General features: G+C 42.5%; 1 protein-coding gene across 1 annotated transcript; it reads right to left on the bottom strand.

Annotated features, from left to right (window-relative positions):
* Positions 1 to 31,707: 31,707 nt before the first annotated feature.
* Positions 31,708 to 41,664, bottom strand: LOC148341747 (uncharacterized). The gene is made up of 5 exons (XM_088287941.1): positions 41,597 to 41,664; positions 40,876 to 40,959; positions 40,497 to 40,653; positions 35,915 to 36,095; positions 31,708 to 33,015 (listed from the first exon to the last, which is right to left on the bottom strand). The coding sequence occupies exons 1-5, from the start codon at positions 41,662 to 41,664 to the stop codon at positions 31,715 to 31,717; spliced, it is 1,791 nt and encodes a 596-aa protein (XP_088144067.1). The 3' UTR covers positions 31,708 to 31,714.
* Between the last annotated feature and the right edge of the window lie 30,425 nt (positions 41,665 to 72,089).

Here is a 72,089-nt window from a genome sequence, read left to right as displayed (position 1 = left end):
TATTCAGTTCAAATTTTAAACTGAGAAAAAAAACACGGAGTTTATCCCCCACTATTGGTTATTCTTTGGCATCCATTTTCTGCACTGATTTCATTTGGCATAAACAAATGTTCAGCAAACCGGCAAGTAAACGGCAATATTTAAAAATAAAACGGCAATAACCTTGAACGATTGTCCCAAACAACTTAATGTTGTGATGCATATTTTTAACGATAAAAAGTCGTTCTTTACAAAGCAAATGAGAGTTAGACGTGTACAAACCTGCTTCGTTCTCTTCTTTTATTCCACAAAGTTCCACTTTGTACTTGGGTGTCGTTCTTTCACACATTTTCAAACGTCAATCTCAACAAATCCGCACTTGGTCTCTGCTTGGCGATAACTCGTGTGCTTCTCTTTGTTCGACGAGACGAATGAAAGAGCGACGGTCTTCAAAGTCGCAAAGAAAGGACTTCCTGTTCGGCACGAAAGCGGAAGAACAGGACACACCCCACTGTGATATGATTGGCTGCTGGCTGTGTCGAGCATTGTCACCAACTCACCGACAGATGTCGCCATTTGCAATGCAAATCATTGTTATCTTCTAAACATTGGAAAAACGTACGATTTGAACCGTATGCACATGAACAAACATTTTAGTTCCCAAATATGAACTTGAGAGATGTATTGAATTTTATTTTTGTTGCTGGTTTTGTTAAAACATCTGACACCATGTTGTTGGTTGGATAGTATTCCAAATGTATTCCCTGTTATTAACAATTGACATGATAAAGTGATACTTTATGTCAACATATTTGCACCTTTGCAGAGTTTTTCAACAGGTTGCGATGTGGTTGCGAATTTTAAATGAAAATATGTCACTGTTTTATTACTTAACTGTTATTGTTTTCGAAAATGATTTAGGTATTTCTTTCAGTACTTTAATATTTCATTATTCGTTTCAGTATTCATTAAACTACAATAATTCACTATTAATTTCAAGATTCATTGAACTGCTTTAGGATTAATTTAGTATTCAATGTTTAATCGTGACAGTATTTACTTTTTAAATTTTTGTTTCACCATTTTGTTCAATCTTAATCTTATGGAAAATCATTTAGCAAGCACCAACACAAGGTTTTTAAAGATAAAGATAAAGATGTCCTTTAATAGTCCCACAATGGGTAAATCTGCAGTGTTACAGCAGCAAAGGTATAGAATAGATCACAGAGGCGGCGGCGCAATGTAGCCGTTAATGTATAACATTAGCAGCAGACTTTCAGAAAAAGCAAACCTATGCGAATATACACAGTACAGTATATACGTAAATACACAAATCCCCATGTGTATATACACACTTACATCCCACAACATATACAAGCGTAAGGAAACACTCCGAATGTCTGTCTATGGTAAAGGAAATTAATAAAAATACTGCAATGAGAAGACGACTGCAATGATAAATGAAGGATTGTATTATGATTGCTGGCATTATTTTAAACACTTACAGGACAGAAGGTCAATTATTTAAATTAGCAGGTTCATATTTAGGGAATATGTTAAACATTGATGAAACAAAAAGCATTTATCAAATGGAACTAGAAGCACTGGTCACAAGAATAACTGGGATTGTAGTCCTGATGTTTACTGATTTATTATATTATTCTCATATGCTAAATCTATAGTACTTAGTTTAAATGTGTGAACTTTATTGAAATTTTGGGTAGTGAGAACAAATTTGCACACATAGCATTTCCATGACTTGCATTCACATTCACAGCACTTCATGGTCAAATACGACGAAGCACATTCTCCAAATTGGCTGTAGAGATGCAAACACACCAAATTTGGCACTAGAGGTGTCACATAGACACTATCGCAAAAAATACATTCCGAAAGACATAACAATTGGAGATCGGAGCACATGCACGTACGCATACACACACACAGACATGGATACATACACCTGCACATAACATTCCCTTTATCAGTCCCACAATGGGGAAATTCGAGATTCGAACCCTGGCCTCCTGGGGAGACTGGGACTGAACGCGGCGCCTTAGACCACTCGGCCAACCTGGCAGCCTCCGCATACACGCACAGACACTTGGACATACACACGCACACACCAACAAGATTCTAGAGGAATGCCAGCGGGCAGAGAGACGGAGAGACTGCCCGCCGGAGAAGGCCAGCCTTGGCGTGCCAGTCTTGGGGACCAGACGGGAATCAACTTATCCAGACGATGACTAACCTGGGGAGGACCTTCCCTTGGACGTGGACCCGTGCCGTGGGAGGGAGCGAGGACGACCGATTCAACCTACATTACCCTTGACATAAAAAAACTCCTATAAAAACTGAAGCTGGGATGAAAGCTGGTGCGCATTTTTCGACTGTGCTCGCCCGAGTGGAGTTTCTCGTGAGATAAAGAAAAAGCTGCCCAGATACCTGTCTTTGTACTATTTCCTGAACTCCAGAAATTGAAGAAACTTAATATCGGGCCTATAATCAGTTGTTGAGTCTTTATTTGACACTTTTCTTCTTGAGCACAAAAAAACGAACACGCATTGGAGTAAGTTTGGCTTTTAAAGGTTGATTTACTAACTACTTCTCATTTCCACGGTGACTCAACTCCAACAATAACATGACAAATATTTGTCATCTCATCAATATTTGCACAACAGAGTACTGAGTTTCGAGATCCTCACTATAATATTTCTCCTAATTATATTTCTTATTAATTTAGCTTAGTTAAGGGATATTTTATTGATAATCTAACATCAACAAACAAAGACAGAAAAAATTGGTGGTGGGGTGGCGCGAATCTTTTTCTTCTTGGTAGGGGCGGGCGTGAAATAACTGAGAAGCACTGCGAGTATATGCAGACATTATATTCATACAATCTTGCAGCCCGAGTGAACCACAGCATTGTTGCAAGTTCGGTCGGAGAAACGGAAACGTCCCACTACTGTTCCAGCAGCGGCTTCTCGGGAAATAGGCGGAAGTGACGTCGATGCTGACTCGCGAATGTGGCGTTAATTTAGTTATTTTGTTAATTTTTTTTATCAACCGAATTAAAATATTATATAAAATAAATATTAAAATAGAACAGCCAGGTGTAAAAAAACCCACTGAGGCAAATAAATATATTTGGACAATACGCGCTTAAAGCATGACGTCATAAGCAAGCGCGCAGCTTCCGAAGGACCTCGACCACATACACCGACCCATCCACACCGGAACAAAAGCAGTCCACCGCTAAATTCTTCTGATTTAGTGTGGAACTGACTGTAATTTTCTCAAAGGATGTCCAGTGCTACTCTAAAGGACTACGACATAATTCATTAAGTCTTTGTGTCCCGATAACCTCATCTTCGCGCGTTGATGCTTTTCGGCGTAGTTAGCTTAGCTTGTTAGCTAGCTAGCTGCTAACAAAAAGAGGCACATGACTCATCGCCAAGCAGAGATCAAGTGCGGATTTTTTGGAATTATCATTTGAATATGTGTGAAAGAACGACACCCAAGTACAAAGAGGAACTTTGTGGAATAAAAGAAGAGAACGAGCAACATCATCAACTGCTGGACGAAGGTTGCGAGCAGCCTCGTGTTGTGCCACTCAAAGCAGGTTTGTACACGTCTTACTCTTATTTGCTTTGTAAAGAACGACTTTCTATCGTTCGGAATATGCATCACAACATTAAGTTGTTTGGGGAAATGCGTTCAAGGTTATTGCCGTTTTATTTTTAAATATTGCCTTTTACTTGTCGGTTTGCTGAACATTTGTTTTTGCCAAATGAAATCAGTGCAGAAAATATATGCCAAAGAATAACCAATAGTGGGGGGTGAACTCCATGTTTTTTTTTTAAATAAAATTTCAACTGATTATTTAACATTTTACGTTTTCTGGTATTTATATCTTGTTCAAGCAATTCCTTCCGGAAGGAATTCTGCCGGACTCTAAAAAATGTGCACACTGCGGCGAAAACATCAATGGCGGTTGATCAATTTTAGTGGATAAAACACAAAATATTAAGTTTTTTAAAAAAATCAAGCACGTAATGGTCTTATTTATTTATTAACTTTGTACTGGCTTCGTCGGGTGAGAGTCAATGAACCTCCGGTGGCCCTGCACTGTTTTGTGCATATGTGTGTAGTTTCACCCCATCCAAACATTTAAAATACATTGAATGCATCCATCCAGGGTTGCACGGATCTCATCAGTGAACAAGCGCATGCTGCAAGGAATGCATCTGCATCTTTGGCTTACTATGGGCTTAAAAAGGGAGTACGCCACAACCCCCTTTTCTACCAACAAGTCCAGGAACATTTCGTTCCTGCTAATAAAGTTCCTGTGGCCCAGGTGGTTTGCATCTCCCCCGCAACTCATAGTTCCTGGTAATTTATGCAAATGACAATGTTGTGTTACTTTGTTACTCATTACTGACACTCTATGGCTGTTAAGCATCGTTGCAGTTCCAAAATAATTCAGTGAACTCTTCAAATATTATGGTGGATCTTAGTCGAATTTGAATACATATTGGATAACTTTAAAATATACAGTCATTATTCAAATATGTCAACATGAAAGTCACAGTGAAAGTGTTGTTGCTTAATGCTTATGTGTAGGGATTTTGACTCTTCAAACATAATGTTGTTTTAAAATTTATTTAAAAACAGAAATTTTATAAAAAAATAAAAAGGGGAATGTTGGAATGTACTTGCAGGCTAAATGTCATTTTGGGCAAAAAAAACCCAAACGTAAATCATGCAATAAATAGCGACTCTGATTCCAGGGCCCCTTTAATTCTTTTAGGCATCCAGATTATAATGGAAGCAAAAAAATACCCACAATGAAACTATCTCGAAATGCAAAAAGAAATACTTGTAAACATTTTTCACTTGAATGATTTCTATTCTATCAATGACGTTATGTTGCAATGGGCCCCAGTGGTCTGCATCAATAAGTTCGGGTCCCACAATAGGTGTTCCATCAGACGCACACAAGAGCCTGTGTGTGCTAACTTCAGCTCGCTTCCAGAAACGTCTGTGACTAATTCAGGAATGAAATCGGGCATCAGCCGCAACGTGCTTCCTTTTTAAATGCTCGTTTATCACTGTTGTTGTGCTGCTAAAGGGAGGTTTACGTTGTAGGACGTAATTTTGTGAAATGCCCCCATGGTCCGGTCCAAATCGGGGTCGCACGCATTGATTGGTGTTCGGCAGGCACAAGTCAAGATAGCGCTGTAGAAAATAAGACAAAGTCGCCGCATGTGGTTTGACTTGACCAAGTCAAATTTGTCTTTTTGTGTCCTGCAGACGTCAGACAAAATGATCTCCGTTCTGTGAAAGAGGAGCCAGACTTGACTCACATCAAAAAGGAGGAGGAGGAGGAGCAGATCAACAAGTCACCACTGAACGTTGTCCCTATAAAGACTGAAGATGAAAACATGGGTGAGCGTAAGGACAACAGAGGGGCGGAGCCTACAAGCAGCAACTCAAGTCATCACGTGACAACAGAAGGTGATGAAGACCACTGGGGGCCATCACAAGCACAAAATGAGGACACATTATCAGACGCTCATCACGATGATATCATTTTCAAACACAATAACAGTTAAGTAATAAAAGAGTGACAATTTTTAATTTAAAATTCGAAGTTGTCTTTAAAAGGGCACAGAAAAACACACAGTGGTGAAAAACCTTTTTCCTGCTCGGTTTGTGGCAAAAGCTTCTCTCGGAAGTCTCATTTAGTAAGGCACACAAGAACGCACAGTGGAGAAAAACCTTTTTCTTGCTCTGTTTGTGGCAAAAGCTTCTATCAAAAGTCAAGTTTAAAAAGGCACACAAAAACACACAGTGGAGAAAAACCTTTTTCCTGCTCGGTTTGTGGCAAAAGCTCCTCTCAAAAGTCACATTTAGTAAGGCACACAAGAACGCACAGTGTTGAAAAATCTTTTTCCTGCTCAGTTTGTGGAAAATGCTTCTCTCAAAAGGCAAATTTAAGAGAACACGCAAGAACACACAGTGGAGAAAACCCTTTTTCTTGCTCAGTTTGTGGCAAAAGCTTTTCTTTTAAGCCAAATTTAAAAACACATACACGATTACACACTGGAGAAAAACCTTTTTCATGCTCAGTTTGTGGAAAAAGCTTCTCTCAAAAGGCACATTTAACAAGCCATGCAAGAACACACAGTGGAGAAAAACCTTTTTCCTGCTCAGTTTGTGGCAAGAGTTTCTCTCGAAGGTCTCATTTAATAAATCACTCAAGAACACACAGTGGTGAAAAATCTTTTTCCTGCTCAGTTTGTGGCACAAGCTTTTCTTTTAAGTCAAATTTAAAAAGACATACACAATTACACACTGAAGAAAACCCTTTTTCATGCTCAGTTTGTGGAAAATGCTTCTCGAGAAAGGAAAGTTTAACAGAACACACAAGAAAACACAGTGGAGAAAACCCTTTTTCCTGCTCAGTTTGTGGCAAGAGTTGCTCGCGAAAGTCTGATTTAATAAGTCACACAAGAACACACACTGGAGAAAAACCTTTTTCTTGCTCAGTTTGTGGCAAAAGCTTTTCTTTTAAGCCAAATTTAAAAACACATACACGATTACACACTGGAGAAAAACCATTTTCATGCTCAGTTTGTGCCAAGGGGTTCTCTGTAAAGTCACATTTACGACGCCACACAAGAACACACAGAGGAGACAAGCCATTCAGTTGCAGCGTTTGTGCTAAAAAATTCTCCACTAAACAGCATGCGGAGAGTCACAATTGTGCTGGTGAGATAAGCAGCGATACTTGAAGCTTAAAAAAAGACAAAAAAACTGAAGGAACTGAGTCTTTGTGGTAAGATGTAAATGTGATTTTGAATAAAATATTAAATATTGAATTTGGCAAAGCTCTTTTATTGACACTAAGCCAATGTGATCATTGCCAGAAGAACCATTGTGTCTGAGTGATGATGATTTTTTTTTGTGTGTGTTTACATCAAACATGTAAAATAAATTAATTGCCTTTGCCTGGAATAACATTTGTTAATGTTCTGCTTTTCAGTTGTCTTTTTAATCGTACCTAATGGAAAAGGTGTGAGAAGAAACGGTGCTTATGAAATCGGTTCCTTCCACAATCATCAATAAAATCACTTGTTCCACTTGTTCAACTGGCCTTCATTACGCTGTGTGAAAAGGTGAAAAACTGAACTAGAAGTTGAACTCTAAAAAGAACAAGAAAGAGAAACGCAAATCGTCTCAGTTTCTCTCAAAGGTTTTGGAATGTCAGGAGTTGGCAACTTGATGGCGACTGGAGTCAGCGCTGGTTTTCTCGCTGTGTTTGGCTGGCTCGTATATGTATGGTCCATTGAACAAAATTCAAACTCTTCAAATGTCCCCTCACATACATTCAATATTTCGCTTTCTGAATAAATTTCTGACTAGCTAAAACCTCTTTCCAGGTTGAGCTCTATCAAGGGTTTGGGGTTTGTTGCGAAGAAGAATCTCACTTCGGAAAAAAACTATAATTTTGTCAAATATACCAAATATTTTTGTTCATGCTTTATTATATTTTTTATAGATTGGATTATTTATATAGTGAAATAGGTAAATATTAAAATGTAAAATTGGAAATCACATACAGACTTAATTCAATTAATAACAAATATAGAAACATTTTATAAATATTGAACTCATTGAGAAGAATCCTGATCTTGAAATAAATCTTGAATTATAAAAAATACAAAAAAATTAATTCAATAACCCGACCCTGGATGAGCGGCAGAAAATGGCTGGATGGATGGAATAATTTAAATTGCACACATATTCAAAAGAACAAATATGTTAAGAAATATTCAAGTGTGAAATAAAAAGGTTTAAATTGTTGAGAATTTTACACACTAAAATAATTGAATAAATGTTGTATTATTACATAAGAAAGCTTAAATATACATTGAAATGAATTTAAAAAAAAGTTGTGTATTTTTAAATGGCCTAATATAGATAAGGGAAGTAATTCTCTTTATGAAACTATGAAGGGACTGGAGCTCACAGAAGTGACCAGTCTTGGTTCTGAAGTTCCGATGTAACCAGATACTGCCCTGAGAGAAAATAGGCCTGAGCATTGTTTATGGTGGGGGCAATTCTCTCGCCAGGTCAGTGACCTTCCAGGGTATGGAAGTAATTTAAGGTGGTCACGAGTAGACTGGTCGTATCAACGGGGAGACGCATCTGCTCTCCCTCTGGGGGACTTTTGGAGGGAAATCCCGAAGACTAGTGGGATGGGAATGCATATGCAACAAGGGAAAATTAGATATTCATGTCCTATTTGGGCATTCCCTATAAGAAGGGAATGTCTGAGAGGGAGCTCGCACGTTTTTGGGGAGACCTCTTTTGACATCAGCATGTGACGAGAATAAAATCTTTCTTCTTTCTTTTGTTCTTTTTCATCACCAATCCAGCCTTGCTCGGCTGCCTCTCCGGAAGGCAGCAAGGACCCACACTTTAAAGACAAAATATACGACATATTGAAAGAAAAATAATACTCAAATATTGAAATAAGTATAGAATTGAATGAATAAACAACAAAGAAATATATACCTCCTGGAAAATATCATTATTTTTAGCATTTATCAACATTTTTCTTTCTTGCACATTCTTAAACAATCGTAATTTACTTTACTTTTTAAGTTACTTCAGTGCATTTCACACCTGTGCCTTCAAAGAAGTCCTACTTCGTCCTACTTGAATGAATCCCCATTAAAATACCATCATTTATGACACCACGGCTGGATAAATAATTTGGAGAAACACACTTACGCACCACTGAGTGAGTGTTGGACGATATAGCTTCTCTTGAAAGGTCCGACTTGAAAATGTCCTTGCAAGTGTATCTGCAATTAAATCCACACTTTTCCCTCCTTCGACCATTGTGGTTTAAAAAAAAGCAAGAATATATTTGAGATTTTCGAACGGTCGCCAGTTACGACTTTTTGGTGTGTTGATTCGGCATCGCGCCGCCCCCTCACAAGTGAGTATCCAATCACAAAATGCGTTCATCACCTTCAGCATAAGGCCAGCGAGAAGGCTCACTGTAACCAACTCGTGATCTGATTGGCTATCGCAACCATCGAACAAATATGAAAGCTCATTGACTTTGACAGAAAAGATGTGAAATGTATGTGAAACCTGCCCGGCAACACGAGCGAGCGGAATTCTGATGAGATTCAAAACTCTCACCTAAAAATACAACTCAGCTATAATATGACATCAATGTGAAGATTCTGATCATTTTTTTTTATTGATTATGTTTGGCCAACAGAGAAGGCATTGAAGGCCCACCACTGAGTTACTTAATAGCCTAAATTAAACTTTACTTTCATCAATAGAGTTAAAGTTATCTTTATTGTAGGATTTATGTAATTAATAGCCTTTGATGGATTTAGTGTACTTAATGTAAACTGGTAACGCTGAAAAAACAAAACAGACAGCAATTCAAGTTTAAACCCATATACGTGAAATGCGCTTTAGAAATAAAGTATATTTTTGCACACATTACACCGACATTGAGTTCCTCCAGATCGACGCTGACCTCAATGATGAAGAGAGCCAATCAAAAATCGCAACCCAAAACACAAGCAAACAGGAAAAAGTGACAAACAAGAAAGCTGGCAAAGTGAAGCGTGTGAAACAGGTGAGAAACCGAACAACATTTTATGTTTGTATTTCCATACATTGTAATTTATGGACGGGAATAATTCTTAATTTCTACTTCTAACATAGCGCAACTGTTGGTCTGGTGAATGTATAATCTTGCGTTGAGCCGCCACTACAATGAGTTACGATTCTGAACTGCAGTGGGCCTCAACATAGTTTATGTCAGGTCAGGGATTTCGACAGGGGTCCCCGACTTATCAAGGGATGGATATACAGGAATGGGTCCCGGGTTTGACGAGATGGCGCCGAGGAGCAACATAAGGGGAGTCCACATCTGTTCTCGTCCTTGAGGGTTTTACCAATACAATCTTTTTCCAACCACCGGAGTGTCTCAGAAGTTTTTTTATATCACCACTCCAGCCTTGCTTGTCGACCTGTCCGGAGGGAAGCTGGGCCAGACCCGCACATCAACAACAATAATATACCACAAAGGTTAAAAGTCGTTGTCTATTAAACAGTGGATGGGGAGAAAACCAGTCTTCACTCATTCAAAACTGTGGAAAACATTGTCACCTACAGGCGAGAAAACGCAATTGCGGTCTTTCAATTTGTCCCTCTCTGTCCACTTCCGGGAATCTCAAATAAATAGAAAAGCCGTTTTTCCATTTTTGCTCATGTTATATTCTATTTTCGTAGTCGAAACAAAATTTTAAATTCGAGCTGTTTTGAGACGTTTCCTTCCTTGTTGCAGAAAACAAACAAGTGTAACACCTCTAGAGTGATTACAGTTAATTATAGACCAGTACTAGGTTCGACTATTAAGATATAGATATAGATAATATTAACAACCAAATAAAGGACCACAGACAATAGAATAAGTTTGAACTGCCGGCGTAATTTAGTAAATAACAGTTGTAGACATAGAAATGACGTACAATTTACACACAGTTGACCCAAAGGAAAAATGTTTTCCCCTTTCTTTCAAGTGAATTTTTCTTTATCAATATCCTTTTCTGTTCAACTATTATTTAGTTTGGAAAATATAATTTCAACCCGGGTTGTTGTTTAATAAAGTCTAATTTTATGTTCAAATCTTACGTAATCTATACTCAATTACATAACCTCACTTTGTTGAATAAAGTTCAGTAAGAAGTAAGTATTTTGTTTGATTAGTTAAGTCTAACTTCAATTTTCAACCATTTCACTGGATGTTGTTAACACAGTCAACACTTCAATAATACCGTTACAGCATTATCATGCATGGTTTACAAAAATAAATGTGACACAATGTACAAAACTCAAAAACAATTCAGCAAAAGACTGAATCGATCCCAATGTCCAAGTGTCTTGTTTGAATATTTGTGTTCCTCTAGTTGTCCTGAATAGTCAATCCTGTGTTCCGGGAATCCACTGCAGTGTAGCAGAGTAGAAAACGGATTAATCCTACCAGGTTGATGAATCAACACAACGTCCAGTAACTGCTCTCCGCTCCTGCGTGAGAAACAGCTCAAGGGCTCGTGGGTGGCTCGCCATCTTGTGTCTCGTTCAAGAGTTCAGCTCCGTCATTTAGCTCAGAAGTTTCTGAACCAAACTTTAATGGCCAAGACCCGTTCAGTAATTAGTGCATCACCAATTGAAGGACAGGTTGGAAAACTCAAAAACGACTCCTTCAACATACAAAAATAACATTGAATAGCTCGGTCTCTCTTTCGTTTAACCGTAGTTCTCCTTCAGCTTCTTTATCAGGTATGAGAAGAATAAAATAAAGTGCGCATTTCTAGTCACGTGACTAACGGCATTATGTCGCTACGTGCCTTTCAAAATAAAAGCGTTCACTTAGCGCGGAATCATTTTGAAGAATTACAAAAACACTAATTAAACAATGAATTTACCAGTGTTTAACCTTTTAATATATTTCTATGTCATGTTGATCATTTTTCCGCATCTACAATGAATATTTTGTTAATGACTGTTTTAATAACAGGCTCTTATTTTATGAGGCTATGTTAACCAGGGTTACACACTCCCCACTTAAATCTATGCAAGTCCCTTTGCATAATGTATAGTTAAACTACTTTAATCTCATGAGTCTCAATTGAATTTGTTACAGCTTCACTTAAACTTTGGAATAAAGATTGAACTATGCTGACAAGAGGGTTCCCTAATTGGGGGTAGGTCAACAGTTTGGGTTTTGTTTTCTCTCGAGAAGACCTTCTGACTACTTGTTCTGTTTCTGGGACAATTTCTTCATTGTCAACAGGTTCTGATTCCTTTTCATTTCCTTGAGTTTGACTTGTTTCCTCATTATTTGTCTCATATGAATCTGGGAATGTGTCCATATCATTGAGATGAGAATTCCGTTCTCCTTCCTTTTTAGATGTCAGGACATTATCCAGTTCAGCGAATTTTTCCACTTCAGGCAATTTGTCAGTTTCCGATAAATCTTTTGGAGTATTATCGGGCGATGTCAAAAGATCGGGATCTTTAGCATTATTCGATTTATGTGGTCCATCAGGAAGATTTGAATGAATTCTGGGAAGAACTATTTTGTATTCCTCAAGTGACCTAGAGATCTCCTGTGGAGGACCTGATGGGTAACACGAGGGGTAGTTATCCTCTTCCTCAGAGTTGTACTCAGGTTCAGCTTCTTCAGGATCAGGCCTTTGATGTTGTCGTGTGTTCGGCCGACGAGGCTTGTCTTTGACCTCAGTAGAATTCACTGGGGCAGTTGGGAAAAATCCACATGGTAACAAAAGGTCTCTGTGAAGAGTTCTCGTAGGACCATCGTGATACTCTGGTCTTACTGTATACACAGGCAAGTTATCCTTTTGACTCACAACCACATGGACAACAGACTCCCATTTATCAGCCAACTTGTGCTTTCCCCTAATTCGGACATTCTTCACAAGCACACGATCTCCAACAGTTAGGACAGATTCAGTTACATGCTTGTCATATCTGCTTTTATTACGTTCAGCAGTTTTAGCAGCATTTTTGATAGCCACTTGGTAACTCTCTTGGAGATGAGATTTGAGTGCTTTAACATACTGGGAATGAGATTGTTGTTGACGTTGGTTCAGAGGAAGATTGAAGGCAAGGTCTATTGGTAGTCGAGGCTGCCTACCAAACATTAACTCGTAAGGCGTAAAACCTGTACTGTCATGTCTGGTACAGTTATATGCGTGTACAAGTGGTTTCACAAAGTCATGCCAATGCCTCTTGTCTTCATCTTTAAGTGTACCTAACATGTTTAGTAATGTCCTATTGAATCTTTCAACAGGGTTTCCTCTGGGATGGTAGGGTGAAGTTCTCACTTTCCGTATTCCAGCAAAGTCACACAGTTCTTTGATAGTTTTTGATTCAAAGTCTGCCCCTTGATCACTGTGAAGCTTCTCCGGGAAACCATAATGGATGATGAAGTTCTCCCATAGGGCTTTCGCTACAGTTCGAGCCTTTTGGTTTGAAGTAGGGGTTGCAACTGCGTACTTCGTGAAATAGTCTGTGATTACAAGGACATCTTTTGTAGCACTGCTGTCTGGTTCAATTGACAAAAAGTCAATACATACTAACTCGAGGGGTCTGGTAACTTGTATGTTCACCAAAGGTGCGGCTTTCTCTGGCAGTGTTTTTCGGCAGATGCACCTGGGACAAGTTTTTATCTTTTCTTCAATGTCTGATGCCATTTTTGGCCAGAAGAATCTGGTTCTGGCTAGGTCAAGAGTACGATCAAACCCAAGATGGCCCATGTCATCATGAAGACTTTTTAACGCCATGGGTCTGAGGCTTTCAGGAAGAATGAGTTGATATTGGATTTCACCTACGTCTCTCTTTCGGTACAAAACACCATTTCGCAGCTCAAGTTTTTTTACTTCACGTAAAAATATGGGAAGTTGTGGGATTTCCTTCCGCACAGTCGGAGCATAATATTTTTAATGTGCATTTGAAAAGACATAGTTGCGTCAAATATAACACCGAGATTTTTTGTTGAATCCTTTTGGATAATATTACATTTATCGATATTCAGAGTGGTGTCTTTGAAAAGGTACCGATGACGCGCTGGTCCAATGATGAGCATCTCGGTTTTATCTGAGTTAAGACGCAAAAAATTCAAAGACATCCATTGTTTAATTTCGGCAAGGCACGCCTCTAATTTATAGCAGTCGCGGGGATTCGTTATATCCAACGGCATGTATAATTGCGTATCATCAGCATAACAGTGAAAACTAATGTTATATTTCCGTATAATATCACCAAGCGGTAGCATATAGATGCTAAACAATAGAGGTCCAAGTACCGATCCCTGCGGAACTCCACATATGATCTTACAAAGATCCGAAGTCGTATTGCCATGAATTACACGGTGCGTCCTCTCCGACAGATACGAATTAAACCAAGAAAGCGCTGAACCTGAAATGCCAACACACGTTTCAAGGCGTTTTAATAATATGTTATGATTAACGGTATCAAAAGCGGCACTAAGATCGAGTAAGAGTAATTTTGATGAGGTGTCGGCGTCCATAGCTATGAGAATATCATTAGTAACTTTAGCAAGGGCCGTCTCAGTAGAGTGGTCGGCTCTAAAACCCGATTGGAAAGGTTCAAATTGATTATTAGCAGTCATATATTCATTAAGTTGTTGCGCTACGACCTTTGCAAGAATTTTTGCAATAAACGGAAGATTTGAAACCGGGCTATAGTTGTTGAGACTCTCTGGGTCAAGGTTTGGTTGCTTGTAAAGAACAACTTTCTATCGTTAACTATATGCATCAACACATCCATTTGTTAGAGGAAAATGCGTTCAAGGTTTTTGCCTTTTTTTATTTAGCTTTTATTAACATCAAAACAGCATACACACAAACCAATCAAACATCTTTTTTGCAAGTATAAAAATCCAACTAAGGGTCAAGATGAAAAATATAAATAAATAAATATTATGCTACATTACCGCTAAACCAAAAATATTTGAACAACCCCTGTCAAGTACAGAAATGCTACCCGGTAGGAGACAACGTTGGCATAATGTAAAGGAAATTTCCCCAGATTTTTCCAAAGATTGTGGGCTTCCTCCGAACTCCAAACAAAATATTTTCTGCCGTACAATAAGAAGAAAGTTCATTCAACCTGTGACTCTGTGATGGTGACTTCTCACACTTCCAATTGACGAGTACTATTTTTTTCCCAGCAGTGCTGGCTAACAAATTATATTTGTGACAATCCACATGAATCATATCAACATCTCCTAAAAACCAGATCCTAGGATCATAAGGTATGTCAGAACAAATGAACCTTCACACAGTGGACACAAAAAAAACAGCGTTCTCAAATACAAACATTCCTAAAGCATATGTAAAAAAATAAAATAAAATCACCCTTATGCAGCTTTGTCCATTTTTTGGCCTTTTTTGGGTGTTTATGTGTTTAAATGCTCGATTATCACTGCCGTGCTGCTCTGAAAGGGAGGTTTAATTTGGTGAAATTCCCCCCTACCCCATGGACCGGTCCAAATCCGGGTGGCACGCATTGCTCTATGTGAGGCAGGCACAAGTCAAGGTAGCAGTGTAGAAACAATTAAGTCACCGCCTGAGGTTTGACTTGACCAAACCAAATGTGTGTTTTGTCTTTTTGTGTCCTGCTATCCTACTATCTCTGTTCTGTGAAAGAGGAGCCAGACTTGACTCACATAAAAAAGGAGGAGGAGGAGATCAACAAGTCACCACTGAATTGTGTCCCTATAAAGACTGAAGATGAAAACAAGGGTGAGAGTGAGGACAACAAAGGGGCGGAGCCTCCAAGCAGCAGCTGAAGTTATCACAGGGTGATGAAGACCACTGGGGGTCATCACAAGCACATAATGAGGTCCCATCATCACGTTCTCCTGACGATGAGCGCGACCGCTTCCGCCTTCCCCGCTTCCTGCAAATCTTGAATGAGGGTTACAATGAAGATATCAATAGACGCAATGCCAAGTATTTCAGCCAGACCTTCGTCCTCCACGATGCTTACACGCAGTGGCCACCGACTTCGCTATGGCTTTGGTGAGTCTCAATTTAGTGGATCCATCCATCGGTTTCAGTTGCAAATTATCCATGGATGCCTGGGTTTGAAAAGGGGCTGGAGAATTGGCATCAGCGGTGTACTTGGCAATCAAATGGTATTTTAAACTGGACGTGCTGCGATAGGAGTTCAGTTCACGATGGCAATACACACAAATGACTTTGCTCTTATCAATGACACCATGAGGTAAGTTAAAAAAAAAATTGCCGTTCAGAATTGAATTTGCATCATTTTTACCAATCGCCATGATGCTTTTAGTTCTATAAACCGGCGACAAATCCCCACAGCAAGCCCATGCAGGCGTGTCCTAAATTTCGCATGCTTGATGTTTTTTTTGCGGTCTCGCAAGCGTCAGTGCTACGTCATAGGACTACTTTGTTTATTGTTTATTTTGCTGATCTATGAGCCCATGAGGGGTCCTTCCTCTTCATCCAGATCCACTGGCTGCTTCTTTCAGCCGCTTTAGAGAGCGATCTGACTGTGTGCCGCAGAGCCTGTCCATGGATGCCCAGGTCTTTCAGCAGCTTGATGGTTGATGAGGCCACAAACCCTCTGCATCCAACTTCGACGGGATAGACCTTGGCTTTCCACCCTCGTTGTTGTGCGTCCGCCGCCAGTTCAGTGTAGCGCAACTTCTTACGCTCATAGGCCTCTTCAACTGCATTTTCCCACTGGACTGTCAGCTCTGCAATGTAGACAGCCTTCAGTGAAGGGGACCACAGCACTAAGTCTGGCCTTAGGGTGGTGGCTGCAATCTCTGCTGGGAAGATTAGTTGCTGACCTATGTCGACCAGCATCTTCCAATCCCGGGCCTTTGGTTAGCTGACCAACTTCTGTCTTGAGAAAAGGATGGTGGGGCTTTTTCTGTCCCTCTCTGACAAATTTTGGTGCTGTAATGGTCGTGGTGGCTCTTAAGGGCAAGGAGTTGATGGTAATTCTCTTGCTTTCAAGCACTGCTGCCAAGCTCTTGAGAACCTGGTTGTGCCTCCAGGTATAGCGGCCTTGTGTGAGGCTGGTCTTACAACCAGTCAGGATGTGTTTGAGAGTTGCTGGTGTTGGGCAGAGGGTACAGGTTGGATCTTCGCCATACCACTGGTGGAGGTTTTTTGGGGATGGGAGCACGTCATTGGTAGCTCTGATGATGAAGCTGATGTTGCTAGCTTCCATCTCCCAGAGATCCCTCCAGCCAAGCTTTCTTTTCTCCAGGCCTTCCCACCTCATCCACTGTCCCTGCTTGGCAAGCGAGACAGCCTTTGCAGACCTTTCAGCCTCTTCCTGGCGGCGCACCTCCTCCACGACCATTTTTCTTCTCTCTGCGGTTGAGGCCTTACACCAAGTTGGTTTGCTTGCTGTAAGGCCAAAGCCTTATTAATATTAATATTAAGATTGAACAAAATAGTGACACAAATATTGAAAAAGTAACTACAGTAACGAGTAAACATTGAATACTAAATTATTACTAAAACAGTTCAATGAATATTGAAATAAATAATGAATCACCGTAGTTTAATGAATACTGAAACGAATAATGAAATATTTAAGTTAGTTAAGTTATAAACTCTGAAACCATTTTTTAAGACAGTGATGTATTTTAATTTAAAATTCGCAACCACGTCGCTGGCGAAAAACCCTGTAAAAAGGCAAATATGTTGACATAAAGTTTCACTTTATCATGTCAACTGTTAATAATAGAGAAATACATTTGGAATACTGTCCAACCAACAACATGGTGTCAGATGTGAAAACAAAACCAGCAACAAAAGTAAAATTCAATACATCTCTCAAGTTCATATTTGGGAACTAAAATGTTTGTTCATGTGCATCTTAGGTTTTTCTCTATGTTTAGAAGAAGATAACAATGATTTGCATCGCAAATGGCGACATCTGTCGGTGAATTGGTGACAGTGCTTCACACAGCCAGCAGCCAATCATATCACAGCGGGGTGTGTCCTGTTCTTCCACTTTCGTGACGAACAGGAAATCCTTTCAGTGGGACTTTGAAAAACGACGCCATCTTTCTTTCATCTGGTCGAACAAAGAGAAGCACACGAGTTATCGCCAAGCAGAGACTAAGTGCGGATTTGTTGAGATTGACGTTTGAAAATGTGTGAAAGAACGACACCCAAGTACAAAGTGGAACTTTGTGGAATAAAAGAAGAGAACGAAGCAGGTTTGTACACGTTTTACTCTCATTTGCTTTGTAAAGAACGACTTTCGATCGTTAAAAATATGCATCACAACATTAAGTTGTTTGGGGAAATCGTTCAAGGTTATTGCCGTTTTATTTTTAATTATTGCCTTTTACTTGCCGGGTTGCTGAACATTTGTTTATGCCAAATGAAATCAGTGCAGAAATTAAATGCCAAAGAATAACCATTAGCGGGGGTAAACTCCGTGTTTTTTTCTCAGTTTAAAATTTGAACTGATTATTTAATATTTTACTTATTCCGGTTTTTAAATGTTTTAATATAAATTAAGTTTGTCATGTCATCAGGTTTCAAAACTATGCTGACAGATGTAGTTTATGTTTATATCCACTGTTGGAGTTGAGCCACCGAGAAAAAGAGAAACATTTAGTAAATGAATCTTAAAAGCCAAATTTACTCCAATGCGTGTTCGTTCTTTGTACTCAAGAAGAAAAGAACCAAATAAAGACTCAACAACAACTGATGAGAGTTCCGAAATTTAGTTTCTTCGATTTCTGGAGTTCAGGAAATAGTACAAATACAGATATCTGGGCGGCTTTTTCTTAATCTGACGAGAAACTATACTCGGACGAGTACAATCGAAAAATGGCGCGCTGATCTCAGTCCAGCCTCACATTTTATAGGAGGTTTTCTTTATCAAGGGACATGTAGGTTGAATCGGTCGTCCTTGCTCCTTCCCACGTTAAACGTCCAAGGCTGACCTTCTCAGGCAGGCGGCAGTCTCTCGGTCTCTCCTGCTCACATTCCCCTGTAATCTCGTCAGTGTACAGATTGTGTGGTGTATGTTTTCCCAGATCAAATTATATGTTTTTGGGTGTTCTTGATAGCGTCCCTGTGACGTCCTCCCCGGCCCAACTTGATATGTTTGTATCTTCTATGGCCTATGTGGAGAATGTGTTTTGTCGTATTTGTCCATGAAGTGCTATCTGGTTTGTCATCAGTTTGACCTGAGCAGACTGAATCTGTTTCTTCTGAATGAGAGTGGATCATGAAAATACAATGTGTGCAATTTTGAGGTCTTACATTTAAACTTAGTCATATAAATTTAGCATATGAATGCATCAGTAAACACCATGACTACAATCCCAGTCAATCTTATCGATGCACTGTACTTCTACTTTCATTTGATAAATGCTTTTTGTTTAATCAATGTTGAACATATTCAGTAAATATGAACCTGCTAAATTAAATAATTGACCTTCTGTCCCGTAAGTGTTTAATATAATGCCAGCAATCGTAATACAAACCTTCAATATTCATGTCCGGTGTGGCCATTCCCAATAAGAAGGGAAGGCCGGAGAGAGGGGACACCTTTCCCTTTTTTCTTTTTGGGGAGACTTCTTTTGACATCAACATGTGACGAGAATAAAATCTCTTTCTAGCCAAAATGACTGTGTCAGAGAATCTTTTTCCATCACCAATTCTGCCATGCTGGGCGACCTGTCCGGAGGGAAGCTGAGCCAGACCCACACATCAACAACAATATATACCTCATTTTTGGCATTTTGCTCCATTGAGGGTCTCAGGGTGCTGGGGCACAGGCGTTCAACAGCCGGCCGGCTGAACCTTCGGTGAGATGCTTTTACTCACAATGGGTGTTGTGCGCCTGTGTCCAAGCGGTCGGGGCTTTTGGGGTCGTTAAAGAGAGCTTGTGCGTGTGGGTCTGCTGGCTGATTGGTCATGGAAAATGTCCCTGTGTTAGTTTCAATTATTGTTTAAACAAGAGGCCTCTATAAATGATTAAAAAAATTATGATGGGAACTCAGTAAATGGGGACGGGTGTGGGAGAAATGTGCAGAAGATAAAGAAAAGAAAGGTCTAGTGCTTAAAGAGATGAGAAATAAGAAGTGTAAAACTATAGCTATAGACAACATAGTCGTGAATAAGCTCAGTTTGAGCACAGACCCTGGCCAGGGTGTAAATTTTAGCAGGAAAATTATGAGCTAAAAATAGAAATAATGAAGAGAAGCGCGCGTCCACATATCGTATTGGGCACTTTGTGGCATGGAACACAGTAAGGATCGAAGCGTACCGTTGTGTGGAGCCCCTGGAGCTGAGCCGACGGTTTCGCTGGTACGTAGCAAGAGTAATGCATTAAGTCTGGTCGTGGACCCGGGGTCTGACTGATGTTGTGCTCTGCTCCACAGCTTCTCCAATTTGTTTTTGCAACATCTTCGAAAGTTTTTATATTATTGTGAAAGAAATTAAGTTTGTCATGTCATCATGTTTCAAAACTATGCTTACAGGTTAATAGAAGGTCACAAAAACATGGACCTCTTAAACAGGAAAACGTGAGTTCAGTGGTAACAGAGTTGTGTCTATGCTGGCAGTTTAGCAGGAAGCCACAAAAACAGATGCACGTCTTGAACCGTGTTTGACAGGAAACCGTTTAGCTCGCATTTTTAACAGAAGTTTGACCCAAACATGTCTTGTAAGCTGAAATCGTTCGAACAACAGGAAGAGTGTGGACGGGTGTGATGAAGTCAAAGTGTTCATGTTTTTCCATTCTTTATGAGTTTGCATATTCAAATTGCTTTGCTGTGCTTCAATAAAGGCCGCACAGGAGCGGGAAAGCTTTTCTCTTTGCCGGACTGCTCCTCGCGAGTGACAAAGACAATCTTGGCTGGGTGATTCATTTATGAAGGCTTGTCTCGTTTTTGACAAAAACTCTGACATATCTTGTTCAAGCAATTCCTTATGGAATGATTCACTCTGACTCGAAAAACTGTCCACACTGCGGCAAAATGATCAATGGCGGGTGATGAATTTGAGTGGATAAAGCACAAAGGATTAAGTTTTTTTTCATAAATCAAGTACGTATTGGTCTTATTTATGAAATTTTTACTGGCTCGGTCAATGAACCTCCGGTGGCTCTGCACTGTTTTGTGCACATGTGCGTAGTTTCACCTCATCCAAACATTTAAAATTCATTTAATGCATCCATCCAGGGTTGCACGGATCTCATCGGTGATAATGCGCATGCTGCAAGGAATGCATCTGCATCTTTGGCTTACTATGGTCTCAAAAAGGCTGAAAGTCACAACCCCCTTTTCTACCTACAAGTCCAGGAACATTTAGTTCCTGGTAATAAAGTTCCTGTGGCCCAGGTGGTTTGCATCTCATAGTTCCCGGTAATTTTTGCAAATGACAATGATGACGGAACAATGGTAGGTGTTACTTTGTTACTCATTACTGACACCCTTTGGCTGTTATGCATCATTGCGGGTACAAAATAATTCAGTGAACTCATAATATTTTGGTGTATCTTAGTCTAATTTGAATAAATATTGGATAACTTTAAAATCTACAGTCATTATTCAAATATGTCAACACGAAAGTCAGAGTGAAAGTGTTGTTGCTTAATGCTTTTGTGTAAGAACTTTTACTCTTCAAATGTAATTTTGTTTTAAAATTTATTTAGAAACAGAAATTTTATGAATATAAAAAGAGTAATGTCGGAACGTACTCGCAGGATAAATATCATTTTGGGTAAAAAAACCCAAACGTAAATCATACAATAAATAGCGACTCTGATTCCAGGGCCCCTTTAATTCTTTTAGGGATCCAGATTATCATGAAAGCAAAAAGTACCCACGATGAAACTATCCATAAATGCAAAATGAAATACTTGAAAACATATTTCATTTGAACAATTCCTATTTTATCAATGACATTATGTTGCGATGGCCCCCAGTGGCCACCATAAATAAGTTAGGGTCCCACAACAGGTGTTCCATCAGACGCACACAATAGCCTGTGTGTGCTAACTTCGCTTAGCTTCCAGAAACGTCTGTGACTATGTCAGGAATGTAATCGGCATTAGCCGCAACGTGCTTCCTTTTTAAATGCTCGTTTATCACTGTTGTGCGGCTAACGGGAGGCTTACATCGAAGGACGTAATTTTGTGAAATGCCCCCATGGTCCGGTCCAAGTTGGGGTCGCACGCATTGCTCCGTGTGCGGCAGGCACAAGTCAAGGTAGCACGGTAGAAAATAAGACAGTCACCGCATGAGCTTTGACTTGACCAAACCAAATTTGTCTTTTTGTGTCCTGCAGACGTCAGTGAAAACGATCTCTGTTCTGTGAAAGAGGAGCCAGACTTGACTCACATCAAAAAGGAGGAGGAGGAGATCAACAAGTCACCAGTTAACGTTCTCCCTATAAAGACTGAAGCTGAAAACAAGGATGAGAGTGAGGACAACAGAGGGGCGGAGCCTACAAGCAGCAGTTCAAGTCGTCATGTGACAACAGAAGTTGATGAAGACCACTGGGGACCATCACAAGCACATCATGAGGACACATTATCAGACGCTCATGACGACGATGATGATGATAATGGGCAAGCTAAAAGTAAAAGAGCATGTCACACTGACTCATTCACTTCAAAGCTGTCTTTAAAAGGGCACAGAAAAACACACAGTGGTGAAAAACCCTTTTCATGCTCAGTTTGTGGCAAATGCTTCTCTCGAAAGTCTAATTTAGTCAGGCACACAAGAACGCACAGTGGAGAAAAACCGTTTTCTTGCTCAGTTTGTGGAAAATGCTTCTCTGAAAAGTCACATTTACAAATCCACACAAAAACACGCAGTGGAAAAAAACCTTTTTCCTGCTCAGTTTGCGGTAAATGCTTCACTCAAAAGTCTCATTTTGTAATGCACACAAGAACACACAGTGGGGAAAAACCCTTTTCATGCTCAGTTTGTGGCAAATGCTTCTCTAAAAAGGCACATTTAACAGGGACGTAATTTTGTGAAACGCCCCCATGGTCCGGTCCAAGTTGGGGTCGCACGCATTGCTCCGTATGCGGCAGGCACAAGTCAAGGTAGCATGGTAGAAACAATATCAGACAAAGTCGCCGCATGAGGTTTGACTTGACCAAACCAAATGTGTGTTTGTCTTTCTGTGTCCTACAGATGTCAGTGAGAACGATCTCCGTTCTATGAAAGATGAGCCAGACTTGACTCACATCAAAAAGGAGGAGGAGGAGGAGGAGATCAACAAGTCACCACTGAACGTTGTCCCTATAAAGACTGAAGTTGAAAACAAGGATGAGAGTGAGGACATCAGAGGGGCGGAGCCTACAAGCAGCAGCTCAAGTCATCACGTGACAACAGAAGGTGATGAAGACCACTGGGGGCCATCACAAGTACATAATGAGGACACATCAGATGCTCATGACAATGATGATGATACTAATGATGATGATGGGCAAGCCAAAGGTGAAAGGGCATGTCACACTGACTCATTCACTTCAAAGCTGTCTTTAAAAGGGCACACAAGAACGCACAGTGGAGAAAAACCTTTTTCTTGCTCAGTTTGTGGCAAAAGCTTCTGTCAAAAGGCACAATTAACAAGGCACGCAAGAACACACAGTGGAGAAAAACCTTTTTCCTGCTCGGTTTGTGGCAAAAGCTTCTCTCGAAAGTCTAATTTAGTAAGCCACACAAGAACGCACAGTGGAGAAAAACCTTTTTCCTGCTCGGTTTGTGGCAAAAGCTTCTCTCGAAAGTCTAATTTAGTAAGCCACACAAGAACGCACAGTGGTGAAAAACCTTTTTCTTGCTCAGTTTGCGGAAAAGGTTTCTCTCAAAAGGCAAATTTAACAGGACATGCAAGAACACACAGTGGAGGAAAACCTTTTTCCTGCTTGGTTTGTGGCAAAAGCTTCTTTCAAAAGTCAAGTTTAAAAAGGCACACAAGAACACACCGTGGAGAAAAACCTTTTTCCTGCTTGGTTTGTGGTAAAAGCTTCTCTCAAAAGTTTGATTTAACAACCCACACAAGAACACACAGTGGAGAAAAACCTTTTTCATGCTCAGTTTGTGGTAAAAGTTTCTCCCAAAATTCTCATTTAGTAAGGCACGCAAGAACACACACTGGAGAAAAACCATTTTCCTGCTTGGTTTGTGGTAAAAGCTTTTCTCGAAAATCAAATTTAACAAGTCACACAAGAAAGCACAGTGGTGAAAAACCTTTTTCCTGCTCAGTTTGTGGCAAAAGCTTCTCTCAAAAGCTTGATTTAACAATCCACACAAGAAAGCACAGTGGAGACAAGCCATTCAGTTGCAGCGTTTGTGCTAAAAATTTCTTTTCTAAAAAGGGTGCTGAGAGACACGATTGTGCTGGTGAGAATTGCAGCGATACTTGAAGATTAAAAAAAAGAAAAAAAATGAAAGAACTGACTCTTTGTGGTAAGATGTAAATGTGATTTTGAATAAAATATGATGAAATTGAATTTTGCAAAGCTCTTTTATTGACACAAAGCCAATGTGATCAGTGCCAGAAGAAGCATTGTGTCTGAGTGATGATTTGTTTTGGTGTTTACATCAAACATGTAAATAAGATTTATGGCCTTTGCCTGGAATAACATTTTTTAACGTTATGCTTTTCAGTTGTCGTTTTAATCATACCTAATGGAAAAAGTGTGAGAAGAAACGGTGCTTATGAAATCGGTGCCTTCCACAATCATCAATAAAATCACTTGTTCCACTTGCTCAACTGGCCTTCATTACGCTGTGAAAAGGTGAAAAACTGAACTAGAAATTGTTGGAATTTATCTTTAAATCAATTTTAGAATTTAATTTTAAACCAATGTAACCTCAAATTAGTAATCTGACTCCAATTCGTGACTTTACCCAACTCTCACTCATCCAACAATATGCGCGCTCGTTCTGCAATAGAAAGGTATCAGGAAGCTGGCATTTTCACACACGAGTGGATTTATTCCTAACACACAAGTCTACACTTTGGGCTTGGGTCCCTCTCAATACAGCTCTGTGCGTCTCCGCTGTTCAGCAATAATTTATAGACACAATATGCAAATGACACAGAGACAAAGGCATCCTGGCATGATTCTATTGGCTATGTGTACGCTGCAGTTAACTTTAGCTTGCTTTTCTTGGTCTTTCTTCAAGTGGTGGCTCCTCCTGCTTGTGTTTTTTTTTTTCCAAGATGGCGGCGCGCATAGACGCAGCGGCTAACAGCTCTCCCTCCCAGTGCTCCTTATTACTTTTTATTAGTGTTTGCTTGCTCTTATTGGCACCAACTGAGGCACAACATCGATATACCCGCCAGGACATCGTGGACATTGGATATCGATGCGAAATAACCATCACAGAGGAATGTTTCTATGATCGCAAAATTCCGGACGAACTGGCGAGGCTGCCCGGTTCACCGTGGCTTGTCATCGGGACCGGGAGGCGGCGCAGGTGACGCAGAGAGAGGAAGCAGAAGCGGAGCTGCAGGTCCGGTGTCTTGCAACGGCTGCGCCGGCAGCCCCACAGGCAACCACTGCCGAGTCTGTACCTCACCAACGCCAGATCCGTGGTCCACAAAATCGACGACCTGGGATTACAAATCCTGGGAAACCGCTATGTGCGCGATAGCAGTGTGATCGTCGTCACGGAAACCTGGCTGCACGCGGACATCCCCGACGCTAGCATCCAGCTGGCCGGGCGCTCGCTACATCGCGCGGATCGGACGAGGGACACCGGTAAGAGGAGGGGCGGGGGCTCTGTGTTTACGTGCATGAGAACTGGTGCGGCGATAGCACGATCGTCGAGAAGCACTCTTCCCCCGACATCGAGTTCATGTCCGTTAAATGCCGGCCTTATTTCCTCCCGAGGGAGCTAACGGTCGTGATTGTCACAGCTGTTTACATCCCTCCCGACGCTAGCACTAGCACGGCGCTCTCGCTACTCGCGTGCGTCATTAATAAACATCAGCGGGCGCACCCTGATGGCGTTCACGTAGTAGCGGGAGACTTTAATAAGGCCAATTTAAAGACTGTACTCCCAGAGTTTCACCAGCATGTCAAGTGCCCGACGAGGGGAGACAACACTCTCGACCATGTGTACTCGAACATCAAGCACGCATACAGAGCCCTCCCACTCGCCCCCCTCGGCCAGTCAGACCACCTGTCCTTGCAGCTCGCACCTGCGTACACCCCTCCCAGGCGCAGATTCAGGTCCACCACAAAGACTGTGAAAACCTGGCGTGACGACGCCATGAGTGAATTACAGGACTGCTTTCAAGACACAAACTGGGACCTCTTTGATCATCAGGACCTTGATGTCGACACACATGGACTACATCAAGTTCTGTATGGAAACTGTGTCCCTACACAGGACGATACGGACCTTCCCAAATGCGAAGCCCTGGATGTCCAGCAGGGTTCGCTCTCTCCTCAAGGCCCGTGACGCTGCCTTCAGGTCAGGCGACAAAGCCCAGTACAGGGTGGCCCGTGCTGACCTGAGCAAAGGCATCAAGCTAGCCAAGGCAATCTACAAAGGGAGGCTGGAGGCCCACCTTGCCAGTAACAGACCACGGGAGGTGTGGCAGGGTCTACGGAGCATCACCAACTTCCGTGGCGGCAGCACGACCTCTGTAGACCCGAGTGCATCGCTGGCAGAGGAGCTTAACTGCTTCTTCGCTCGCTTTGACTCGCCCCATCCGTCACACCCCCGCACTTCAAGCTCCAACTCCCCCCCACTCATAGTAGAGGAACACGATGTGAGGCGCGTGCTCCTGGCGGTCAACCCCAGGAAAGCTACTGGACCCGACGGAATACCAGGCAAGGTCCTCAGAGCATGTGCCCACCAACTGTCACATGTTTTCTGCAGGATCTTCAACCGCTCCCTGGCTCAGGCAGTCATCCCCTCCTGCTTGAAAACTTCCACCATTATTCCTGTCCCCAAAAAGTCACCAGCCGTCCACCTGAATGACTACCGTCCTGTTGCTCTCACACCAGTCATTATGAAGTGCTTCGAGAGGCTGGTTCTCCAGCACATCAGGGACTGCCTTCCTCCCACTCTGGACCCCTACCAGTTTGCATACCGGGCTAACAGATCCACTGAGGACGCCATCGACACTGCTCTGCATGTTGTACTGGGCCACCTGGAACAACAGCAGAGCTATGCAAGGATGCTCTTTGTGGACTACAGCTCGGCATTCAACACGATCATCCCAGACATCCTCGTCGCCAAACTGGACACTCTCGGCCTCCCTGCCCTCACACGCATCTGGATTAAGGACTTTCTGACCAACAGACCCCAGACTGTGTTGCTCGGCCCCTACACGTCCTCCACCCTCATGCTGAGCACCGGTTCCCCCCAAGGATGCGTGCTGAGCCCTCTCCTGTACGCCCTCTACACCTACGACTGCAGCCCGGCCCACGGCAACAACACCATCGTCAAGTTTGCTGACGACACGACAGTGGTCGGTCTGATCTCGGAAGGTGACGAGACAGCCTACAGAGAGGAGGTAAAGAGACTGACAACTTGGTGCAAGGACAACAGACTGCAACTTAACTCTGCTAAAACAAAGGAGATTGTCGTCGACTTCAGGAGGAACAAGACGCTGCCGCCCCCCCTCTGCATCGAAGGCGTGTGTGTGGAGAGGGTCCACACGTTCAAGTTCCTGGGAGTACAGATCTCCGATGACCTTTCTTGGAGTCACAACACCACAGCAGTGGTAAAGAAGGTCCGCCAACGTCTGCACTTCCTGAGAGTCCTCAGGAAATTCAACCTGGACAGGAAGCTGCTGCTGGCCTTCTACCACTCGTCCATCGAGAGCCTGCTGACGTACTGTGTCTCCACCTGGTACAGCGGCTGCACTGAGGCGGACAGAGTGAGGCTCCAGAGGACAGTCAAAACAGCGCAAAGGATTACTGGCTGCCCTCTCCCCTCGCTGTCGGACATCTACACCGCCCGGTGCCTCAGAAGGGCTCTCAACATCGTCAAAGACAATACCCACCCAAACTCACACCTGTTCGACCTGTTGCCCTCTGGCAAGCGTTACAGATGCATAAAATCAAGGACCAATAGACTGAGAAACAGTTTCTTTCCGAGAGCCATCTCCATACTGAACTCTCACACACACACGAGACCACCCTAACCTTGCAAAACAGCATTGTGATGTGTTTCTATATGCCCTATTCAGTACTGAATTCCATTGCACTGTCTTATTTATTTATCTAATTTATATATTGTCTGTATTATTGTTGTATTGCACTGGAGAGGGGAGCCCTCTAATCTCGTTGCACACTTGAGTACAATGACAATAAAGGGATTTCTATTCTTTCTATTCTATTCTATATATATATACATATATATATATATATATAAGTGGTGTCAGAAAAACGTGTTTAATCCAACACCCCTCTTTAACGGCGTCAATATTTTTAACGAGCGATTACGACCCATCTTGGCCTAATAAACAAAGTAGTCCTATGACGTAGCACTGACGCTTGCGAGACCGGAAAAAAAACATCAAGCATGCGAAATTTAGGACACGCCTGCATGGGCTTGCTGTGGGGATTTGTCGCCGGTTTATAGAACTAAAAGCATCATGGCGATTGGTAAAAATGACGCAAATTCAATTCTGAACGCCAATTTTTTTTTTTAACTTACCTCATGGTGTCATTGATAAGAGCAAAGTCATTTGTGTGTATTGCCATCGTGAACTGAACTCCTATCGCAGCACGTCCAGTTTAAAATACCATTTGATTGCCAAGTACACCGCTGATGCCAATTCTCCAGCCCCTTGTCAAACCCAGGCATCCATGGATAATTTGCAACTGAAACCGATGGATGGATCAACTAAATTGAGACTCACCAAAGCCATAGCGAAGTCGGTGGCCACTGCGTGTAAGCATCGTGGAGGACGAAGGTCTGGCTGAAATACTTCGCATTGCGTCTATAGATATCTTCATTGTAACCCTCATTCAAGATTTGCAGGAAGCGGGGAAGGCGGAAGCGGTCGCGCTCGCGCTCATCGTCAGGAGAACGTGATGATGTGACCTCATTATGTGCTTGTGATGACCCCCAGTGGTCTTCATCACCCTGTGATAACTTCAGCTGCTGCTTGGAGGCTCCGCCCCTTTGTTGTCCTCACTCTCACCCTTGTTTTCATCTTCAGTCTTTATAGGGACACAATTCAGTGGTGACTTGTTGATCTCCTCCTCCTCCTTTTTGATGTGAGTCAAGTCTGGCTCCTCTTTCACAGAACAGAGATAGTAGGATAGTAGGACACAAAAAGACAAAACACACATTTGGTTTGGTCAAGTCAAACCTCAGGCGGTGACTTAATTGTTTCTACACTGCTACCTTGACTTGTGCCTGCCTCACATAGAGCAATGCGTGCCACCCGGATTTGGACCGGTCCATGGGGTAGGGGGGAATTTCACCAAATTAAACCTCCCTTTCATAGCAGCACGGCAGTGATAATCGAGCATTTAAATACATAAACACCCAAAAAAGGCCAAAAAAATGGACAAAGCTGCATAAGGGTGATTTTTTTTTTTTTTTTTTACATCTGCTTTAGGAATGTTTATATTTGAGAACGGTGTTTTTTTTGTGTCCACTGTGTGAAGGTTCATTTGTTCTGACATACCTTATGATTCTAGGATCTGGTTTTTAGGAGATGTTGATATGATTCATGTGGATTGTCACAAATATAATTTGTTAGCCAGCACTGCTGGGAAAATAATAGTACTCGTCAATTGGAAGTGTGAGAAGTCACCATCACAGAGTCACAGGTTGAATGAACTTTCTTCTTATTGTACGGCAGAAAATATTTTGTTTGGAGTTCGGAGGAAGCCCACAATCTTTGGAAAAATCTGGGGAAATTTCCTTTACATTATGCCAACGTTGTCTCCTACCGGGTAGCATTTCTGTACTTGACAGGGGTTGTTCAAATATTTTTTGTTTAGCGGTAATGTAGCATAATATCTATTTATTTATATTTTTCATCTTGACCCTTAGTTGGATTTTTATACTTGCAAAAAAGATGTTTGATTGGTTTGTGTGTATGCTGTTTCGATGTTAATAAAAGCTAAATAAAAAAAAGGCATTTTCCTCTAACAAATGGATGTGTTGATGCATATAGTTAACAATAGAAAGTTGTTCTTTACAAGCAACCAAACCTTGACCCAGAGAGTCTCAACAACTATAGCCCGGTTTCAAATCTTCCGTTTATTGCAAAAATTCTTGAAAAGGTCGTAGCTCAAGAGGGACCTGATTCTCCACAAGAGATCACTTGTTTTTTCTTCATCTAAAACATCAAAGTCGTTGACGAGCTTGATGGAGTTTCTCGATTTGTAAAACCGATTTCTGGTCATGCTTTCCGCCACAATTTTCACTCTCGTACTTGAAGCGCAATACATTTGAATGTTTGGCTATCCTAGACTGCCCATGTCAATAGAATTTCCCAAAAATCTGCAGTAAAATTTCCTCTGCTTCTGGGAATGACCCTTTCTTGTCATTTGGAAAAAAAGAGCAAAATGGATGAAATAACTTCAAACGTCCACTACAAAGGACATGTTTTAAACACTTGAATACTAGGCTCAAATAGACTTAAAATAACTCAAACAACACTTTAACATGTTCATAAGAGTCTTATAAATAAAATGCCAACAGCATTTCAAGGCAAAATGTCTTTGATAAAAAGTATTAAACACTTACTTTTCCTCTTCCCATAAAAAGTGCTTGCACTGAGGGAAGCCATTTTCATCTACGGTGATGTCAAGGTAACAAACCACCCACCCCTACAAATCTGGTATCATTGGAAAGCTCTGAATGTCCTCTATAGAGCACAAAAAGAGTTAATGCAATTGGATGCACTGGGTGGGAGATATTTAGGTTTAAAAATGTCCTCTACAGAGGACAAATTTGAACTACTGGTCGTCAGGAGGATATTTCAATTTATATTTAAGCTTGCTTATGTAATAATACAATATTTATTCAATTATTTTAGTATGTAAAATTCTCAACAATTTAAACCTTTTTATTTCACACTTGAATATTTCTTAACATATTTGTTCTTTTGAATTTGGATGCAATTTAAATTATTACATCCATCCAGCCATTTTCTGCCGCTAATCCGGGGTCGGGTTATTGAATTAATTTTTAAAGTATTTTTTATCATTCAATATTTATTTCAAGATCAGGACTCTTCTAAATGAGTTCAATATTTATAAAATGTTTCTATATTTATTATTAATTGAATTAAGTCTGTATGTGGTTTCCAATTTTACATTTTAATATTTTCCTATTTCAATATATAAATAATCCAATGTATAAAAAATATAATACAGCATGAAAAAAAATATTTGGTATATTTGACAAAATTATAGTTTTTCCAAAGTGAGATTTTGCTTAGCAACAAACGCCAAACCCTTGATAGAGCTCAACCTAGAAAGTGTATTTAGCAAGTCAGAAATTTATTCAGAAAGCGTAATATTAAATGTATGTGAGGGGATATTTGAAGAGTTTGAGTTTTGTTCAATGGACCATTCATATACGAGCCAGCCAAACACAGCGAGAAAACCAGCGCTGACTCCAGTCGCCATCAAGTTGCCAACTCCTGACATACCAAAACCTTTGAGAGAAACTGAGACGATTTGCGTTTCTCGGTCTGGTTCTTTTTATCGTTCAACTTCTAGATCTGTTTTTCACCTTTTCACGGCATAATGAAGGCCAGTTGAGCAAGTGGAACAAGTGATTTTATTGATGATTCTGGAAGGCACAGATTTCATAAGCACTGTTTCTTCTCACACCTTTTCCATTAAATACGATTAAAAAGACAACTGAAAAGCATAATGTTAAAAAATGTTATTCCAGGCAAAGGCAATTTATTTTCTTTACATGTTTGATGTAAACACCAAAACAAATCATCATCACTCAGACACATTGCTTCTTCTGGCACGGATCACATTGGCTTAATGTCAATAAAAAAGCTTTGTAAAATTCAATATACCATATTTTATTCAAAATAAAAATTTACATCTTACCACAAAGAGTCAGTTCCTTCAGTTTTTTATTTTCTTTTTTTAAGCTTCAAGGATCGCTGCTTTTCTCACCAGCACAATTGTGACTCTCTGCATTCTGTTTAGTGGAGAATTTTTTAGCACAAACGCTGCAACTGAATGGCTTTTCTCCATTGTGTGTTCTTGTGTGGCGTCGTAATTGCGAGTTATGATAGAAACTCTTTCCACAAACTGAGCAGGAAAAAGGTTTTTCTCCACTGTGTGTTCTTGTGTGGATTGTCAAATGCGACTTTTGAGAGAAACGCTTGCCACAAACTGAGCAGGAAAAAGGTTTTTCACCACTGTGTGCTGTTGTGTGTTTTGTGAAACTTGCCTTATGAAAGAAACTCTTGCCACAAACTGAGCAGGAAAAAGGTTTTTCACCACTGTGTGTTCTTGTGTGGATTTGTAAATTTGACTTTGTTGAGAAGTATCTTCCACAAACTGAGCAGGAAAAAGGTTTTTCTCCAGTGTGTGTTCTTGTGTGGCGTCGTAATTGCGAGTTATGATAGAAACTCTTTCCACAAACTGAGCAGGAAAAAGGTTTTTCTCCACTGTGTGTTCTTGTGTGGATTGTTAAATTTGACTTTTGAGAGAAACTCTTGCCACAAACTGAGCAGGAAAAAGGTTTTTCACCACTGTGTGCTGTTGTGTGTTTTGTGAAACTTGCCTTATGAAAGAAACTCTTGCCACAAACTGAGCAGGAAAAAGGTTTTTCTCCACTGTGTGTTCTTGTGTGTTCTGTTAAACTCTTCTTATGAGAGAAGCATTTTCCACAAATTGAGCAGGAAAAAGGTTTTTCTCCACTGTGTGTTCTTGTGTGTTCTGTTAAATGTGACTTTTGAGAGAAGCATTTTCCACAAATTGAGCAGGAAAATGGTTTTTCTCCACTGTGTGTTCTTGTGTGGTTGGTTAAATGCGACTTTTGAGAGAAACGCTTGCCACAAACCGAGCAAGAAAATGTTTTTTCTCCACTGTGTGTTTTTGTGTGCGGTTTTAAAGACAACTTTGAAGTTAATGAGTCAGTGTGACATGCCCTTTCACCTTTGGCTTGCCCATCATCATCATCATCAGGAGAGCGTGATAATGTGTCCTCATTATGTACTTGTGATGGCCCCCAGTGGTCTTCATCAACTTCTGTTGTCACGTGATGACTTGAGCTGCTGCTTGGAGGCTCCGCCCCTCTGTTGTTCTCACTCTCATCCTTGTTTGCATCTTCAGTCTTTATAGGGACAAGGTTCACTGGTGACTTGTTAATCTCCTCCTCCTCCTTTTTGATGTGAGTCAAGTCTGGCTCCTCTTTCACAGAACAGAGATCGTTTTCACAGACGTCTGCAGGACACAAAAAGACAAATTTGGTTTGGTCAAGTCAAAGCTCATGCGGCAACTTTGTCTTCTATTGTTTCTACCGTGCTACCTTGACTTGTTCCTGCCGCATACGGAGCAATGTGTGCAACCCCAACTTGGACCGGACCATGGGGGCATTTCACAAAATTACGTCCTACGATGTAAACCTCCCTTTAGCAGCACAACAACAGTGATAAACGAGCATTTAAAAAAGAAGCACGTTCCGGCTGATGCCCGATTTAATTCCTGACATAGTCACAGACGTTTCTGGAAGCTAAGCGAAGTTAGCACACACAAGCTATTGTGTGCGTCTGATGGAACACCTGTTGTGGGACCCGAACATATTGATGGGGGCCACTGGGGGCCATCGCAACATAATGTCATTGATAAAATAGGAATCCTTCAAGCGAAATATGTTTACAAGTATTTCTTTTTGCATTTAGAGATAGTTTCATCGTGGTTATCGTATTTTCGCGACCATCAGGCGCACTTTAAAGTCTTAAATCTTCCCCAAAACAAATGATGCGCCTTGTAATGCGACTCGCCTATTATATGGACTATGGATCCCCTGCTTGAAAATGGCAGTCTGTTCGGCACGAAAGCGGAAGAACAGGACACACCCCGCTGTGATATGATTGGCTGCTGGCCGTGTGGGGCACTGTCATCAACTCACCGACAGATGTCACCATTTGCGATGCAAATCATTGTCATATTCTTCTAAACATCGGAAAAACTTAAGATTTAAACCGTATGCAAATGAACAAACATTTTAGTTCCCAAACATAAACTTGACAGATGAATTAAACTTAACTTTTGTTTCTGGTTTTGTTGTTGCCACCATGTTGTCGGTTGGACAGTATTCCAAATGTCATGCCATGTCATTATCCACACCGCTTTTCCTGTACTGGGTCGCGGGAGAGTGCTGGAGCTGACGTGATAAAGTGTTTCTTAATGTCAACATATTTTCACCTTTGCCTTTTTACAGGCTTTTTCGCCAGTGCTATGGTGCCTTGATTGTCCTCAAAAACAATTAGTCGCTCTTTATTTTTTGCATGAGATATTTTTTTTATCTCCCACGTGGATTGAGCTCTTAAGTAACTAAAAAAGTAAAAGAAAAAAATAATTAAGGTTCTTTAAGAATATGAATATGCAAGAAAGAAATCTCTCAGCTCAACATTTCACATTGTCGTTTGTCAAATGTTGATAAATTGTATTTTTCATTCGGGATTTGTCTGTTGTTTTTCATTTATTTGCACGTCACTATTTAAGTATTTTTTTCTTTTACTATTCTTTACCTCTATCAGTATTTAATTCGATTTTCATGGAATTATTTAAGCTTGCTTATGTAATACTATAATATTTATTCAATTTATTTAATACATAAAAATTATTTAAATATTTTGTTTCTATATTTATTATGAATTTAATTAACTCAGTATGTGGTTGTGAATTTTAAATTGAAATATGTCGCTGTTTTATTATGTAAATGTTAGAGTGTTAAAAAATATTTCGGTATTTATTTAGGTACTTAAATATTTAATTATTCGTTTCAGTATTCATTAAATTACGGTGATTCACTTTTGCAATTCAGACGCGCAGCAACGAACTGCGTAATGCGGATCCTCTCCTCCGTGGTGACGAAAAAAAAGAAGCGGGAAGATTTACGAAAGCAGGAACGGACCGTGCATCAGCAGAGCGATAAATACACTGTGTTCAGGAGGCGCACACGATATTTGTGCCTTTCTTCATTTTTACTTTGTTTATTAATGTACATTGTTTGCATTGGCCTCAAGGACTCATTCGGCGTGTATGTATTTGTAGTTTTCACTGTGTCACGTGATTTCCTAAAGCCATCAAAGGAAGAGAAATAAAAAAAGAAAATCTGGACATCAGTCTGAATCGTGGCCTTTTCACTGGACCGGTGTAGCTACACTCTTGACATTCCAAAATCTTTGAGAGAAACTGAGACTACTTGCATTTATCTTTCTTGTTCTATTTAAAGTTCAACTTCTCGTTCAGTTTTTCACCTTTTCACAGCGTAATGAAGGCCAGTTGAGCAAGTGGAACAAGTGATTTTATTGATGATCGTGGAAGGCACCGATTTCATAAGCACCGTTTCTTATACCGTTTATTATATTTTATTCAAAATCACATCTTACCACAAAGAGTCGGTTCCTTCAGTTTTTTTGTCCTTTTTTTAAGCTTCAGATCGCTGCAATTCTCACCAGCACAATCGTGTTTCTCAGCACTCTGTTTAGTGGCAAATTTCTTAGCACAAACGCTGCAACTGAATGTCTTGTCTCCACTGTGCGTTCTTGTGTGGATTCGTAAATTTGACTTTACAGAGAAAGATTTACCGCAAACCGAGCAGGAAAAAAGGTTTTTCTCCACTGTGTGTTCTTGTGTGGCTTGTTAACGTTGAGTTTTGAGAGAAGCTTTTACCACAAACTGAGCAAGAAAAAGGGTTTTCTCCAGTGTGTTTTCTTGTGTGGATTCGTAAATGTGACTTTCCAGAGAAGCTTTTACCACAAACTGAGCAGGAAAAAGGTTTTTCTCCAGTGTGCTTTCTTGTGTGGCTTGTCAAACAAACATGACATATCAGAGAAGCTTTTGCCACAAACTGAGCATGAAAAAGGTTTTTCAACACAGTGTGTTTTTGTGTGAATTTGTAAATTAGCCTTTCTAGAGAAGTATCTTCCACAAACCAAGCAGGAAAAAGGGTTTTCTCCACTGTGTGTTCTTGTGTGGTTTGTTAAATGCGACTTTTGAGAGAAACTCTTGCCACAAACTGAGCAGGAAAATGTTTTTTCTCCACTGTGTGTTTTTTTGTGCAGTTTTAAAGACAACTTTGAAGATAATGAGTCAGTGTGACATGCCCTCTCACCTTTAGTTTGCTCATTATCATCATCATCGTCACGAGCGCCTGATAATGTGTCCTCATTTTGTGCTTGTGATGGCCCCCAGTGGTCTTCATCACCTTCTGTTGTCACGTGATGACTTGAGCTGCTGCTTGGAGGCTCCGCCCCTCTGTTGTCCTCACTCTCATCCTTGTTTTCATCTTCAGTCTTTATAGGGACAACGTTCACTGGTGACTTGTTGATCTCCTCCTCCTCCTCCTTCTTTTTGATGTGAGTCAAGTCTGGCTCCTCTTTCACAGAACGGAGATCGTTTTCATTGACGTCTGCAGGACACAAAAAGACAAATTTGGTTTGGTCAAGTCAAAGCTCAGGCGGCGACTTTGTCTTATATTGTTTCTACCGTGTTACCTTGACTTGTGCCTGCCGCATACAGAGCAATGTGTGCGACCCCGATTTGGACCGGACCATGGGGGCATTTCACAAAATTACGTCCTACGATGTAAACCTCCTTTTAGCAGCACAACAGTGATAAACGAGCATTTAAAAAGGAAGCACGTTGCGGCTGATGCCCGATTTAATTCCTGAATTAGTCACAGACGTTTCTGGAAGCGAGCTGAAGTTAGCACACACAGGCTATTGTGTGCGTCTGATGGAACACCTGTTGTGGGACCCTAAGATATTAATGGGGGGCCACTGGGGGCCACCGCAACATAATGTCATTGATAGAATAGGAATCCTTCAAGTGAAATATGTTTACAAGTATTTCATTTTGCATTTATAGATAGTTTCATCGTGGGTACTTTTTGCTTTCATGATAATCTGGATCCCTAAAAAAATTAAAGGGGCCCTGGCATCAGAGTCGCTATTTATTGCATGATTTACGTTTGGGTTTTTTTTTTTGCCCAAAATGACATTTAGCCTGCGAGTACGTTCCGACATTACCCTTTTTATTTTTTATAAAATTTCTGTTTTTAAATAAATTTTAAAACAAAATTACGTTTGAAGAGTCAAAATCCCTACACATAAGCATTAAGCAACAACACTTTCACTCTGACTTTCATGTTGACATATTTGAATAATGACTGTATATTTTAAAGTTAGCCAATATGTATTCAAATTTGACGAAGATACACCAAAATATTTTAAGAGTTCACTGAATTATTTTGGAACTGCAATGATGCTTAACAGCCATAGGGTGTCAGTAATGAGTAACAAAGTAACACAACATTGTCATTTGCATAAATTACCAGGAACTATGAGTTGTGGGGGAGATGCAAACCACCTGGGCCACAGGAACTTTATGACCGGGAAATAAATGTTCCTGGCCTTGTTGGTGGAAAAGGGGGTTGTGACGTTCTTCCTTTTTAAGCCCATTGTAAGCCAAAGATGCAGATGCATTCCTTGCAGCATGCGCTTGTTCACTGATGAGATCCGTGCAACCCTGGATGGATGCATTAAATGTATTTTAAATGTTTGGATGGGTACATGTGCACAAAACAGTGCAGATCCACCGGAGGTTCATTGACTCTCACCCGACGAAGCCAGTACAAAGTTAATAAATAAATAAGACCATTACGTGCTTGATTTTTTTTTTAAACTTAATATTTTGTGTTTTATCCACTAAAATTGATCAACCGCCATTGATGTTTTCGCCGCAGTGTGCATATTATTGAGAGTCAGGCAGAATTACTTCCGGAAGGAATTGCTTGAACAAGATATAAATACCAGAAAATGTAAAATGTTAAATAATCAGTTCAAATTTTATGAAAAAAAAAAAACCATGGAGTTCACCCCCCCATTGGTTATTCTTTGGCATATATTTTCTGCACTGATTTCATTTGGCAAAAACAAATGTTCAGCAGACCTGCAAGTAAAAGGCAATATTTAAAAATAAAGCGGCAATAACCTTGGACGCATTTCCCCAAACAACTTAATGTTGTGATGCATATTTTTAACGATAGAAAGTCGTTCTTGACAAAGCAAATGAGAGTAAGACGTGTACAAACCCGCTTCGTGTAGCACAACAGGAGGCTGCTTGTTAACTTCGCCCAGCAGTCGAAGATGTTGCTCGTTATCTTCTTTTATCCCACAAAGTTCGTCTTTGTACTTGGGTGTCGTTCTTTCACACATTTTCAAATGATAATTCCAAAAAATCCGCCCTTGATCTCTGCTTTGCGATGAGTCAAATGCCTCTTTTTGTTAGCGGCTAACAAGCTAACAAGCTAAGCTAACTACGCCGAAAAGCATCAACGCGCGAAGATAAGGTTATCGGGACACAAAGACTTAATGAATTATGTCGTAGTCCTTTAGCGTATCACTGGACATCCTTTGAGAAAATTACAGTCAGTTCCACACGAAATCAGAAGAATTTAGCGGTGGGTGTTTTTGTTCCGGTGTGGACGGGTCGGTGGATGTGGTCGAGGTCCTTCGGAAGCTGCGCGCTTGCTTATGACGTCATGCTTTAAGCGCGTATTTTCCAAATATATTTATTTGCCTCAGTGTTTTTTTTTACACCTGGCTGTTCTATTTTAATATTTATTTTATATAATATTTTAATTCGTTGATAAAAAAAAATAACAAAATAACTAAATTAACGCCACATTGGCGAGTCATCTCTCGCGCCTATGCCCCGAGAAGCCGCTGCTGGAACAGCAGTGGGACGTTTACGTTTCTCCGACCGAACTTGCAACAATGCTGTGGTTCACTCGGGCTGCAATATTGTATGAATATAATGTCGGCATATACTCGCAGTGCCTCTCAATTATTTCACGCCCGCCCCTACCAAGAAGAAAAAGATTCGCGCCCCCCCACCACCAATTGTTTTTCTGTCTTTGTAGATTGATATTAGATTGTCAATAAAATATCCCTTAACTAACCTAAATTGATAAGAAATATAATTTTGAGAACTATTATAGTGAGGATCTCGAAGCTCAGTACTCTGTTGTGCAAATATTGATGAGATGACAAATATTTGTCATGTTATTGTTGGAGTTGGGTCACCGTGGAAATGAGAAGTATTTAGTAAATCAACCTTTAAAAGCCAAACTTACTCCAATGCGTGTTCGTTTTTTGTGCTCAAGAAGAAAAGGGTAAAAAAAAGACTCAACAACTGATTAGAGTTCCGATATTTAGTTTCTTCAATTTCTGGAGTTCAGGAAATAATACAAAGACAGATATCTGGGCGTCTTTTTCTTAATCTCACGAGAAAACTGCACTCGGGCGAGCACAGTCGAAAAATGCGCGCCATCTTTCAGCCCAGCTTCAGTTTTTATAGGAGTTTTATATGTCAAAGGTAATGTAGGTTGAATCGGTCGTCCTCGCTCCCTCCCACGGCACGGGTCCACGTCCAAGGGAAGGTCCTCCCCAGGTTAGTCATCGTCTGGTTAGTTGATTCCCGTCTGGTCCCCAAGACTGACACGCCAAGGCTGGCCTTCTCCGGCGGGCAGTCCCTCCGTCTCTCTCTCCGCTGGCATTCTTTTGTAATCTTGTCGGTGTGTGCGCGTGTATGTGCGTGTATGTATATGTCTGTGTGTGTGTATGCGTATGTGCATGAGCTCCGATCTCCAATTGTTCTGTCTTTCGGAATGTGTTTCTTTTGATCGCGTCTGTGTGAGTCCTCCAGTGCCCAATTTGGTATATTTCCCTCTACAGCCCATGTGGAGAATGTGCTTCGTCGTATTTGTCCATGAAGTGCTGTGAATGTGAGGGCAGCTCATGGAAATGCTATGTGTAGAGGTTATTTTAGATTCCATTAGTTTCTTCTTATTTTCGTTGTTCAACCTCTTCGTTTGGTGGCGAATAAAAACAACTTTTTACGCGTGAACAAACACTGATGGTCGAAGCACGGCAAAAAGACTGTGTTGCTCCTTCGCCATCATCTTTAAGTCTTCTTCAACCAAAAAACACTTTCTTCTTCGTGCATTACAGTAAATAAAGAATTGCGCCCTCTAACGTTGACACATTTCACTCCACAAATCAAAATAATTACAAAAGACAAATGGCAAAAAACAAATATTTGCAATCATTATCCATAAAAATATAAACATTTGTGAAATGGCGCTAACAACTCATATTCAGAGACACAAAAGACAAGGGCCCGGAAACCCTCAGTGTTGAGAGAACACTATATCGGCAAAGGTAGGCCCCGCATAGTCTCCCTATACATTGATGACGGCGCTGAAGAAAGCGGACACAGAGACTGTGACTGAATATATCATCAGAGCTGAACAGATTATCATTATATTATATGGCGAGCGAAGGGTTGATGATGGCAATGATTATGAGAGGGCTACGGGAAAAATATAAGCCTTTCATGTTAATGGTGACGCACGACTCAATGGACATTTCGCTGGGGGAGTTCAAGGCCAAATTATGGAACTTCGAGGCAGCGGAAGACACAGGATCACTCGCCGAGGAGGCCGGAGAGACAGTGATGAAAGCACGGGCGGCGCAAAAGAAGAAAAGCAGACGGAGCTGGCGTGTTGGCGATGCGGCGAAAAGGGTCACCGTAAAGATGACTGCTCAAAGACTAGTTGGTGTAGTTCCTTTAAACACACGGGACACGCGGACAAAGCATGCCGGAAGAAGCGCGGACAGAGCGCCCGGTACGCGTGCGTCCAAAAAGGCGGAGACGATGACGGCGGTGGCAGCCATGAAATGCAACATGATGACGCCAGGAGAGCAACCGGAGGTGAGGATTACTTCTTCAGGATGGAGACTGAGAATACCAGCTGGACAGCACAGCAGATGCAACAAAAGGTACTGACTGTGGACACAGGTGCATCGTTCCACTTTATGAACGACAAAAGATGGTTTAAGAACTTGGTGAGCAATTTCAGGCCGGAGAAACACAGCATGGGGCTCGCAGATGGGAAACGTGTTTTTGGGCTGGCACAAGGCAAGGGAAACGCACAGGTATGTTTAATCGACAGTAAGGGGCGTCGGTGTAAAGTTACGTTCAAGAACGCCCTCTACATCCCATCCTTGCCTCAAGAACTGTTTTCCGTGAAGCGAGCTACGGCTAAGAGTGCCAAAGTCTTCTTCAAGGAAGGTGAAGACGTTCTTACGGCGCCTGATGGTCCAACATTTGACATTTAAAAGAATGTACTACTTGATAACAGAGTGTGATGAAAACGATGTGTGTAAAGTCAGCCATGATATTCAGACATGGCACAAGATAATGGGGCACTGCAACTATGAGGATATATTGAAATTGCAAAATGTAACAGTTGGCATGCACATTAGTGGTGCGAAACACAAGCCTGATAAAGAATGTGATGTATGCATAAAAGGGAAGTTCACCCAAACGAGAAACCGAAATCCAACTGACAAGGTAAAGACATTGCTAAAACTGGTGAACACAGATTTAGCTGGTCCGATTAGCAACAAATCCATTGATGGTTTTAAGTATGTGCAATCTTTTACAGATGTGTATACAGGTGCGGTGTTTGTTTATTTTTTGAAAGCAAGGATGATGGTGATGCTCTTCAAGCTACCAAGAAGTTCTTATCTGATGTAGCACCATATGGTACTGCGATCAGACAATGGAACCGAGTTCACAAACGGAGACTTTAAGACACTGCTACGAAAGAACAAGATTAGACATGAAACCTCCTGCCCTTATTCCCCACACCAGAATGGCGTAGCAGAGAGGGAATGGCGTACTCTCTTTGAGATGGCCAGATGTAAGCTTATTGACTGCAACTTACCAAAGAGCCTGTGGCACTATGCTGTTCAGGAGGCAGCATATACAAGAAATAGGTGTTTTAATAAGCATACTGGCACCACACCATACACAGCACTGACAGGGAAAATGTGTAACTTATCTAGGATGCACAAATTCGGGTCAATATGCTATGCCTATCAACAAGACAGGGGTAAACTAGACTCTAGATGCGAAAAAGGACATTTTGTGGGGCACGACAAAGGCAGTCCAGCCTTTCTAGTTTATTATCCAGTGAGACAAAGGTGTTCCCACAGACTGGTAAAGTTTGTCACCAAGACAACATGTGAAAATGAAACGCTGATTTATGAGTTAGACCTGCAACCTAGAGTGAGTTGTGAAGTCAAAGACACCCCACAACCTAGTGCGAGCACAGACATACAAATTGGTGGTTCAAAACAACCGAAAGACGATGATAACAAGCACCCAAAGGGACACCACAGGTCCCAGGCAGTGGGAGATATCCAACCCGAGAACGTAGACCACCGGGTTATCTAAAAGATTATACTCAAGACAGCAGTGAGGAGGATGACAGTACACTCGTTAGCATAGACCACCGCAACAGAGTAATGTGCAATATTCCCCTAAACTTTAAAGAGGCCTTAACATCAACTGAGTCAGAAAAATGAAAGAAAGCAATGGACAAGGAGATGAAGTCCTTAGAGGACATCCACACTTTCACTTTGACTAAATTGCCAGATGGCAGAGAGACAGTGGGAGGAAAGTGGGTCTATTCAATCAAGGAAGGCAGTGATGGACGTGAGATGTACAAGGCCAGGTTTGTAGCGAAAGGCTATAGCTAGAGAGCAGGAATAGACTATGGTGAAATATTCTCACCAACAGCAAATCTGACTCGTGTACGGGTGGCGATGCAAAAGGCTGACGTAAAAACAGCTTATTTGCACGCACCCATTGATAGAGAAATATACATGGAACAACCATAATCAAAATTATAGCAGCCGTAACATTAGCTCCTCAACCATCGTTGCGTTCTCTGAGCTACTCCCTTTAACAATTGCTTCGTTTCCTAATTATATTGGTACGATTGATGATCTCACAAACAACTTTAATGTCGCTTTGTTCAATGCGCTTGACTCCGTCGCGCCTTTAAAAACTAAAACTCGTCCAAAGAGGCTTACTCCGTGTTTACAGAGGAAACGCGCGTACTGAAACGATCTTGTAGGAAGCTTGAGCGCAAATGGCGTGCGACCAAACTTGAGGTCTTCCGTCAGGCATGGTGCGATAGTTTACTAATATACAAAGAAGCGCTTAATTTAGCCAAAACTAATTATTATTCTAGATTAATTGTCTTACATAAAAACAACCCTAAATATTTATTTGATACCGTAGCAATGCTAACGCAACAGCGACCAACCTCGGATAGCTCTTCCTCTTCAGCTCACGATTTTATGCAATTTTTTACTCAGAAGATAGAATGTATTCGTGATGAGATTAAAGACACTGTTCTTAAAATTCCGTCGAATTCCGCGATAAATGGTGTTAATAGGGACATTAGGGCTGATAACTGTCCGATAACCTTATGTCAATTTAAAAAAATATCTCTTGAGAGCCTAACAAAATTGGTTAGTGCGGCAAAACCGACAACTTGTGTGCTCGATCCGCTTCCTGGCAAACTAATTAAAGAACTGTTTACGACCCTAGGACCGTCTGTTTTAAATATAATTAATTTATCACTTACCACGGGTGTAGTACCAGCAGCTTTTAGGACCGCCGTTATCCGACCGTTACTTAAGCAACCAAACCTTGACCCAGAGAGTCTCATCAACTATAGGCCGGTTTCAAATCTTCCGTTTATTGCAAAAATTCTTGAAAAAGTCGTAGCGCAACAACTTAATGAATATATGACTGCTAATAATCAATTTGAACCTTTCCAATCGGGTTTTAGAGCCGACCACTCTACTGAGACGGCCCTTGCTAAAGTTACTAATGATCTTCTCATAGCTTTGGACGCCGACACCTCATCAATATTACTCTTACTCGATCTTAGTGCCGCTTTTGATACCGTTGATCATAAGTCAAGTCAAGTCAATTTTATTTGTATAGCCCTTAATCACAGACAGTCTCAAAGGGCTTTACATAACCACAATCGACATCCCCGATCTTAACCCCCATAACATATTATTAAAACGCCTTGAAACGTGTGTTGGCATTTCAGGTTCAGTGCTCTCTTGGTTTAATTCGTATCTGTCGGAGAGGACGCACCGTGTAATTCATGGCAATGCGACTTCGGATCTTTGTAAGATCACGTGGAGTTCCGCAGGGATCGGTACTTGGACCTCTATTGTTTAGCATCTATATGCTACCGCTTGGTGATATTATACGGAAATATAACATTAGTTTTCATTGTTATGCTGATGATCCACAATTATCCATGCCGTTGGATATAACGAATCCGCGTGATTGCGATAAATTAGAGGAATGTCTTGCCGAAATTAAACAATGAATGTCTTTCAATTTTTTGTGTCTTAACTCAGATAAAACCGAGATGCTGATCATTGGACCAGCGCGTCATCTGTACCTTTTCAAAGACACCACTCTGAGTATCGATAAATATAATATTGCCCAAAAGGATTCAACAAAAAATCTCGGCGTTATATTTGACGCAACTATGTCGTTTCAAATGCACATAAAAAATATTACTCAAACTGTGTTTTTTCATCTGCGTAACATTGCTAAAATTCGCCCAATTCTATCAACTTGTGATGCAGAAATCTTAATCCATGCGTTTGTTACGTCTCGCCTCGACTATTGTAACGTTTTGCTCTCGGGTCTCCCCATGTCTAGTATTAAAAGACTAGGACGAGAAAGTTTGATCATATTACCCCGATACTAGCCAATTTGCATTGGCTTCCGGTCCACTTGAGAGGTGATTTTAAAGTTCTGCTAAACCTTCGCTCACAAAATGCTGGTCTTTTAGTGATCCCGCGAGCCAAAAAGAAGTCTGCAGGTTCTCGAGCGTTCTCTATTCGGGCACCAATGCTTTGGAAAGCACTACCCTCAGGTATTAGAGGCGCCACCTCAGTAGAAATGTTCAAAACACTATTAAAGACGCATTTATACTCTTGTGCATTTAGTTGAACTACTTGTTGTCCTCTTTTCTGCCCCCTTTTCCCCCGGCTGGGGGATGAGGTGAAGGTGATCCGCTAGGAAATTTAAGGCATTGACCAACTGGGCATGCACCTGTTCCAGTGATGTTGTCTTCCTGCAGCACGACATTTGATCAATTTATTTATATACTTTAGCATCTAACTTAATTATTTGTTGGCCTGTTTACTGCTGCTTCTTCTCTTTTCTGCCCCCTCTTCCCCTGCTTGGGAATTAGGTGATTGGGACATGCTTTGAAGATTACGGCACTGACGAACCGGGAAGGGACCTGCTCTGCCGAAGTCGTCTTCATGCAGCGCCTCTTCTGATTTCCTTATATTTCAGAACTTCGTTGAACTACTTGTTGGCCTGTTTACTGCTTCTGTTCTTTGTTTTTTTTTCTGTTCCCAATTCCCGGGCTTGGGAATTAGGTGATGGTGATTCACTTGGAAGTGGCTGTTCTGAATTTACACCAACTGACCGGTACAAGATCGAAGGCTCATCCTCGGATATGCTGCCATGGAGATTACGGCCCTGGATGAGGACGCACTCCACTGAAGTCATCTTCCTGCAGCACTTCTTTTGATTGACTCTCACATGATCTCATCTAACATTGTATAGCATCATTTTATGTGTCAAATGTTGGCCAGTTGGCATCCATTGCAGCCTGGAAGGGGGATTCCCCCATCTGTGGTCCCTTCTCAAGGTTTCTCACTTTTCCCCTAATGAGGTTTTTTGAGTTTTTCCTTGCCCTCCTGGGGGTTAAGATCAGTGGATGTCGATTGTGGTTATGTAAAGCCCTTTGAGACTGTCTCTGATTAAGGGCTATACAAATAAAATTGACTTGACGTGACGCATATGCATTCCCATCACGCTAGTCTTTGGGATTTCCCTCCAAAAGTCCCCCAGAGGGAGAGCAGATGCGTCTCCCCATTGATACGACCAGTCTACTAGTGACCACCTTAAATTACTCTCATACCCTGGAAGGTCACTGACCTGGCGAGAGAATTGCCACCACCATAAACAATGCTCAGGCCTATTTTCTATCTCTTTTATTCAGAAAGTGAAATATTAAATGTATGTGAGGGGATATTTGAAGACTTTGAGTTTTGTTCAATGGACCATACCTATACGACCCAGCCAAACACACCGAGAAAACCAGCGCTGACTCCAGTCGCCATCATGTTGCCAACTCCTGACATACCAAAACCTTTGAGAGAAACTGAGCCGATTTGCGTTTCTCTTTCTGGTTCTTTTTATAGTTCAACTTCTAGTTTAGTTTTTCACCTTTTCACACTGCGTAATGAAGGCCAGTTGAGCAAGTGGAACAAGTGATTTTATTGATGATTGTGGAAGGCAACGATTTCATAAGCACAGTTTCTTCTCACACCTTTTCCATTAGGTACGATTAAAAAGACAACTGAAAAGCATAACGTTAACAAATGTTGTTCCAGGCAAAGACAATTAATTTCATTAATCATGTTTGATATGAAAACAAAAAAAAGATCATCACTCAGACACGTTGCTTCTTCTGACACTGATCACATTGGCTTTGTGTCAATAAAAAAACTTTGCAAAATTGAATTTATCATATTTCATTCAAAATCACATTTACATCTTACCACAAAGAGTCAATTCCTTCAGTTTTTTGTTGTCTTTTTTTTAAGCTTCAAGGATCGCTGCTTTTGTCACCAGCACAATTGTGTCTCGCAGCACCCTTTTTAGAAAAGAATTTTTTAGCACAAACGCTGCAACTGAATGGCTTTTCTCCACTGTGTGTTCTTGTGTGGCTTCGTAAATGCGACTTTTGAGAGAACCTCTTGGCACAAACTGAGCAGGAAAAAGGGTTTTCTCCACTGTGCATTCTTCTATGTTTAGTTAAATCTTGCTTTTGAGAGAAACTCTTGCCACAAACTGAGCAGGAAAAAGGTTTTTCACCACTGTGTGTTCTTGTGTGTCTTGTTAAAGTTGACTTATTCAGGAAGCTTTGGCCACAAACTGAGCAGGAAAAAGGTTTTTCACCACTGTGTGTTCTTGTGTGTTCTATTAAATATGTCTTTCTTGAGAAGCATTTTCCACAAACTGAGCAGGAAAAAGGTTTTTCACCACTGTGTGTTGTTGTGTGTTTTGTTAAACTTATCTTATGAGAGAAACTCTTGCCACAAACTGAGCAGGAAAAAGGTTTTTCTCCAGTGTGTGTTCTTGTGTGCCTTGTTAATTGTGCCTTTTGAGAGAAGCTTTTGCCACAAACTGAGCAGGAAAAAGGTTTTTCACCACTGTGTGTTTTTCTATGTTTTGTTAAAGTTGACTTATCAAAGAAGCTTCTGCCACAAACGGAGCAGGAAAAGGGTTTTTCTCCACTGTGTATTCTTCTATGTTTAGTTAAATCTTGCTTTTGAGAGAAACTCTTGCCACAAACTGAGCAGGAAAAAGGTTTTTCACCACTGTGTGTTCTTGTGTGTCTTGTTAAAGTTGACTTATACAGGAAGCTTTGGCCACAAACTGAGCAGGAAAAAGGTTTTTCACCACTGTGTGTTCTTGTGTGTTCTGTTAAATATGTCTTTCTTGAGAAGCATTTTCCACAAACTGAGCAGGAAAAAGGTTTTTCACCACTGTGTGTTTTGTTAAACGTATCTTATGAGAGAAACTCTTGCCACAAACTGAGCAGGAAAAAGGTTTTTCTCCAGTGTGTGTTCTTGTGTGCCTTGTTAATTGTGCCTTTTGAGAGAAGCTTTTGCCACAAACTGAGCAGGAAAAAGGTTTTTCTCCAGTGTGTGTTATTGTGTGCCTTACTAAAGACTTTGGAGAGAAGCATTTACTGCAAACTGAGTAAGAAAAAAGTTTTTCTCCACTGTGTGTTCTTGTGTGGTTTGTTAAATGCGACTTTTGAGAGAAACTCTTGCCACAAACTGAGCAGGAAAAGGGTTTTTCTCCAGTGTGTGTTTCTGTGTGCCCTTTTAAAGACAACTTTGAAGTTAATAATATTGCTAATAATAATAATAATATTGCCTTTATTAGTCCCACAATGGGGAAATTCGAGATTCGAACCCAGGCCTCCTGGGGAGACTGGGTCCTGAACGCGGCGCCTTAGACCACTCGGCCATCCTGGTAGCCAATGAGTCTGTGTGACATGCCCTTTCACCTTTGGCTTGCCCATCATCATCATCATCATCATTTTCATCATCATCATAAGTATCATCATCGTGATGAGCATCTGATAATGTGTCCTCATTATGTACTTGTGATGGTCCCCATTGGTCTTCATCACCTTCTGTTGTCACGTGACTACTTGAGATGCTGCTTGGAGGCTCCGCCCCTCTGTTGTCCTCACTCTCATCCTTGTTTTCATCTTCAGTCTTGATTGGGACACCGTTCAATGGTGACTTGTTGATCTCCTCCTCTTCCTCCTCCTTTTTGATGTGAGTCAAGTCTGGCTCCTCTTTCACAGAACGGAGATAGTATTCACTGACGTCTGTCGGACACAAAAAGACAAACACACATTTGGTTTGGTCAAGTCAAAGCTCATGCGGTGACTTTGTCTTATATTGTTTCTACTGTGCTACCTTGACTTGTGCCTGCCGCACACGGAGCAATGCGTGCGACCCCAACTTGGACCGGCCCATGGGGGCATTTCACAAAATTACGTCCTACGATGTAAACCTCCCTATCGCAGCACAACAGTGATAAACGAGCATTTAAAAAGGAAGCACGTTGCGGCTGATGCCCGATTTCATTCTGGACAAAGTCACAGACGTTTCTGGAAGCAAGCTGAAGTTAGCACACACAGGCTATTGTGTGCGTCTGATGGAACACCTGTTGTGGGACCCTAACATATTGATGCAGACCACTGGGGGCCATCGCAACATAATGTCATTGATAAAATAGGAATCCTTCAAGCGAAATATGTTTACAAGTTTTTCATTTTGCATTGAGAGATAGTTTCATTGTGGGTACTTTTTGCTTCCATTATAATCCGGATCCCTAAAAGAATTAAAGGGGCCCTGGAATCAGAGTCGCTATTTATTGTATGATTTACGTTTGTTTTTTTTTTACCCAAAATGATATTTATCCTGCGAGTAAGTTCCGACATTACCCTTTTTATTTTTATAAAATTTCTGTTTTGAAATAAATTTTAAAACAAAATTACGTTTGAAGAGTAAAAGTTCTTACACATAAGCATTAAGCAACAACACTTTCACTCTGACTTTCATGTTGACATATTTGAATAATGACTGTATATTTTAAAGTTATCCAATATGCATTCAAATTCGACGAAAGATACACCAAAATATTATGAGTTCACTGAATTATTTTGTAACTGCAATGATGCTTAACAGCCAGAGGGTGTCAGTAATGAGTAACAAAGTAACACAACACCTCCCACTGATACATCATCATTGTCATTTGGATAAATTACCAGGAACTATGAGATGCAAACCACCAGAGCCATAGGAACTTTATGACCAGGAACTAAATGTTCCTGGCCTTGTTGGTGGAAAAGGGGGTTGTGGCGTACTCCCTTTTTAAGCCCATAGCCAGCCAAAGATGCAGATGCATTCCTTGCAGCATGCGCTTGTTCACTGATGAGATCCGTGCAACCTTGGATGGATGCATGAAATGTATTTTAAATGTTTGGATGAGGTGAAACGATGCACACGTGCACAAAACAATGCAGAGCCACCGGAGGTTCTGTCAGGTTTAAAAAGGTCCTGACGCCTTCATTAGACTGAATTAAATGCAGAGAACCAGAGGAATAACCAGGGAAGGTTTTGTCTTTTCTCCATCGCGGATGGGAGGAGAAGCCAGGAAGTGAAGTAGACGTCTTGCCAGTTCACTCTCCCGCACTCTCACTGACTTCTTCGCCCATCCCTCTGGACTTTATTCAGAGAAAAACGAAACCTATGGAAAGTGAAACCCAAACAAGCGTGTGGGTGTGCGCATGTGTGCTGAAGCAATGATGTGCGTGTCTGTGAGTAATTATCATTGATACAAATAGTGGATAAAAAACATGATTAAAAATACACAAACTATTTACATACTCTCACAGGTTCTTTAACTGCCAAAATATTATGTCATTTAATTTATTATAATTTTATTATTCATCAAACAATTGGCAAGTTGACTTTATTGATAATTTGTGTATAGTTGTCATGCAAGTTTTCTTTTCCTATTTGTGAATCGTTTGTACATGGAACAATAGGAAAGTAATTATATTGTTTGTTGCTCCGGGGACGTGTTTGAGAGTTGCACTGTTCATACTCATGCGCTCTTTACGTGGCAAGGCAAGTGCCGTCGGACATGATTGACAAGCTGAGTCTGTTTGGTCGGCTGAATAAGAAGTTTCTGAAGTGACTTTTCTGCCAGCATTTGAAGCTCATTCCCCTCAGAATTATTGTGCAGTCATCGAGGTATGTTTTGCTGCTAACAACTATGTTTACACTTGATGGTGTTGCTGTGCTTTCTTTTCATTATCTTTGTAAATATTGTATATTGCAGTTGTATATTTATATTTTTTGTATGTTTTATAGTTTGACGGTGACAAATTAATAAATGTCAGCTGTGTGAGAAGATTCGAGACTTGTGATGATTATCTGACGGGAGTGAAAGGTTAATTGACCGAGCCAGTAAAGATTTCATAAATAAGACCAATACGTACTTGATTTTTCAAAAAAAAAAAGAATCCTTTGTGCTTTATCCACTAAAATTCATCAACCGCTATTGATCTTTTTGCCGCAGTATGCACAGTTTTTAGAGTCAGGTTGAATCATTCCATAAGGAATTGCTTGAACAAGATATGTCAGAGAAGTTATTGTCAAAAACGAGACAAGCCTTCATAAATGAATCACCCAGCCAAGATTGTCTTTGTCACTTGCGAGGAGAAGTCCGCCAAAGAGAAAAGCGTTCCCGCTCCTGTGCAGCGTTTTATTGAAGCACAGCAAAGCATTTTGAATATGCAAACTCATAAAGAATGAAAAAACATTAACACTTTGACTCTATCACACCCATCCACACGCTTCCTGTTGTTCGAACGGTTTCAGCTTACAAGACATGTTTGGGTCACACTTCTGTTAAATGCGAGCTAAACGGTTTTCTGTCAAACACGGTTCAAGACGTGCATGTTTTTGTGGCTTCCTGCTAAACTGCCAGCATCGACACAACTCTGTTACCACTGAACTCACGTTTTCCTGTTTAAGAAGTCCATGTTTTTGTGACCTTCTATAAACCCGTAAGCATAGTTTTGAAACATGATGACATGACAAACTTAATTTCTTTCACGATAATATAAAAACTTTCGCAGATATAGCAAAAACAAATTGGAGAAGCTGTGGAGCAGAGCACAACATCAGTCAGACCCCGGGTCCACAACCCCTCTGGCAGAGACGCAAACAGAGCTTTCGCTTCAGAGTGACCCATTCACTATCTACCGTAGTGTCGAGAAACTCGGAAAATGTTTCATAAGAGAAGAATTCGTAATGGGTGCTGAAACACCACACCTTGCTAGTGACATGAGGTATTCAACATCTGAAATTAACTCTGCCAAAAGTCTTCACCAATGGGCCTAAATCTTTAGTATGATGATGCGCACCGATAGTTGTGATTTGTGGCTCCGCGAACAGAGACAATTCATACCGTTTCCTCTGCTCTGGGGCAAGGCACACATGCGAGGCAGCACCGGTAGACATCACAAATGCATAATCCTAATGCAAGACGCACTTCTGACCCTCGGAATTGGGTGAATGCATCCTGACAAACCAAATAATCAGAACTCAGTGTTCAATGCAAAGGACCAATTGGTGGTTTGAATGGGTGGAGGCGGCTTCACCGCGCAGACCAGAGCAGGAACAGGACGGACCAGCTGCGAGAGGATGGAGACCCTGGTCTCAGAGCTGCCCAGTCTACCGGAACAGACGACAACATATGCTTCCCCCGCCGGATGTGCACAGTCAAATTCAGTCCCTTCTGGAAATTCAGTCCCACTCGAATTCCAGTGTTTCACAGATGCGGGTTCGGTCCACGGCAGTGACTTGGCCAATCTCAAGAGTCCCACAAACGTGACAGTGTTGTTGCTCATTGGGATATGCAGAGGGAGCTTGCAAAGCGTGGAATATCTTGTTCCACCATCAAAAACTGTTGTCCATCAATCGTCACCGGAATGCCAAGACCTGCCGGTCCTTGAATGCTGAGGCTCCGTGGGCACCCCTATCGTGGAATGTGGTCCCAATCGGGTTGAGGCGTCAACTGTGCGTTTGGAAGCCATAGAAGCGTTGTCGGAGGATGGGGTAGCGATGGCGCCCCCGTGCTAGTGGAGCTCTTTGTGACTGGCATGGCGCTGGACCACAGGATGGCACATTTCAGGAAGTGGGGTATCACAGCGGGGTGTGTCCTGTTCTTCCGCTTTAGTGCAGAACAGACTGCAGTTTTCACAAAGGAAATCCATTCCACGCTACTTTAAAAAAAAAACGACGCCATCTTTCATTTGTCTCGTCGAACAAATAGAAGCACACGAGTTATCGCCAAGTAGAGATCAAGTGCGGATTTGTTGGGATTGGCGTTTGAAAATGTGTGCTCGAACGACACCCGAGTACAAAGAGGAACTTTGTAGAATAAAGGAAGAGAACGAGCAACATCTTCAACTGCTGGGCGAAATTTGCAAGCGGCCTCCTGTTGTGCTACACCAGTGATTCGGCGCGTGGTGCGATGCTGGGGGTGGCGCGTGGGACCCTGGGGAACATAATTTTTTGCATGGTTTTGGGACCGAAAAAGGCGATCTCAGACAACGCGAGTTTGAGCTTGTCAAAGCTGTTTGTGCCCCGAGTTCACGCAGTACTGGTTTTAAAAAAAACGTGTCGCCTTGTCACGCAGTCCTGATTAAAAAAAAAGCGTCGCCCCGTCGCTTGTTGACCCGGAAGTGATTTCTTTCGCCGCTCTTTAAATGCCAAGCTATCTTGCGCCTCAGCAGAGCGAGCAAGGAGGCGCTAAGCACGCTAATCGCTAAAATGAATTGCTTCGATGGACGCTCGACTTTGAAAAGAAGTCTGACTCAAACCGCGTTCGGGCGGAGAGCCAGCAGCTATGAACAGAAATGTTGTATTGCAACCATTACGTATCCAAACAAAATAAGACGATGGCTACGTGAGGAAATGGCTGACGTCATCAAAACGAAGCGGTTTGACGTCAGATTGTAAACATAAAAAAAAATGTATAGTCAACAAATTAAAACCGTTGCTTTATGTTATTTATATAGAATTTTTGTTTGAAATCCCCCTGGCTCTTTTTGTCTTTTCTATATTATGTACGTATTAATAACTGTTTGGTTTGTTCATGTTAATAAAGTAAAAAAAAAAACTAAACAAAAACGTATCGTAAATATTTATCATCCCATCAATATTCGCACCACAGAGTGCTGAGTTTCGAGATCCTCACAATAGTCGTTCTCAAAATGATGTTTTTTTTAATTGATTTACCTTTAAGGGCTATTTTATTGACAATCCAACATTAATATACAAAGAACATGTAGATTAGTACGAAATGTAAAAGAATTGTGGTGGGGGGGCGCGAATATATTTTCTTCTTGGTAGGGGGGGCGTGACAGGAAATAATGGAGAACCACTGAACTAATATATATAATAATAACTAATATAATAATATATAATAAATATAACTAAAAATTTGTAATTTAATTTATATCAATTTACTGTATATCAAAAGTCCCCTCGTAACATGATAATTCATCATATTCCTGTCATTTCCATCTGAAAATGTCGTTCCATTAATTGAATTACCGTCGCCAAACTGAAGTATGGAACATTATTATTTTTTTTTCGTTTTACATAACCTTTAACATTTCATGTTCTGTTTCAACAAAATTGTATCTCTTATCAGTTTCCCTGTTTCATGAGTTGCTGCCGGGGGCACAAAGGAGGAGTTCAGAGAGGAATTTCACCCTCAGGGGCAATCCCAAACTTTTGTTTCCAGGACATTGTAACACTTTGGGCTGGTTTAATGTTCTTCTTATTGCAATTTTACTGCGTTCAGTCTTCCTCGAGACTGAATACGTTCTAGTGTTTGCCAAATAGTTAATCCTAGTTTCTCACTTTAGCTTTTCACAGTCAAGATATGAACTTTTTCAACTGCACAATCACTTCATTGAGGTCTAATTATCAATTGTTTACCGTAGTCAGACTTTTGCCATCAAAGAGACCTGTTCCTGAACCATATGTTAACGTTTTCATCACTCAGGGCGTTTCCGTGTTGACAAATCACATTCCACGGAACATAAATTCATCCTTCTTACTTCCCTCTGAATAGGTGGCGGAGCATGGCAGAATTGGTGATGGAAAAAAATTCTCTGACACAGCCATTTTGGTTGGAAAGAGATTTTATTCTCGTCACATGCTGATGTCAAAAGAAGTCTCCCCAAAATGCAAAAAGGGAAAGGTGTCCCCTCTCTCCGGCCTTCCCTTCTTATAGGGAATGGCCACACCGGACATGAATGTTGAAGGTTTGTATTACGATTGCTGGCATTATTTTAAACACTTACGGGACAGAAGGTCAATTATTTAATTTAGCAGGTTCATATTTACTGAATATGTTAAACATTGATTAAACAAAAAGCATTTATCAAATGAAAGTAGAAGTACAGTGCATCAATAAGATTGACTGGAATTGTAGTCATGGTGTTTACTGATGCATTCATATGCTAAATTTATATGACTTAGTTTAAATGGAAGACCTCAAAATTGCACACATCGTATTTTCATGACCCACACTCTCATTCAGAACAAACAGATTCAGTCTGCTCAGGTCAAACTGATGACAAACCAGATAGCACTTCATGGACAAATACAACAAAACACATTCTCCACATCGGCCATAGAAGATACAAACATATCAAGTTGGGCCGGGGAGGACGTCACCGGGACGCGATCAAGAACACCCAAAAACATAACAATTTAATCTGGGAAAACATACACCACACAATCTGTACACTGACGAGATTACAGGGGAATGTGAGCAGGAGAGACGGAGAGACTGCCGCCTGCCTGAGAAGGTCAGCCTTGGACGTGGACCGGGGGAGGGAGCAAGGACGACCGATTCAACCTACATGTCCCTTGACAAAGAAAACCTCCGAGAAAATGTCAGACTGGGCTGAGATCAGAGCGCCATTTTTCGATTGTACTCGTCTGAGTACAGTTTCTCGTCAGATTAAGAAAAAGCCGCCCAGATTTCCTGAACTCCAGAAATCGAAGAAACTAAAATATCGCAACCCTAATCAGCTGTTGTTGAGTCTTTATTTGACCCTATTCTTCTTGAGAACAAAAACGAACAGGCATTGGAGTAATTTGGCTTTGAAGATTCATTTACTAAATGTTTCTCATTTTCTCGGTGGCTCAACTCCAACAGTGGACAAACTTAATTTGTTTCACACCATTTAAAAACCGGAAAATGTAAAATGTTAAATAATCAGTTCAAATTTTAAACTGGGGGAAAAAACATGGAGTTTACCCCCCACTAATAGTTATTCTTCGGCATCCATGTTCTGCACTGATTTCATTTGGAATAAACAAATGTTCAGAAAACCGACAAGTAAAAGGCAATATTTAAAAATAAAACGGCAATAACCTTGAACGCATTTCCCCAAACAACTTACTGTTGTGATGCATATTTTTGACGATAGAAAGTCGTTCTTTACAGAGCAAATGAGAGTAAGACGTGTACAAACCTGCTTTGTGTGGCACAACACGAGGCTGCTTCCAACCTTCGCCCAGCAGTTGAAGATGTTGCTCGTTCTCTTCTTTTACTCCACAAAGTTCCTCTTTGTACATGGGTGTCATTCCTGCAGACATTTTCAAATGATAATCCCCAAAAATCCGCACTTAATCTCTGCTTGGCGATAACTCCTGTGCTTCTCTTTGTTCGACGAGACGAATGAAAGATGGCGTCGTTTTTTTCCTTCGAGAAAACCGCAGTCTGTTCGCACGAAAGCGGAAGAACAGGACACACCCCGCTGTGATATGATTGGCTGCTGGCTTTGTGGAGCACTGCCACCAGCTCACCGACAGATGTCACCATTTGCGATGCAAATCATTGTTATCTTCTTCTAAACATTGGAAAAACGTGCGATTTAAATCGTATGAAAATGAACAAACATTTTAGTTCCCAAATATGAACTTGAGAGATGTATTGAATTTTACTTTTGTTGCTGGTTTTGTTTATACATCTGACACCATGTCGTCGGTTGGATAGTATTTCAAATGTATTTCCCTATTATTAACAGTTGACATGATAAAGTGATACTTTATGTCAACATATTTGCACCTTTTCCTTTTTACAGGGTTTTTAACCAGGTTGTGATGTGGTTGCGAATTTTAAATTAAAATATGTCACTGTTTTATTACTTTACTGTTATTGTGTTCGAAAATGATTTCGATATTTATTTAAGTACTTTAATATTTCATTATTTGTATTAGTATTCATTAAACTACAATAATTCACTATTAATTTCAAGATTCATTGAACTGTTTTAGGAATAATTTAGTATTCAATGTTTAATTGTTACAGAATTTACTTTTTAAATTTTTGTTTCACCATTTTGTTCAATCTTAATCTTATGGAAAATTATTTATTAAGCACCAACACAAGGTTTTTAAAGATAAAGATAAGGATGTCCTTTCATATTCCCACAATGGGGAAATTTGCAGTGTTACAGCAGCAAAGATATAGATCACACAGAGGCGGTGGTGCAATGTAGCCGTTAATGTATGACATTAGCAGCAGACATTCAGAAAAAGCAAACCTATGCGAATATACACAGTATATACATAAATACACAAATCCCCATGTGTATGTACACACTTACATCCCACAACATATACAAGTGTAAGGTAAACTCTCCGAATGTCTGTCCATGTACCAGAGGGGAAATTAATAAAATGCTACAATGATAAAAAAGTACTGCAATGATAAGACGACTGCAATGGTAAATGAAGGATTGTATTATGATTGCTGGCATTATTTTAAACACTGACAGGACAGAAGGTCAATTATTTAATTTAGCAGGTTCATATTTACGGAATATGTTAAACATTGCTGAAACAAAAAGCATTAATCAAATGGAACTAGAAGCACGGGTCACAAGAATAACTGGGATTGTAGTCCTGATGTTTTCTGATTTATTATATTTTTCTCAAATGCTAAATTTATAGTACTTAGTTTAAATGTGTGAACTTTATTGAAATTTTGGGTAGTGAGAACAAATTTGCACACATAGCATTTCCATGACCTGCACTCACACTGACAGCACTTCATGGACAAAGACGACGAAGCACATTCTCCACATTGGCTGTAGAGATGCAAACATACCAAATTGGGCACTGGAGGACTCACACAGAAGCTTTAAAAAAACACATTCCGAAAGACGGAACAATTGGAGATCGGAGCACATGCACATACGCATGCACACATGCACACCGACAAGATTCCAGAGCAATGCCAGCTGGAGAGACGGAGAGACTGCCCGCCGGAGAAGGCCAGCCTTGGCGTGCCAGTCTTGGGGACCAGACAGGAATCGACCATCATCAGCTATCCAGACGATGACTAACCTGGGGAGGACCTTCCCTTGGACGTGGACCCGTGCCGTGGGAGGGAGCGAGGACGACCGATTCAACCAATTCAACCTACATGACCCTTGACATAAAAACTGCTTTAAAAACTGAAGCTGGGCTGAGATCAGTGCGACATTTTTTGACTGTGCTCGCCCGAGTGCAGTTTTCTCGTGAGATTAAGAAAAAGCCGCCCAGATATCTGTCTTTGTACTATTTCCTGAACAGCAGAAATTGGAGAAACTAAATATCGGAACTTGAATCAGTTGATGAGTCTTTATTTGACCCTTTTCTTCTTGAGTACAAAAACCGAACACGCATTGGCGTAAGTTTGGCTTTTAAAAGTTGATTTACTAACTACTTCTCATTTCCACGGTGACTCAACTCCAACAATACTAAAGCTGTTGCTTTATGTTATTTATATAGAATTTTTGTTTAAAATCCCCCTGGTTCTTCTTTTTGTCTTTTCTATATTATGTACGTATTAATAACTGTGTTTGTTAATGTTAATAAAGTTTTTGGCAAAAAACGTATAAGTAAATATTTATCATGTCACTGATGGTGGAGTGGTACACTCGCCTGAGTTGTGTGCAGGCAACGTGGGTTCAGTTCCCACTCAGTGAAGGTGTCTATGTCTGCCCTGTGACTGGCTGGCGAACAGTTCAGGGTGTAGTGCGCCTTTCGCCCGAAGTCAGCTGGGATCGGCTCCAGGACCCTCCCGCGACCCTGTTCAGGATAAGCCGTGTGGATAATGACATGACATGACAAATATTTGTCATCTCATCAATATTTGCACAACAGAGTACTGAGCTTCGAGATCCTCTCTATAATAGTTCTCGAAATTATATTTCTTATCAATGTAGGTTAGTTAAGGGATATTTTATTGACAATCTAATCTCAATATACAAAGACAGAAAAAAATTGGCGGTGGGGGGGCGCGAATCTTTTTCTTCTTGGTAGGGGCGGGCGTGAAATAATTGAGAGGCACTGCGAGTATATGCCGACATTATATTCATACAATCTTGCAGCCCGAGTTAACCACAGCATTGTTGCAAGTTCGGTAGGAGAAACGTAGGGGGAAGTGACGTCGGAGCTGACTCGCTTTTGTGGCGTTATTTTAATTATTTTGTTACATTTTTTTTATCAACCGAATTAAAATATTACATAGAATATATATTAAAAGAGAACAGCCAGGTGTAAAAACAAACACAGAGGCAAAGAAAGATATTTGAAAAATACGTGCTTAAAGCATGACGTCATTAGCAAGCGCGCAGCTTCCGAAGGACCTCGACCACATCCACCGATCCGTCCACACCGGAACAAAAACACCCACCGCTAAATTCTTCTGATTTAGTGTGGAACTGACTGTAATTTTCTCAAAGGATGTCCAGTGCTACTCTAAAGGACTACGACATAATTCATTAAGTCTTTGTGTCCCGATAACCTCATCTTCGCGCGTTGATGCTTTTCGGCGTAGTTAGCTTAGCTTGTTATCTAGCTAGCCGCTAACGAAAAGAGACACATGACTCATCGCCAAGCAGAAATCAAGTGTGGATTTTTTGGAATTATCATTTGAAAATGTGTGAAAGAACGACACCCAAGTACGAAGAGGAACTTTGTGGAATAAAAGAAGAGAACGAGCAACATCTTCAACTTCTGGGCGAAGGTTGCAAGCAGCCTCGTGTTGTGCTACACAAAGCAGGTTTGTCCACGTGTTACTCTCATTTGCTTTGTAAAGAACGACTTTCTTTCATTAGAAATATGCATCACAACATTAAGTTGTTTGGGGAAATGCGTTCAAGGTTATTGCCGTTTTATTTTTAAATATTGCCTTTTACTTGCAGGTCTGCTGAGCAATTGTTTATGTCAAATGTAATCAGTGCAGAAAATATATGCCAAAGAATAACCAATAGTGGGGGGTGAACTCCATGTTTTTCCCAGTATAAAATTTACATTTAAAATAACAAAATAACATTTTCTGGTTTTTATATTTTGTTCAAGCAATTCCTTACGGAAGGAATTCCGCCTGACTCGAAAAATGTGCACACTGCCGCGAAAACGTCAATAGCGGTTGATCAATTTTAGTGAATAAAACACAAAATATTAAGTTTTTTTTTTTTTTTAAATCAAGCACGGATTGGTTTTATTCATTTATGAACTTTTTACTGGCTTGGTCGGGTGAGAGTCAATGAACCTCGGGTGGCCCTGCACTGTTTTTTGCACGTGTGCGTAGTTTGACCCCATCCAAACATTTAAAATACATTGAATGCATCCATCCAGGGTTGCACGGATCTCATCAGTGAACAAGCGCATGCTGCAAGGAATGCATCTGCATCTTTGGCTTACTATGGGCTTAAAAAGGGAGTACGCCACAACCCCCTTTTCTACCAACAAGGCCAGGAACATTTAGTTCCTGGTCATAAAGTTCCTGTGGCCCAGGTGGTTTGCATTTCCCCCGAAACTCATAGTTCCTGGTAATTTATCCAAATGACAATCATGATGTATCAGTGGGAGGTCTTGTGTTACTTTGTTACTCATTACTGACACCCTAATAGCTGTTAAGCATCATTGCAGTTCCAAAATAATTCAGTAAACTCTTAAAATATTATGGTGTATCTTAGTTGAATTCGAATACATATTCCAAAAACGTCTGTGACTATGTCAGGAATGAAATCGGGCATCAGCCGCAACGTGCTTCCTTTTTAAATGCTCGTTTATCACTGTTGTGCTGCTAGAAAATGGAGGTTTACATCGTAGGACGTAATTTTGTGAAATGCCCCCATGGTCCGGTCCAAATCGGGGTCGCACGCATTGATTCGTGTGCGGCAGGCACAAGTCAAGGTAGCACGGCAGAAACAATATAAGACAAAGTTGCCGCCTGAGCTTTGACTTGACCAAACCAAATTTGTCTTTTTGTGTCCTGCAGACGTCAGTGAAAACGATCTCCTTTATGTAAAAGAGGAGCCAGACTTGACTCACATCAAAAAGGAGGAGGAGGAGGGGGAGATCAACAAGTCACCAGTGAACGTTCTCCCTATAAAGACTGAAGATGAAAACAAGGATGAGAGTGAGGACAAGAGAGGGGCGGAGCCTCCAAGCAGCAGTTCAAGTCATTACGTGACAACAGAAGGTGATGAAGACCACTGGGGACCATCACAAGTACATAATGAGGACACATTATCAGACGCTCATGACGATGATGATGCTCATGACGATGATGATGGGCAAACCAAAGGTGAAAGGGCATGTCACACTGACTCATTCTCTTCAAAGCTGTCTTTAAAAGGGCACAGAAAAACACACAGTGGTGAAAAACCTTTTTCCTGCTCGGTTTGTGGCAAAAACTTCTCTCGAAAGTCTCATTTCGTAAGGCACACAAAAACGCGCAGTGGAGAAAAACCTTTTTCTTGCTCAGTTTGTGGCAAAAGCTTCTATCAAAAGTTTGATTTAACAATCCACACAAGAATGCACAGTGGAGAAAAACCTTTTTCTTGCTCAGTTTGTGGCAAAAGCTTCTCTCAAAAGTCTCATTTAGTAAGGCACGCAAGAACACACAATGGAGAGAAGCCTTTCTCATGCTCAGTTTGTGACAAAAGCTTCTCTCAAAAGTCTCATTTAGTAAGGCACGCAAGAACACACAGTGGAGAGAAGCCTTTTTCATGCTCAGTTTGTGGCAAAGGATTCTCTGAAAAGGGAAATTTAACAAAACACACAAGAACACACAGTGGAGAAAAACCTTTTTCTTGCTCAGTTTGTGGAAAATGCTTCTCTCAAAAGTCAAGTTTAACAGAACACACAATAACACACAGTGGAGAAAAATCTTTTTCTTGCTCAGTTTGTGGAAAATGCTTCTCTCAAAAGTCAAGTTTAACAAAACACACAAAAACACACAGTGGAGAAAAACCTTTTTCCTGCTCAGTTTGTGGTAGACGCTTCTCTGTAAAGTCAAATTTAACTTGCCACACAAGAACACACACTGGAGAAAAACCTTTTTCTTGCTCAGTGTGTGGCAGGAGTTTCTCTCTAAAGTCGCATTTACGAAGCCACACAAGAACGCACAGTGGAGAAAAACCTTTTTCCTGCTCAGTTTGTGCCAGGAGTTTCTCTCTAAAGTCGCATTTACGAAGCCACACAAGAACGCACGGTGGAGAAAAACCCTTTTCCTGCTCAGTTTGTGGCAAAAGCTTTTCTTTTAAGTGGAATTTAAAAACACATACACGATTACACACTGGAGAAAAACCTTTTTCCTGCTCAGTTTGTGGCAAAAGCTTCTCTGTAAAGTCTAATTTAACAACCCACACAAGAACACACAGTGCAGAAAAACCTTTTTCATGCTCAGTTTGTGCCAAGAGGTTCTCTGTAAAGTCACATTTACGACGCCACACAAGAACACACAGAGGAGACAAGCCATTCAGTTGCAGCGTTTGTGCTAAAAAATTCTTCACTCAACGTCTTGCTGAGAGACACGATTGTGCTGGTGAGAATTGCAGCGATCCTTGAAGCTTAAAAAAAGACAACAAAAAACTGAAGCAACTGACTGTGGTAAGATGTAAATGTGATTTTGAATAAAATATGAAAAATTTAATTTTGCAAAGCTCTTTTATCGACATTAAGCCAATGGGATCAGCGCCAGAATAACCATTGTGTCTGAGTGGTGATGATTTTTTTTTGTGTTTACATCAAACATGTCAATAAAATTAATTGCCTTTGCCTGGAATAACATTTGTTAACGTTATGCTTTTCAGTTGTCTTTTTAATCGTACCTAATGGAAAAGGTGTGAGAAGAAACGGTGCTTATGAAATCGTTGCCTTCCACAATCATCAATAAAATCACTTGTTCCACTTGCTCAACTGGCCTTCATTACGCTGTGAAAAGGTGAAAAACTGAACTTGAAATTGAACTCGAAAAAGAACCAGAAAGAGAAACGCAAGCAGTCTCAGTTTCTCTCAAAGGTTTTGGAATGTCAGGAGTTGGCAACTTGATGGCGACTGGAGTCAGCGCTGGTTTTCTCGCTGTGTTAGGCTGGCTCGTATATGTATGGTCCATTGAACATAACTCAAACTCTTCAAATATCCCCTCACATTTAATATTATGCTTTCTGAATAAATTTCTGCAAAATACACTTAATGGGTTGAGCTCTATCAAGTGTTTGGGGTTTGTTGCTAAGCAGAATCTCACTTTGGAAAAAACTATCATTTTGTCAAATATACCAAATATTTTTTTTCATGCTGTATTATATTTTTTATCCATTGGATTATTTATATAGTGAAATAGGAAAATATTAAAATGTAAAATTGGAAACCACCTACAGACTTAATTCAATTAACAAATATAGAAACATTTTATAAATAATGAACTAATTGAGAAGAGTCCTGATCTTGAAATAAATATTGAATTATAAAAAATACTAAAAAATTAATTCAATAACCCGACCCTGGATGAGCGGCAGAAAATGGCTGGATGGATGGAATAATTTAAATTGCACACATTTTCAAAAGAACAAATATGTTCAGAAATATTCAAGTGTGAAATAAAAAGGTTCAAATTGTTGATAATTTTACATACTAAAACAATTGAATAAATATTGTATTATTACATAAGCAAGCTTAAATATACATTGAAATAAATAATAAAAAAAGTTGTGTATTTTTAAATGGCCTAATTTAGATATGGGATGTAATTCTCTTTATGAAACTATGAAGGGACTGGAGCTCACAGAAGTGACCAGTCTTGGTTCTGAAGTTCCGATGTAACCAGATACTGCCCTGAGAGAAAATAGGCCTGAGCATTGTTTATGGTGGGGGCAATTCTCTCGCCAGGTCAGTGACCTTCCAGGGTATGGAAGTAATTTAAGGTGCCTTCAGTGAAGTCCTACTTGAATGAATCCACATCAAAATACCATCATTTATGACACCACGGCTGGACAAATAATATCCAGAAACACACTTACGCACCACTGAGTGAGTGTTGGACGATATAGCTTCTCTTGAAAGGTCCGACTTGAAAATGTCTTTGCAAGTGTATCTACAAGGCGCCGCGTTCAGGACCCAGTCTCCCCAGGAGGCCTGGGTTCGAATCTCGAATTTCCCCATTGTGGGACTAATAAAGGGAATATTATTATTATTATTATTATTAATTAAATCCACAGGACCTTTTCAAACTTGTCTTTATCTTCGGGTTCATTGAATACCTCGATGGCCTCGGCTCCGGCATTGGTTCGCAAAAGGGCTATTTTTCTTTCGTCCGCTCTGTTTCCGACTCCCACGTCGGCAAGGTAGAGCAGGAATTGTTGCTTGAAAGCGCGCCAACTCGCGTCCACATTTCCCGTCATTTTCAGCGCTTCTGGTGGCCTTACGGAGTCCATCTCGCGTCAGTCCTTTTCTTGACCCGCGACCTGGTACCATGTAATGTTCTGTCTTCTATCTTAAGAAGTCACGCAGGTAACGTGATGCTGCAAGCTTGTGTGTCTTTATTTACTGACTTGCATTCTCGTCTATATGCAGACACACTTGTTCGTCTGGTAACCATTAATTGCACTCAATCACCTTTTTAAACTTGTTTGTGAAGCTTGTATCAGGCACTTGAATAAGATATTGTAATTAACGTAGACCCACCAAATTTTATATCTATATCTATTTCAATTCCCAGACTGTTGTAAAAGCTTTCTTTGTATATAATCTAGACAGTGGCATCCTCACAGGCATTGCCCCCAGAAACAATTTTAGAACGTATACATTTCGTTGTGCCGATAATCACCACAATCCAGAAGTGTTGGTTCGCAATAATGTCCTAATGATATCCAGCTAATATGGCACAATGTTAGAATTTGGCTTTGCAAGATGGGCAAATTATTCCTGAATTGTCATGACCCGTGTCGGGCATGTCAGTGTGTTTGTTGTTATTTTCTTCCCTCCTTCGTGCCATGTGCTTTTCTGTTATTGTTTTGTCAGCTGTGTAGGGGCGTTTCCCTCTCAGCCATCTCGTCCTCACCAGCCACGCACCTGTTCCCTGTCAACCATCACGCACCTGATTCCCATCTGCTCCCCTGATTACTCGGACTATTTAAGCTTCCCAGACCAACTACTCAGCGTCGGGTCATTGCCACACTTTCCGGACTTCCACGACCACGTTTGTTCCTGTCAAGCTCATGCTCTTGTTCACGTCCTCGTTCCCGTTACGTCCCTCAGCGTTTTGCCCCGGCTTCTGTTCCTCGTCCTCCTTTTCTGTTAGTCACGTTTTGGTTGCCCTTGATACCTAGCACCCTGCCACGTTGTTTGTCCTTGTTTGTTTCATTTTATAAATTCCCTTCACGTTACCCACCTCTCGGCCTCCTTGCCTTTTGGGTCCACCTCCTCCTCGCCGTAAGGCGAGCCCCCGACAGAATGACCCGACCCAGAAAGAAGGACCCAGCGAGGGGCTCGCGGCGGCGTCATGGACACCGCCACACGGACAACCTCCCTCAACCTGCCGATCAGCTCAGCGCCACGTCTGCTACACTCCCCTCGTCTCCAGATTACGTCATCGACGGTTTACCCGTCATTCCACCCCATCTGATCATCGACTCCGATCAAAAGGACGATCTCGAGTATATCTACCATCTTTCAGACGCCCAGCGCAACCCGGACTCAATCAGTGACCAGATTTCTGAACTTCAGGCCCACTTTGCTAAAATGGAAGCTCACTTGGCCCAGAAGGAGGAGGAGATGCTGGCTGTACTGGCAAAGAGGGAGGAGGAGAACCTCGCCCAGAAGAGGAACCAGGAACTGGAAGCTCAGATCTCGGAGCTGCAGGAGGATCTGGAATCGGAGAGACAGGCGCGCAACAAGGCAGATGAGGCGCGCAGAGACCTTGGAGAGGAGCTGGAAGCTCTCAAGACTGAGTTGGAGGACACTTTAGACTCAACTGCAGCACAGCAAGAGCTGCAGGTCAAGTTTGGAGAGAGCGAACAGCAGAGGCGGGAGATGGCTGACAAGTTGGCCAAGATGCAGTCGGAGCTGGACAATGTCAACAGTCTGCTGACTGAAGCCGAGGGCAGAAACATCAAAGTCAGCCAAGACCTGTCTTCAGTGGAGTCGCAGCTGCAGGATGCACAGGAGATGCTCCAAGAGGAGACTCGCCAAAAGCTGAGCCTCTCCACTCGCTTGCGGCAGCAGGAGGACGAGCGGAACGCTCTGCGGAAGATGCTGGCTGAGGCAGAAGAGGGCAAGAGGAACGCGGAGAAGCAGGTCTCCTCACTTCAAGCCCAGCTGGTTGACATGAAGAAGGCTGATGGGGATCAGGTCCCCCGTCTCGGCTGCGCCCGGTCCGAATGCTGCGCCCGGCCCGCGGTCGCCTCCACGTCAGCTGCAGCAACCCATGTCGCCTCCACGTCAGCTGCAGCAACCCATGTCGCCTCCACGTCAGCTGCAGCAACCCATGTCGCCTCCACGTCAGCTGCAGCAACCCACGCCGCCTCCACGTCAGCTGCAGCAACCCACGTCGCCTCCACGCCAGCTGCAGCAACCCATGCCGCCTCCACGCCAGCTGCGCAGACCATGCCGCCTCCACGTCAGCTGCAGCAACCCACGGTGCCTCCACGTCAGCTGCAGCAATCCACGCCGCTTCCACATCAGCTGCAGCAATCCACGCCGCTTCCAAGTCAGCTGCAGCAATCCACGCCGCTTCCACGTCAGCTGCAGCAATCCACGCCGCTTCCACGTCAGCTGCAGCAACCCACGCCGCTTCCACGTCAGCTGCAGCAACCCACGCCGCTCCCTCGTCGGCTGCAGCTTCCAGTGCCGGTCCCTCACCAGCTGCAACCTCCAGAGTCCCACTCCGGCTCACCGTCAGCTGCTGAGCCCCGTCCCGGAACCTCCCTAGCTGCGAAGCCCCGTCCCGGCTCCTCGCCAGCTGCTGAGCCCCGTCCCGGCTCCTCGCCAGCTGCTGAGTCCCGTCCCGGCTCCTCGCCAGCTGCTGAGTTCCGTCCCGGCTCCCCGCCAGCTGCTGAGCTCCGGCCCGGCTCCCCGCCAGCTGCTGAGTCCCGTCCCGGCTCCCCGCCAGCTGCTGAGACCCGTCCCGGCTCCCCGCCAGCTGCTGAGCCCCGTCCCGGCTCCCCGCCAGCTGCTGAGTCCCGTTCCGGCTCCCCGCCAGCTGCTGAGTCCCGTCCCGGCTCCCCGCCAGCTGCTGAGTCTCATTTCCGTTCCCCGCAAGCTGCCGTTCCGGCGCCTTGCCAGCGCCCCAGGTCCACGTTCCGGCGGAGCACGTCTTGCATCCGCTCCCAGTTCCCGATCCAGCGGAGCACGCTGTGCGTCCGTTCCAAGTTCACGTTCAGACGGAGCACATCCCGCATCCGTCCCAAGTTCACGTCCCGGCAGAGCACGTCCTGCGTCTGCCTCAAGCTCATGTCCCGGCGGAGCACGTCCTGCGCCCGCCTCAAGTCCATGTTCAGGCGGAGCACTCCCTCCGTCCGTCCCAAGTTCACGTCCCGGCGGAGCACGTCCTGCGTCCGCCTCAAGCTCATGTCCCGGCGGAGCACGTCCTGCGTCCGTCTCAAGGTCAAGTCCACGTTCAGGCGGAGCACTCCCTGCATCCGTCCCAAGTTCATGTCCCGGCGGAGCACGTCCTGCGTCCGTCTCAAGGTCAAGTCCACGTTCAGGCGGAGCACTCCCTGCATCCGTCCCAAGTTCACGTCCCGGCGGAGCACGTCCTGCGTCCGTCTCAAGGTCAAGTCCACGTTCAGGCGGAGCACTCCCTGCATCCGTCCCAAGTTCACGTCCCGGCGGAGCACGTCCTGCGTCCGCCTCAAGCTCATGTCCCGGAGGAGCACGTCCTGCGCCCGCCTCAAGTCCACGTTCAGGCGGAGCACTCCCTGCGTCCGTCCCAAGTTCACGTCCCGGCGTAGCACGTCCTGCGTCCGCCTCAAGCTCATGTCCCGGCGGAGCACGTCCTGCGCCCGTCCCAAGTCCTTGTTCTGGCAGAGCACGTCCCGCAGCCGCCTCAGGTCTTTGATCCGTCGGCGCTCGTCCTGCACCCGTCGCTAGTTCCTGCCTCGACGGCGGTTAACAATTCCCCGCCGTCCCAAGTCACGTTCGCGACGGCGTCCAAAGGACCGCCGTCGTTTCCCGCCTCTGTCTCGGCGGTCGTCGACGACGCGCCGCCGCCCTTCGTCTCTGCCTCGGCGACGTCTGATGAACCGTCGCCGCCTCCCGCCTCTGTCCCGGCGGTGCCAGAGGAACCACCGCCACTCCTCGCCTCTGTCTCGGCGACGTCCGATGATCCGCCACTGCTCCCGGTTCCTGCCTCGGCGGGGCTCGACGACCAGTCGCCGCTCCACGTTCCTGTCTCGGCGGGGTTCGACGACCAGCCGCCGCTCCACGTTCCTGTCTGGGCGGGGTTCGACGACCAGCCGCCGCTCCAAGTGCCTGCCTCGACGGCGCTCGACGACCTACCACCGCGTCTCGTCCCTGCTCCGGCGGCGTCCGGCGATCCACCGCGTCTCGTCCCCGTCTCGGCGGCGTCCAATGACCAGCCGCCGCTCCACGTTCCTGTCTCGGCGGGGCTCGACGACCAGCCGCCGCTCCACGTTCCTGTCTCGGCGGGGTTCGACAACCAGCCGCCGCCCCAAGTGCCTGCCTCGACGGCGGTCAACGACCCACCGCCGCGTCTCGTCCCTGCTCCGGCGGCGTCCGGCGATCCACCGTGTCTCGTCTCCGTCTCGGCGGCGGTGTCCAACGTCCTACCGTCGCTCCAAGTTACTGCCTCGGTTGCGCCCACCTCAACGCCGGCCCAAGCCCCGTCCTCTGCTGCACCCAGCGTCGCGCCGCCGCCTCTCGTCTCAGCCCCGTCGGCGGACTCCTTTTGGCGTTCGGGTCGCCCCGGACGTCCGCCTGAATGGCCACAATGGGACGTGCTGGTCTGGCCGCCCGCACGCCCTCCTGAAGGGCCGCGAAAGGACTTGCTGGTCTGGCCTCCCGGACATCCGCCAGACCGGTCCCGAACACGGGTGGTGGTCCCACCTCCCGACCCCTTCCGCCCACCCTCGTTTTTGGACTTTGTTCTTTGGGTTGTTGTTTTTTTTCTTTTGGCTTTATTTGGGACGTCTGGAATCCGTCCCTTGAGGGGGGGGTACTGTCATGACCCGTGTCGGGCATGTCAGTGTGTTTGTTGTTATTTTCTTCCCTCCTTCGTGCCATGTGCTTTTCTGTTATTGTTTTGTCAGCTGTGTAGGGGCGTTTCCCTCTCAGCCGTCTCGTCCTCACCAGCCACGCACCTGTTCCCTGTCAACCATCACGCACCTGATTCCCATCTGCTCCCCTGATTACTCGGACTATTTAAGCTTCCCAGACCAACTACTGAGCGTCGGGTCATTGCCACACTTTCCGGACTTCCACGACCACGTTTGTTCCTGTCAAGCTCATGCTCTTGTTCACGTCCTCGTTCCCGTTACGTCCCTCAGCGTTTTGCCCCGGCTTCTGTTCCTCGTCCTCCTTTTCTGTTAGTCACGTTTTGGTTGCCCTTGATACCTAGCACCCTGCCACGTTGTTTGTTTCATTTAATAAATTCCCTTCACGTTACCCACCTCTCGGCCTCCTCGCCTTTTGGGTCCACCTCCTCCTCGCTGTAAGGCGAGCCCCCCGACATGAATTAAAGAAAATTTAGTTCACTGAGTTCAAATATCTAACTGTCTCGAGATTATAAATTAAGCCCTGATCTAACGCTCCAATTTTTACCGTTTTTTGGCAAATCTTTAAAGCAAACCAAATGAAATAGTAACCATTTATGATAAAAAAAAAAAAATAAATAAATAAAAATCCCAAACTAGAATTACGCAGATACCAAATTAAACCATTTTTTACGGGAAGAATAGGTGCTCTCCAAGATGTAGACAGCTCCAAGACCGCTGCAGTCTTCACCTCCTATTGTCTCCCGAATGCCTCCCTCCACCTCCAGGCTGTGCCAACTCTGATTCTGTCAACTGGGGGAGGGTGTAGAGACAGTAAAACAACTGGGGGAGCTGTGGAGCAGAGCCCAAAATCAGTCGGGCCCCGTGTCCACAACCCCTCCGGCAGAGACGCACACAGAGCTACCTCTCCCGAGTGACCCGTTTCGTGAAATTTTGAAATTTAGTCACGTTCCCAAAACCGAAGAATTTGTAGTGGGTGCTGAAGTATGATACCCTGTTAGTGACGCAGAGTATTCAACATTCGTAATAGACGTCTGAACCCAGCCAACCGCCTCGACACACCGCTTTACCATGGGGCCTAGATCTTTAGTATGAAGACGCGCATCAATATTCAATGTGATTTGTGGCTGGGTGAAAGTAAACAATTCATACCATTTCTGCTGCTCAGGGACAAGGCACGCATGCGAGGCAACGCCGGTAGACATAACACATATATAATCCTAATGCAAGATGAACTCCTGACTAAATTTGAATGAATGCATTTTGAGAAACCAAATCATGTGTGCGATCATATGTACAGTGTACAATGTACTGGGTCAATTGGTGAATGGGTGGAGGTTGGATCAGGAACAGGGCATACCCACCGCGGGAGGATGGAGAACCAGGTTTCAGAGCTGCCCTCAGATGTTTCAGTTCAGCCAGTGGAATGGAGGAGAGCACCACATATGCTCTGCGGCCCCCTGTCATGGAATGGGGTACCAGCGGGTTGGTGTCAAGAGTGGGTAAGGATGGCGCCCCCTGCGCTGGTTGAGCTCTGGGCGACAGGAATCGCACCGGACCAGAGGATGGCACATTCCAGAAAGTGGCTCGGTATGGACTGCTCATCACCCAGTGACCCCGCAGCAAGAGCACACCCCACTCACAACCCCCGTCTATAACCACCCCTACCTCTGTTACTGCAATCCCGACCTCGTTGACCGGCCGGGTACGGACAGCCAATCTGCTGTGTTGCCGCGTCACCCAGACCTTGCCTAGGAGCAGCAGAAGCGGAAGGCGCAGGTGCAATGGGAGCTGCATGCATTAGCTGCCCCACCTCTTGTTTTTCATTTTTTTTATTTTATAATTTTTAGCCCTCTTGGCCACCAGAACCTGCAAGTACAACAATTTTTAGTAACACTCCTTAATCCAATCCCACATTTTTCTTTTCTGATGTCGTGCAAAATGATGTAAAAAAAAATGTGTTCTCCTGAGACTGATTAGGATTTTTTCATTGATGGACTGTTTCACATGATGTCCGTAACCGGAAGGACACGCCCTGAGGACGGCCAACTGGAACAGCTGCGGAATGACGACATTATTGGACGGGTCACTGCCGGAAGTCTCACTCCATTCACGTCTCGCCCTGGCCACATAGACCAGGCCTGTCTCCTCCGCTCCCCACCTGAAAGACACAGCAACATCATGCTGCTCTGTAGGTCTGGCCTCGGCCTCAAGTAAGGACAGTTCCTGACATCATTCACTTGATGCTTGAATTTGATTAGTCCAATCTGTCTCCAATAACAATTTGAAAATCAGTACTTGGGAGTGCAATAGGGATTCAGGTTGATCAGGCCTGTCCGCCCATTGCATCCTACGTGCTGTTCGGGGTTACCGGTGCCCTCAATCAGGTTTCTTTCCTGAGGCCCGTCCCTTAAACATTCACTCAAACCACTTAGACATACAAACACTCTTTCTGTCACACTTTCATTCACCAAAAAGATACTACCCAATTCCACACAGAGACCCCTCCCTCGGCGCTAATTCAGCCTCAATTTAGCCAGCATATGCCAAAGTTTACCACTGTGCGTTTGTGGATTTTCCCATTCAGTCTCTGTGAAATCGTTTCTCCTGTTCCTCCTGGACTCAGCTGACGATCCTGCACCTGTGACGTCAAACAGCTCATAGATGCGGATGTTAGTCTGGTATTTCTGGAATGCTGTCTTGTCCCTTAAAAGTTGTCATGTCAGGGCTGGTGTCGCAAAGTCATAAAACATCTGTCGTCCACCTTTGTTACATTTGATACACATCAGTTAATAAATCAGCTGCCGAACTATTTAATCCAACTTTATACTTGGAAAACCTCTCATCAATTGCTAGACATCTCCTGTTCTAAAGATTTTCTTTAAACATGATCATAAAATGTTTCAATTAAAACCTGTCCCAAAAACCTAATCCTTTTGTGTCATGGTCCGTCTTATCCTGTCATGTTTTTGTTTTGTGTTTGCCCAGCTGGAGTGGGGATGTTTCCTTTCAGCGCTTGTTCCTGTTCATGTCGTCATGGCTGGAGAGACGCGCCCACCAGCCACGCACCTGTCACTCATCAAGTCATTGATTACTGCACTATTTAAACACTCCAGGCTGACTACTCAGCGTCTGAATATTCCTCTTGCTCATGCTCATGTCCCACGTTGTGAATTCTAGACACCTTGTTATTGAATTCCGTGTACCTTGATCCCGTTCATTGTTAGTGTTTCCGTTTTCATTTATTGACCTTCTGCGGTAAGCGATTTTTGTTCATTTTGTTCCTTGCCTTTTGCAAGCCTTTTTCGTTCCCGTCGTTATTCCCCTGGTGTCAGTTTTTCCACCAGCGTCTTTCGTTGCACTTTGTCGGTATTGGGTATGATTATATATCTTATATATATTGTCCGCACCCCAGCCACGCCTCCCCATCTCCAACCCTCACAAACAGCTACCGTCCATCGGCCACTCGACCCCCATCTTTCCAACCTCATATCTGCAACTCCCCCTGCTCATCCAACCGCTCCCACCACTTTCCCCACACTCTTCACCCTGCTTGCTTTGACTTTTTTCTTTCAATTTCCTAATCAACTCAGAGTTCCCAATGGTCACA

Source organism: Idiotropiscis lumnitzeri, chromosome 2, assembly GCF_059441095.1.
Source record: "Idiotropiscis lumnitzeri isolate Australia: NSW breed Sydney's pygmy pipehorse chromosome 2, RoL_Ilum_1.0, whole genome shotgun sequence".
NCBI classification, from domain to species: domain Eukaryota; kingdom Metazoa; phylum Chordata; class Actinopteri; order Syngnathiformes; family Syngnathidae; genus Idiotropiscis; species Idiotropiscis lumnitzeri.
The sequence above is the reverse complement of the archived record's forward strand: the minus strand, read 5'-3'. Positions and strand labels throughout refer to the sequence as shown.

Excerpts from the sequence above, each read along its gene's own strand:
- LOC148341747 (XM_088287941.1), bottom strand. The coding sequence starts at position 41,664 with ATGCTTATTAAAACACCTATTTCTTGTATATGCTGCCTCCTGAACAGC. Across the intron at positions 40,960-41,596 it reads ATAGTGCCACAGGCTCTTTG|GCGCCGTAAGAACGTCTTCA; the intron begins GTAAGTTGCAGT and ends TTGGACCATCAG. Across the intron at positions 40,654-40,875 it reads CACGGAAAACAGTTCTTGAG|TCAGTACCTTTTGTTGCATC; the intron begins GCAAGGATGGGA and ends CTGTGTCCACAG.